General features: G+C 43.9%; 2 protein-coding genes and 1 pseudogene across 5 annotated transcripts; 1 reads left to right on the forward strand and 2 right to left on the reverse strand.

Moving 5' to 3' along the window:
* Nucleotides 1–697: 697 nt before the first annotated feature.
* Nucleotides 698–1508, reverse strand: LOC308550999 (melanoma-associated antigen 10 pseudogene; annotated as a pseudogene). Its single transcript has one exon. The product of its transcript is annotated as a melanoma-associated antigen 10 pseudogene (transcript).
* Nucleotides 1509–24018: 22510 nt separating this feature from the next.
* Nucleotides 24019–32340, reverse strand: CETN2 (centrin 2; the record flags this gene model as incomplete). 2 transcript variants are annotated; one of them, XM_081125556.1, is made up of 5 exons in its annotated part: nucleotides 24019–24630; nucleotides 26340–26477; nucleotides 30786–30914; nucleotides 31175–31333; nucleotides 32242–32340. In XM_081125556.1, 5 exons carry the CDS (start codon nucleotides 32338–32340, stop codon nucleotides 24541–24543), a joined length of 615 nt encoding a protein of 204 aa, XP_080981682.1. In that variant the 3' UTR covers nucleotides 24019–24540. The 2 variants fall into 2 exon arrangements, with proteins under 2 accessions (XP_080981682.1, XP_080981683.1); XM_081125557.1 differs by lacking the exon at nucleotides 32242–32340 and adding an exon at nucleotides 31439–31975.
* NSDHL (NAD(P) dependent 3-beta-hydroxysteroid dehydrogenase NSDHL) lies at nucleotides 32060–57280 on the forward strand. Of its 2 annotated transcripts, XM_081125555.1 has the most exons (9): nucleotides 32490–32615; nucleotides 36183–36313; nucleotides 39896–40010; nucleotides 43569–43727; nucleotides 46168–46314; nucleotides 50068–50196; nucleotides 52932–53074; nucleotides 54648–54750; nucleotides 55890–57280. In XM_081125555.1, exons 3-9 carry the CDS (start codon nucleotides 39939–39941, stop codon nucleotides 56220–56222), a joined length of 1086 nt encoding a protein of 361 aa, XP_080981681.1. In that variant the 5' UTR covers nucleotides 32490–32615; nucleotides 36183–36313; nucleotides 39896–39938; the 3' UTR covers nucleotides 56223–57280. The 2 variants fall into 2 exon arrangements, with proteins under 2 accessions (XP_080981680.1, XP_080981681.1); XM_081125554.1 differs by lacking the exon at nucleotides 36183–36313 and having other exon boundaries at nucleotides 32060–32615.
* The last annotated feature ends 14619 nt before the right edge of the window (nucleotides 57281–71899 follow it).

Raw genomic sequence — 71899 nt, forward strand, 5'->3', positions numbered from 1 at the left:
TATCATCCTGTGTGTGGGTGTGCCCTGCTTATGTTAGTGTCCCCACTACTAACACAGGGCCCTCCAGAGGACAGAGGCTCAGTGAATGTCTGGGGAATAAATGAACCACTGAGCAGGGGTCATCTTAATTCAGATGAAATGTCTCCACTTTCTTGACTGAGCCAAGCAAATCCAAGGATACTTACATAGTTTATTTCATAGAATGACAGACAAGAAGGGATACGAAGCAAGAATTCACAACCTTTTACTTTTATTTTTCTATTTCTTGACCCCATCAATTGCACTGCTGAGTTCTTTTACATTTCCAAGGAAATCTTATTCTAATGCCATGTTATCTAGTTCAGAATCACAAACTAAGCTGAAAGGTGACCCAATTTGTGTTACACTGTAGCAAAACTCTTACTCTTGACCTGGATAATGCAAATACATGTATGCTCAATGTCATTCACAAACTTAGATGGTGAAGCTTATGAAAACTTCTATGAAAAAGAACAACAGAAAACAAGGATAAATTTCTAAACCATCATAGGAATCCAAAGGTGCTACAGCCCTTATTGCCGCAACTCACCCTGGGCCTCACTACCTAGAATGTTGGCTGCCCTCTTCTCAAACACAGAGTGAAGAATTGGCCTCACATCATGTCCAGCAGGAGAAGCTGCCAGATGTGGGCCTGAAACATGCCTGGGTGCTACTTGACTCAGTCCCCCTCTTCTTCATCACTCATAGCCTCTTCAGGCAGGGATGGGATGGAACTGGGATCCCCTCTATAAACCATGAGCAAAAACTCTAGAACTTTCAATGTGGTGGTCTCAGCATGGGCCCTGGGGCCCCACAGGAACTTGTAAAGTGCAGGATTGCTGTTGGATACCTACCAGTACTCCAGGTACTTTTCTTGCACCCAAACTTTGGTGATGAGCTCCCTGGGCTCTCCATAGATCCAATGCTCCTTCCATCATGCAAGCCCCTGACATGCAAGGCCTTCCAGACTTTCTCCTCAGGGACACAATCACCCTTTGCAGCCATCACCCACAGAAGTGTGACCAGGAGGCCAGTGTTGGGAAATCTGTGCCAACGCTCACTATCCTGTCATAGGTGAGACCCAAGGTGGTGACCAGGACATAGGTGTGATCGATGGGGTTCACTTCATTCACATCAATGCCAAAGAGGACCTGCATGCACTCAGAGGCTGCACTGAAGTTCTCAGGGAAGTGGTCCTGGTACTCTTTGATGATGCTACTCAACATTTCTGTCTTTGTGGTTGACTTGACTCCCTGGCACAATACTTCAGGAACAGGAATGCCACCAGGTAAGCCTTCTTCAAACATAGGGCACCTTGGAAAAAGGACTCGGCATCTTCAGAGTCCTCCCTGCTGCTTAGCCCCTCCTTATCTTGGACGCTGGAGCCCTCCTCTTCAGGTTGGCTACATGGAGGGGCTACCATGGCAGGGGGGGGAAGGGCAGGCACCCTGAGGGCTGTGGGGAGGACTTGGTGTTTCAGCAGCAGCCATCTCCTCCAAGCTTTCTGGGAACAGGACTGAGAGGGAGGAAGAGACAGAGGAGAAGGGAGACACAGCCTCCTCCTGTTCCTTAGGCCTTAATAGCTGTACCACCACCAGGTCCTGGTTCTCCCTTGGGTCCTAATGGTCTTCATCAGGTTTGCAGAGCTTACTCATCTGATCTTGAGGCATGATGACTTGTGCTGGGGCAGCGACAGTAGTGTGAGCAGAAAGTGGGCAATGGGGACCCACAGACCTGTGAGAAAGAGGGATTATGAGTGACCTTAGCTGCGAAACATACCCTAAGCAGTTCTGACAAAGGTGACTTACAGGTTTCCTCCTTAGGGGTGCTCTCGGGCCTCACAAGGGTCTCTCCTCAGCAGCCTGTCCAGTAAGATCCTGAAGGAGAAAGTGAAATGGCTCCTCAGGGTGCAGCTAGCACAACTCAAGGTTCTGGGATGGACAGTGTTATGAGGTAGGATCAGATGCTGTGGGGTCTCCTCTGCTCTGGTTGGGTGATCCCCTCCATGCTCGCTAAGGGTCTTCACTGGTCCCCTGGCAGGGCCTTCCTCTCCCTCTCTGCTGGCCTGAGACAAAACTTTCAGAACAAGACCACACACCCCTGAGATTAGCCAAAAGGATCTGGGGTCACCCCACATCTGGCCACACCTACCCAGAGTCTAACAAGTGTCACCGAGGAACAATAGTGTTTGACTACACTTTGTTGATTTCATCTATCCTGGGATGAGGGTCCCGTTCAGTCTTCACCTTGTCACTCTGCAGGAGCGAAAACTATTCCATCCATTGACCTGAAGCCACCCTCCTAAAGTGAAGGCCTCATCTCCATAAGATACTAGAGGATAAAGTGAGGGGAGCCAATACACCCACAAATTCCAGGTCTCCCCATTCCTTCCAAAATAAGCTCAGCAGCCTTGGGCTCCATGTGTGCTGATATTAGGGGTCCCTTCATTCCTCATTGCGACCACCATTTCAATGTTTGGGATCCTGCCTCTCTTGACCTGTGTCCAGACCCTCAAACTAAGGCCCTCCTCTTCCCATGACCACCAATCTGGAAATGAGGAGGGGTTCAGCCTGATTGCCTTGCCCAGGGTTTCCGGGACTGAGAGTAGGGGTAGGCTGGATTTCTGTGGGGTCTCCTCTTTGTCCCAGGGCTTGTGGTACACTCATTCTTCCCTAGGGGTCTTCACCTTCACTTTGGCAAGACCCAGGACTCTTCTCATTGTGGAGCAGATACACTTCCTCAGATGACCTAACTTCGTCCACTCAGAACAAGGTCTTCACCTACCTGAGAGCCCCAAGAGACAAGTTAGGAAGCACCACACTGCACAAACTCCACCTCCCTCAACCCATGCCAGTAGCACAAAATGCTGGCAACAGTAACTGAACCCTCTGTCCTGGTTGCATTCCCCAGTCCCCCTATAGGTTATTCATTTTTACTTTTGCCAGGACTTGCCCTACCTCCATGCTCCCCAACTGGGACATTCCACCTCTCCCTCTTAGACAAAGACCTCACCTCACTGAGGACTCCTTACTTTCCCACCCATGATAGAAAGAGGCATGCCACTTAGGTCTACTGTTGTTCTGTTCAGGGCTGAGAACTGGGGACAGCTGGCCTTTGTGTCATCTTTCCTTTTCTGAGAAGGGGTTGCACACTGAGGCTTCAGGAATGATCAGCACATTGACACCTGACAGATCCTGAGACTCATCCCTCTGCTGATCTCAGGATTTCTCTCAGACCAAGGTCCTCACATCTTCAAGATTTCCCCATCCACGACCATGTGGCATTAGGGGGAGTTTGCAGCATCCAGCCCTTTCTGCCCAGGTCTTCCCAAGTCTGAGAACAGGGCAAGCTAGACACTAAAGTTCCTTCATTTTGGGGTGGGGGAACCTTCATACCTTCTACCCTCTCAGTGGACCTTTTCTTGAGATCTGGCAGATCCTGGGACTCCTTTCTATGCTGAACAGATGTGGCCCCATCTGCTGACCTGAAATTGCCCCTTCAAGCCTCATGGCCCTGAGAGTCCAAGGCAGAAGTAAGGGTGCACCACTTGAGGCTACCCTTGTCTGGGGACTTCAAGGATGACAGAGACAGGACTGATTTCAGTGGAAACCCTCTTTCAGTGGTGCAAGTCCAATCTGTGACCTCAAGATATCCACATTTCTTCCTGGTAGAGACTAGATCTATCCCTTCTCCTAACCTGAGGATGCGTCCTGCAGGCCAAGGCCACCCTGTCCTGAAGCCACAATCCTCAGACCAAGGCCCTCACATCCTGAAGACCTCTGAGGCAGAAGTCAGGAAACATCTCATGTGGTTTTCCTGCTCTGGAGCCAATACAGACTAAGTGCAGGGTCACAGAATCCATCTCTGCTTGGGGTTCTAGGTCTTCCCTCCTCCTTCAAGGTCCTCACCTTGACTCCCCACAGAACCTCAGCCCTCCCCTCTGGTGACCTGAGGCCTCAATCCTTATACCAAGTGCTAGTTGCTCTCAGACCCACATGGGGGGTATCAGGAAATGCCACATGTGGTCATTCCCACCAAGGGATCTTCCAGGGCTGAGAGCAGAGATGGGTTTCTAATGAGTCACTTCTGTTCTGGGGTCCAGGGTCACTTCAGTCCTACCTGAGGTTCTTCACTTCAACTCCCATAAAGACATGTGCCCGCCTGTCTGTGAACCCAAGGCTCTGCTTCTTTACACCAAGCCCCAGTCTCTCTCAGACCCACTTGCGGAAGTCAGGAGATGCCACATGTGGTCATCCGGCCACAGAGCTTTCTATCTCTGATAGCATGGGCAAGCTTCTGTGACGTCTCCTCTGTCCTCCCTTATGGTTCTCTTCTTGATCCCTGGGAGTTGCTGGGATTCCCCGTCTGCTGACCTGAGGCTAGGCCCCACAAACCAAAGATCTCACTGCCTTGAGACACCATGAGTGGAGCCTGTGGACATCACATTAGGCCACGAAAGCCTGGAATTATAAGGGTTGACAGGAGGAGTGAAGATGGATTCCATGCTTTTTTGGCCCTCCTTCTTGTCCTCAACTTGATTCCCAGAAGGGCCTGGCCACTGTCCGCTGCCCACTTAGTTTTGCTCAGGTCACCTCATACTAAAGTCTTAGTCTCTCCCGCCCTCCAAAGCAGTTTTCAATGGACTCCAAGTGCAGCCAACCTATCTAGGGGCTCCCAGGGACAGAGCTGGATTTTGTTCCTTCTTCTCTATCTGAAGGCCAGACCCCTCAGTTCTAGGGAAGACCTGGAACCTCAAAGCAGAGATAGATTCTGTGCCCCTGTACATGGTCTCTATTGGCTCCCTCAGGGTACTGACACACATGCCACAAAGAGCCTGTACACCTCCATTTGCCAACATGAATCCACTCCTCTTAAACCCAGGCCCCCAGGAACTGAGTCCTTCAATGAGGAAGTTGGGGAAGGGCACAGCCTCACCACCTTGCCCTGGGTCTCTCAGCGCTCCCTCTGGTCCTCACATTGATTCTAGACAAACTCTGGGTCTTGCCCTCTGCCAACCTGAGGTTGCTACCCTCAGACCTTGTCCTTGACTCCCAAGTTCTCTGAGAAGGTGAAGAGATGGGTTTTAGGAAGCAGTACTCAGTCAGTCAGCCCAGACCCCGGGTCTCTCGGTGCTGACAGAAGGGGCAAACCTGGATTCTGTGGGGATCCCTAGTCTTCGCTCAGGGTCATATCTTTATTATCTGCAGGACTGGGGTCCTTCCCTCTATGGACCTATATAACCAGCCTCCCAGACTTGGCCCTCACCTCTCTCAGAATTCCCGGGCAGAAGTCACTGAATGAGTTACAACCAGAAAGCATTTGTTGGGCTTACCGTGGCTGAGAGCAGGAGTTGGCTTTTGTGGAGCATCTAGGTTGAGGGTTTCTGGGTCCCCTCAATCTTCCCATAGGGTCCTGACATTGACTCTAGTAGATCTCGAGTCCTTCCTCTGCCTACCTGAGGCCCTGTTCCTTATACTGAAAGCCAAAGTCTCACCAACCTGGATGTGAAGGCATGAAACACCCCTTGACTCCAGGCAACACCTCTGTCCTCCCCACTGTAAGCCTGAGACCCTACACTTTTTACCAAGTCCTGAGTTTCATTCAGTCCCGGAAACAGAAGTCAGGAAACACCACCTGTGGTCACCCCGCCCACTCATCCTCCCAGGACTGAGTATTCTGGTGTCCAGGGTCGCCTATTTCTCCCTCAATGTCCTCAACTTGACAGCAGCAGGAACTGGGGTCCTCCCCTCTGCTGCCGGAAACCCTGCTCCTTATATCAAACCCCCAGTGTCTTTCAGACATAGATGCAGAAATCAGGAAACACCCTGTGTGATCATCCCCCTCTCCCCCACCTCCATGAAGCCTGCCGGACGGACACTCTTCTGGGTCCAGGGTTCCTCAGTCTGCCTCAGGGTCCTCACGTTGACTCCGGGGAGGTCCTGGACCCTCACTCTGCCGACCGGAGACTCTGCCATTACACAGAGCCCCCAGAGTGTCTCAGACCCTGAACATGGGCAAGTCAGTAATGGCTGCTCGAGGTCATCCGGCATGTTGGGCATCCCAGGACTGACTGCTCTAGGGTCCAGAGTCACTTTGTCTTCCCCCATGGTCCTCACCATGAGCCCTGGCATGTCTTGGGACCCTTCTTCTGTTAACCGGGAGGCTGGACTCCCAGATGGAGGCCCTCAAAACCCAAGACCCCCGGGTGAAGTCTGTGGACATCACACCACTCCACCAAGCCTGGAGATTCCCAGGGCTCCTGGCAGGGGCCTTAAATAGATTCCATGGGGTCCCTCAGCCCTCCCTCTGGTCCTCACCTTGATTCCAGGCAAAGTCTGGGTCCCGCCCACTGCTGACCTGAGTTTGCTCCCCTCAGAACTTGTCCTTGACTCACAAGTTCTCTGAGGAGGTGGGGGCAGGTGGGTTGCAGGAAATAGTACTCGGCCTGACAACCCAGCCCCTGGGACTCTCAGTGTTGACAGCAGGGGTAAACTTGGATTCTGTGTGGCCCTCAGACACCCTCAAGGTCATACTTTGACTCTCTGCAGGACTGGGCTCCTTCCCTCTACTGACCCGAAGCTGGCCTCCCAGAGGCGGTGCTCACCTCTCTCAGACATCCGAGGCAGACGTCAATGGTAGGCACATCCAGACAGGGTTTCTGGGGTCCCCCAGGGTTGATAGCAGAGGCAGAGCTCAGTTCCAGGGAACTGGAAGTCCTGACTCTATTCCCCACTTGGATCTGCAAATACCAGGTCCTCCGCCCTCTGTTGACCTCAGTCTGTGTCCCTCAGACCAAGGCTCTGACTCCCCCAGATTTCCCCAGGCATGTGGAGGCAGGGGGCATTGCTCAGCCTGAGAGCCCCACCCAAGGTCCTGTAGATCTGACAGTAACACCAGGAGTTGGATTCTGTAGTGCCCTCTGCTCTGAGGCGTGTGGACCCCGCAGTCCTCACTCAGGAGGGTCTTCACAACCCTTGCAGAGATAGCTTCAATACCAGGACAGATGCCAGAGGGGGCGCCCAAGACATAGAGAAGGGACAGAGAAGAAGGATTACTATGAATGAGGATTAAAAAGTGAAAACGCCTGCATTGGACAAGGGAAATGTTGACAGACAACCACAAACCCAAAACAGCTCCCCAAATCCCTGCTGCTGTTCATCGCCTTCAGTAATAACTAACCTTTAGAATACAGTTTCCCAAGTGTCAGCTGAACTGGTGAAGGAAGGCCGTGAGAAAGGGGGCTTCTTCTCTACCCCTCTCCCACTCCACTTGTGTTGCAGCGCCACCTCTAGCTCATCCCCGGGGGGGGGGGGGGGGGGGGGAGTGCAGGAGGCAGCCAATCAATTACTTTCTCTCGTCATTGATGTTTCCATCTCTCTCTCCCTCTCCCTTTCTCTCTCTGAAATCAATAAAAAAACATTTTTAAAAAGATAAAAAATAAATTTTTAAAAATATGTATTCTAAGAAGAATGTATATTTAATGATGTTGGGTGTAGTGTTCTGTAAATGTTAATTATGTCATGTTGGTTGATAATGCTGTTCAAGTCTTTTATATCTTTACTGATTTTCCTCTACTAGTTCTATCAATTATTGAAAGAGAGGTATTGAAATCTCACAATATATTTGTGTATTTTTCTTATAATTTTCTGCTTCATTTATTTTGAAACTCTGTTATTAAGTGCTTAACATTTTTAAAATTTATCTTTATTTTAAAAGTATTACAGATGTCCTCCTTTTTTTTCCCCATTGACCCCCCTCCTCCCCACTTCCACCTCCTCCCTAGGCTTTCACCAAACTATTGTCTGTGTCCATGGGTTATGCATATATGCATATAAATTCTTTGGTTAATCTCTCCCTGCCCCTCCCCCGAGAATTCTCAGTGTGTTGCATGTTTACATGTCTCTGGATATATATTGTTTGTCAGTTTATTTTGTTCATTAGAATCCACATATAAATGAGATCATGTGATATTTGTCTGTCCAGTGCATACACATTTAAGTTTAGTATGTCTTCTTGGCCTATTGACCTCTTTATCATTATGAAATAGTTATTTTAATCCCTAATAAATATCTTGTTTTGATATCTATTTTATTGATAATAGTGTAGCTAATCCATGGTATATCATTTATCATTCTTTAATTTTTTATTTATGTTTATTCATATTTAATGTAGAATTGTACAGAGAAAATATAATTGGATCATGTTTTCATATTCATAGTAAAATTTTTGCTTAGTTGTGTTTTTTTTTGTGGTTGTTGTTAAATTCTCACCCAAGGATATTTTTTCCATGGAATTTTTTTTTTTTTTTTTTTAGAGAGAGTAGAAGGGAGGGGGATAGAAAAACATCGATATGGATTCAGGGATTGCAACGCAATATGTGCTATTTACTGGGAATAGAGCCTGCAACTCTTTGGTCCGCTGGCCAATGCTCTAACCACTGAGAAAACTGACCAAGGCTAATCATTGCTTTTAATTGAATGATTTAACCTAACCAACGGTGTGTAATCTCCCCAGGAGAAAACTACAACCAATGACTTGTCAATTCAGGACAATTTTGAAGGGCCATGTCAGCTCCAGGGTTCCCCATGGTATTGGATGAGGTTTCTATCTTGACTGAGTCCTAGTTTAACCATCCCTCTGCTACTTCTCTCTCCCTACTTTCTTTACTTCGTTATAGGTGTTGTTCAGGAAAGTATTTCTAATAAATGTCCTATATACAAATCTCTCAGAAAACTGACCAAATACAGGTAGTTTTTAAATAAACACACACCAACCCTCAGTCCCAGAAATTCTACTTCTGGGTATTTTCTCTAAAATAAATGACCCCATATGTTTAAAGAAATATTTGTATAAGAATGTGCATAGCAGGATTATAACAGTCCAAAATATAAATGTCCTAAATGTCTTTTAACAGGTAAGTAGTTACATTTTGATGTATCCATACAATGAATTTCAGAAATAAATATAAATAAAATACTGATACATGCAACACAATGAGAAAATCTCAAAAACATGTTGAGGGAAAGAATTCTGACACAAAAGCATGTATACTATATGATTCCAATTATATAAAGTTTGAGCACATGCAAAACTAATCTATAGTGATGTAATCAAAATAGTGGTTGCCTTGGATGAGAGAAGACTGGATGAAAAATGGAAAGAAATAATTTTATTTTTATTTTTATTTTTCAATTGCAGTTGGAATCCAACATTATTTATATTAGTTTCAAGTGTACAGCATAGTGGTTAGACAATTATATAACTTACAAAGTGATCCCTCTGTCATTTCTAGTACCCATCTTCCACCATACATAGTTATTACAATATTATTGACTATATTCCCCATGCTGTGCTTTACATCCTCATGACTATTTTGTAATTTACAATTTGTATTTCTTAACCTCCTCATCTTTTTCATCCAACCCCCAAACCCCCTCCCATCCGGCAACCATCAGTTTGTTCTCTGCCTCTATAAGTTTTTTTCTGTTTTGTTTATTTTGTTCTTTAGATTCCACATATAAGTGAAATCATATGGTATTTGTCTTTCTCTGACTGACTTATTTCACTTAGCTTAATACCCTCTAGGGTCTATCCATGTTGTCACAAATGGTAGGATTTCATTCTTTTTATGGCAGACTAATATTCCATTGTATATATGTACCATATATTCTTTACCCACTTGTTTATTGATGGGCACTTGGGTTGTTTTCATATCTTGGCTATTGTAAATAACACTGCAATAAACATAGGGATGCATATATCTTTTCAAATTTGTGTTTTGGGTTTCTTTGGACAAATACCCAGAAGTGGAATTGCTGGGTCATAAGGTAGTTCTATTTCTAATTTTTTGAGGAATCTTGGAATGGAAGAACTGTCTGAGGTCATGAAAAAGTTCTATGACTTGATTTTGGTGGTGGACACATGAACATATGCACTTGCCAAAACTTATATAACTGTGAACTTAAAATCTATGAATGCTATTTTTTAAAATAAACCTGAATAAAAAAGTTTAAAACTCAGGAGAAATTAACAGCATTGTTAATAAATGTATTGTAAGTTAGTAAAACTGAAAGAAAAAAAGGAAATGATTATCACAAACCTCCCGTTTAGTGTGGAGGAAGTTGGTTATAATGGGGGACTTCTTCATTGCTAGTAATAGTTTATATCTAGACTTGTGCGGTGGTTATATAGGTGTTAGCTACATAATCACTGCTAAACTATATGTATATGTGGTTTTCTGTATGTATGTTTCACACTTATAAAAATATATTTAAAACATGTAAAAGCCAAGCTCCTTTCCATGGCCCACAGGGTCCTGTACAAGAATATTGGCTCCCCATCCTGCTTTGCCTCCTGCTACTCTCCTCACTTGGCTACAATCTGAGGCTCAAGGCTTCCCCATCCTTCAAGTTAAACTCTTACCCATCATGCTGGGGACCCTTGTATACACTGCCTTTGTGCCCTTGAGCTTCTGTGGCCTGTGAGGGCCACACTGTGCAAGGGCTCAGGCTTACCAGACCCCTACCCTTCTGATGATCCGATTGTGGGGTTGTGAGTTAACACCTCCTCTGGCTTCACTTACCCAGATGCTTGGCTAAGAAGCCACCTCAGACCAGAAGCTGGAAAGTGAGAAGTCTGGAGGCCTGGGAGCTGAGAGCTATTGTCAGATCCCTCAGTGCCCTCCAAAGAGTTCCTTGTAGCAGGATTCCTTTTCATAGGCATTCTTCTAGGATATCCGATGAAGCAATTGGGTTATGCAGTTTATTTGTCCCAAATACTAGCTAACTCATCCTCAGATAGAGGAACCATGCAGAGAAGTTGTTGATTCTTTGCTGGTCTCCTGTCAGGATTCATGGGCAGCTTTTTCCCTGACAAAGCATTTTCAAGCCAAGAGTCTGCCTCCTCCTTTCCCTCAGATCTTTTTAATTGTGGTAAAATACACAGAGCATAAACTTTACTACCTAAATCATATTAAGTGTAGAGTTCAGTGGTATTAAGCACATTCACATTGTTGTGCAACCATCGCCACTACTCATCTCCAGAACTCTTTTCATCTTGCAAAACTGTCCCCATTAAGTACTAACTTTCCATACCCCTCCCTCGGCCCCTAGCAAACACCATTCTACTTTCTTTCCCTATGAATCTGATTCTTCTAGGGAGCTCATGCAAGTGGAATAATACAGTAGTTGTCCTTCTGTGTTTGGTTTCTTTCAATTAGCATAATGTCCTTAAAGGTCCATCCATCTTATAGCATGTGTCAGAATTTCCTTCCTTTATAAGGCTGAATAATATTCCATAATATGGACATACTGCATTTTGTTTATCTATTCACTTGTTGATGGGCATTTGGTTTGTTATCACCTTTTAGTTATTGTGAGTAATGCTGCTATGAACATTGATGAACAGATATCTGTTCAAGACACTTTCATTTCTTTTGGGTATATACTCAGAAATGGAATTTTCTAGGTCAATGTAATTCTCAACATTCTTGCCAACACTTGTGATTTTCTGTTTCTTTCTTACTATCTTTTCCCTAACTTTTTTATTTTTATTTTTAGTAGCTATCCTAATGGGTGTGAGATGGTATCTCACTGTGGTTTTGATTTGAATTTCCCTAATAATTTGTGATGTTGAGTATCTCTTAATGTGTTTATTGGCCATTTCTATATCTTCTTTGGAGAAATGTCTATTCAAATCCTTTGCCCATTTTTTAAATCAGGTTGTTTTGCTGGTGTTCAGATGTAAAAGTTCTTTATATATTCTGGATATTAACCCCTCTGTGATATATGGTTTGCAAACATTTTCTCCCATTCCATAGATTGTTTTTCACTCTGTTAGTGGTTTCCTTTGATGCACAGAAGTTTCTAATTTTTATGTCGTCCAATTTATCTATTTGTCATTTTTTTTTTTTGCCTGTGCTTTTAGTGTCACATCTAATAAATCGTTGCTGTATCCAAGGTCATGAAGTTTCTCCCCTGTTTTCTTCTAAGAGTTTTATAGTTTTAGCACTTACATTTAGGTCTTTGATCCATTTAAGTTAATTTTTCCACATTCACTCTTTTGCATACAGATAGATACCCAGTTATTTCAAGACCATTTGTTGAAATTCTTCAGTTCTTAAAGGAAGAAGTGACAAGAAGCAGGGTGACTGAAGATAACTGGATGACTGTGAACAAGGCCCTTCCTCTCCCTGAACCACTCACTTGCTCAAGTAACCTAGGTAAGTTACTTAGCTCTTACTCTTCCATCATGTTTTCATTCTTCACTTGCCATTCACTCATTCATATAGTATGCAATGTCCAAACTCAGAACTCACAGCCTACATAAAATTTAGAGGGTCTGTGGAATTAGATGGGGGAAGAATACTCTTATATTCACTAATCTCTAACTGAAATTTAGCATTATGGATAATAAATGCAGGCAACCAAGAGAAAAACCCTGATATTTTCATACCATGGCAGCAGCTCTCTCCAAATATTTTTTACACTTGTCACTACTTACAAATCACGGTAGTCATTAGACCTGCCATTCTATCTTACTTAATACATCAATGAAGATACACTCATCTTTTACAATATCACAATTGTGATTTTTAACATGTTTTGATCACTGTATTTCACTAAAAAAGCTTTCCTTTGTAATTCTACCTATTTTATTTCACACATTGAAAAATATTATTCTGAGAAGGACCCCACTGGCTTTCCCAGATGATCAAGGAAAAGGTTAAGAAGCCATGCTCTATGTTGGTTGCTGCAGACACAGCCTTGTTAAGATCCCACCTGCAGGGAGTGGGAAGGAATACAGATGCATCGAGACAGTATAGTATGGTTATTTCTGTGCCGGAGCACCAGGCACTAGAAGAGCCCGGCAGACTATGCAACTCCAAGTTGACCAGGAATTTCTTGGAGGTCTATGTATGAGGGGAGATCATCCACTCTTCAGCCTTGAGGAGTGGTCCTGCTCTCAGTGACCTGCTCCTCTTTGTGCAGGTAATGAGATTCAGAGGATGCAGACCTGCCCCCTTGGCAGCAAAACATCAGCTTCCCTTTCCTCTCTTCTGCTGACACCAGATATATTCAGCTGTAGTTCAGAGATGCTCACTGTGCTCTGGTAGCTATGGAAATACCAGGGTTTCCTTAGCAATGGCTCTGGTTCAGCCTTGTTGCGAGGGAATACTGGGATTTCGCAGACTGTTGCATGAACAAGACTTCTCTAGCCCTTGGGCAGAGGCTTGAGCACAACTGTGGGCCTGAGTCCCAAGGAATGGATGATCCCCTTTGGACCCTGATCCTTTCAGGGCACCCTGGCCCATAACCAAGTGAAAGTTGGATGCACCATGGGTGAGAATTCTTGAGAGAGGGATGAGGGGGGAGTGATGTGGAGTAAGCAAACTAATTAGAAAAGTCCAAATGAGCCCCAAAGATGCCAGGAAGTGGAAGACACTGGGTTTCAGGAAACTTTTCAACCTTCAAGTCCAGCACTTGGTTATTTTTACAAGATTTTATTAGAGCACACATCTGCTTGGTTTCAAGAGAAGGTCCAAGGTTATAACTAAGGCCAGTCTCATGGCTGTGCCACCTAGGCAGTCCCACAGGACCCCATGCTTAGTAGGGCTCTGAATGCTGATGTAATGCTCTGTTGTCACCATCTTGAAATTGAATTTTTAAATAAGAAGCCTTGAATTTTTATTTTGCATTGGCCTCTGCAAGTTATGTAGCCAGTCCTAGTTACAACCTCCATTTTACAAAGAAGAAAACTGACCCATAGGAAGCAGATATAATTAGCCCAAGTTCACATGTTGGAAAGCACACTTTAGGGGTCACTGTATTTGCCCTTAGCTGCTTTCAGACACCAGCAGCTGGAGCAGCCTGACCCAAACAGGCCTTCAGCATGGCAAGGCACTCTGGATTCCCATGGCAAGAAGATAGGGATGGCCGGAGTCATGGTCCTCTCACCTGTTCTAGAGGTTGAACAGAGAACTGAAGAAAGCGAAGCTTTAGGGAACTCCCAGTCTAGTAGAGGAAACTGCCAGCATTAAGTAGATACAATTGAAATAAGGGCTGAGTCCTTTTTATATCTGAACAATATTCCATTATGTATATATACAACATTCTGTTCATTCATCTGTCAACAGACACTTAAGATTTCACCTTTTGGCTATTACAGATAATGTTGTTATGAACATGGGTATACAGATATCTTTTCAAGTCCCTACTTTCAATTCTTTGGTTATATACCTAAAAGTGGAATTGTTGGGTCATATGGCAGTTCGACAATTAACCTTCTGAGAAACATCAAACTGTTTCCCAAAGTGGCTGCACCACTTTATATTCCCACCAGCAATGTATCAGGGTTCCAATGTCTCCACATTCTTACCAACATTGGTTATTTTCTGTTTTATTGTGGCCATCCTGCTATGTGTGCAATGTTATTTAATAATGTTTTTTTAAATATATAAACTCATACATGAATGCTATCTTATTTTAAGAAATTCAAACCCAGAACAAAATAAAAAGAGGAAGTCCATTTCAGTGTAGCTCCCTCCAAGAGCCTTCCTCTCTCCAGAGAAAACCACTGTTAAAAGTTTGGTGTGCGTCCTTCCAGACCTTGTTCTCTGCATTTATATTTTTATGTAGGTATAACTGTAAGATTATATTACTGGCACAATGTATGCCTATATCAGTTTCCATCCTTCTTTCTACTCATTCCACTGTTTTTTCTGTTAAAGAAGTTCCATCTCTGAAATCTATCCACTGGTTTGATTTCCAGGAAGAGTAAGCTGTGTTGGGTAATTTTGTCATGAGCAGCAGAACTTTGGTGCTCATCTCATGCAGAATGCATTTCCTAGGATGTCTCAATTCTGTTCTGGAATGACCTTCTCATCACATATACCAACAGCTATTCTCCTTTCTCTCTCTCTGAAATTACCATTTTTGTCTGGGGAAAAAAACAACAACACAGATTATCTTCCTTTTGAAGAAAACAACTGTCCAGCAGTTGCAAAAGGAAACAGGCAGTGTGTGGCGGGAGATCATCCTCTGCTGACTGTATCAGTCAGGGTTCCCAGAGAAACAGAACCAACAGGAGATGAGAGGAGTAGGGGGAGATTGATGTATTCTAGGGAATTGGCTCACGCACTTACAGAGGTTGACAAGTTTCCATATCTGCAGGGTGAGTCAGCAAGCTGGAGATCCAGGAGAGACCAGGGTGAATCACCAAGCTGTGATTCCAGTCAGAAGGCTGACAGGCTCAAGGCCCAGAAAAGAGCCCATGTTTCGAAGGTAGGAAAAAACCAGGTCCCAGTTTGAAGGAGGGCAATTTGCGCTTCTCAGTCTATGGAATTAAATGTTAATTTCATCTGAAAACAACCCCTCACTGAGACATCCAGAATAATGTTTGACACCCCATGGCCCAGTCAAGTTGACACATAAAATTAACCATTGCATGGTCATGTGAGCCTCTTTGGGGGCCTAAACCCATAGCAGGAAGCTATGATATACCTAAGTAATTGCCCTGATGGGGCAATCAAAATTCTAAGTAAGAAATTAATAATAGAAACCATGCAAACCAAAGCAAAAAGAGAATAGGATAAACCATTTAATTTTCACTTAAAAGTATTTAAGCTAATTAAAACAAGGAGCACATTAATTAGCTCTATCATTTTGAGAGCAAAGTGATAGAGTAGAAAAAGCATGAACTTTAAGAGTCAAAAACGCTGCGCTTGAGCCTCAGCTTCCATGCTTAACCTCCCTAAGGCTTAGCTGCTTCATCTGTAAAATGGTGTAATAATCCCTGCTCGACACCAAGAATGCAAGGATCAAGTCTTTTCTAAATCATAAAGAGTTTGGGAAATCCTAGGTCTGAAAGTTGTAGGCCACTGTCCCTGGAATGATCTATTAACCCTCCCAGCAAGAGAGAAGAATTGACTGTGGATGAGGAAATGACCAGAACTTGGGAAAAATAATAATGACATTTTGAAGTTCATAATAATAATACAAAAGCTTGGGTGGACATCAGCAACGAGTTTAGACTAGAGGACCTGAGAAGGAAGACTCCAGGTGGGAAAAGGCAGAAAACAAAATAGTCTGTGGTCCCACTGCTAGAGATTCTAGAAGGTAAGGTGGCTACTGAAATATGATGATTCTAAAAAGGGGAAATCTTCCTCTATCACTTCAAATTCCAGATCAAAATTTTCCCCAGAAATTTCCCAATCTCAAATAATCAAAATGAGATTAAAAAAAAGTCAGCCATGTGGCTATGCAGGGAGATCTCTAAAAGAGCTTATATGTGAAAAGATATATGCTTCCCCCTTGCTCCTATAAGTAGTTCTCAGCATTCTCAACACAACTGCCAGTGCAAAACTTTCCAGTGCAAGGCATGTTACTTTCCTGCTGAGATCCCAGTGATAGTGTCCCATCACCCACAGAACATTTACCCTTCCTTACGGGGTTTATAAAGCCTTACTTTACCTCTGCCTATTTTACAACTTGCAATTTTTCACTTTGTTCACTTTGCCCCAGCCACATGGGCTTCCTCATTGTTCCTCACTCACACCAAGCCCACCGGTGCCTCAGGTCCTTCACATTTGGTGTTCCCTCTGTCTGAGCACTCTTTGCCCAGATCCCTGCATAGCTTCTGGTCTTTGCTTGAATGTCATCTCCACAGAAGGCCTTGCCTGACCATCCTGTCTAAAATAGTAGTACCCTCTCCATATTTTTCTATCTCCTTATCCTGCTTCATTTTCTTGAGATTATTTTTCTCTGTGTCTCCTTCACTAGAATGTAAGTCCCATGAGGCCAGGAGCTGTATTTTTTCACTTCAAGGCCTGGGTCAGAATAGGTGCTTATTAAGTATTTGCTGAATGAATGAATGAATGAATGAATGAGCGAACGAATAAATACAATGAATGGTTAAGGAGAGAATGAATCTAATGATGGATTTGGGAAAAAAAAGCAATGGTATAGATCCCAAAGAATAATTTTTAGGGAGGCTAAAGCTGATAATGGATTGAGGCTTTCAAAAAAAGCTTCTGAAGACAGGGAAGTAAAAGTTCTTTTAGGCAATGTAAGGAGGGGAAAGAAAGTTTTTAGAAGAAAATAAATCCTCTTTTGTTGTATTTTTCCTTCAAGAAAATTGATTTTCAAGCTAAAAAAGACTGGAGGGAAGGGAGGGAGATGGGGAAATCCAGGTGAATAGTGAGGTTGCTGGATGCCAGAGGCTCCAAGGAGCGAAAGACTGCTAGGAGGCCTAGACAGTGACAGAGACAGCTTGGTAGAATTTCCCAGGTCCCAGAGCAGCATAGAAGCAGCCGCTTCAGGCCTTCAGGCACAACAGGCAGGGCCAGAAAACAGACCTCAGCCAGTACCTGTGAGGACAAGATATCAACACCAGGCGCCCCTCCCACCACACACACACCACTCAAGGACACAATTCTATGGGTTCGCATAGCTCTCTTTGTGTCCCAAAAAGGCAATGTCCAATTCCAGGGCAGTGGATCTGAATCTTTTTTGTCTCATGAACTCTTTGAACAAATCTGGTGAAAATTGCCCACCTGCCTGTACCCAAAAATTGTGCATGTTGTTTCAGGAGATTTAAGAACCTCCCCTGAAGTGCAAGTGTCCCAGGTGAGGAATCTCTTTTCTACCAGTATGCCCCTAAATTGCACCACTGGGTTAAGTGATGCACCCCCTGAACCCTATAGTTGAAGATTGCAGCCAAATTCTGAATTTATTCATTCAACAAATGTTTATTGAATGCCTACCATGTGCCAGGCTCTGTTCTAAGCTCTTCAGATATATTAGCTTATTTAATCCTTTAATTCTCATAGGTACCTTTGAAGTGAATTCTATTAATAAACTCCTTTTAGCAGATGAAATCAATGAGGTAATTTGCCAGAGGTCACATAAAGGAACTTCACTAGTCCAGCTCCGGAGACATTTCACCACTACTCATGGTGCCCTTCACAAGGTTGGTGTCAGTTCTTTCAGATAGCCAGGTTCATCCCGAAAGCATTTCTTTTCAATTGTATAGAGCAGAAACAAGAACCTCTGTCACCTGCCTCTATTCACTCATCACTCCCATGCTTTTCTGACTCGGTTTGTAGTCCGCAGCATACCCATTAGAACTCTTTGTATGAGGAATTACACAAATATTTTCGCGCACACACACCATCTCACAAGGAGATGGCCTCACATCAATGTACAAGCTTTCAGACTGCAATGCCGAGCACCCCCACGTGCTCATGGATGTCTCAGGAGAGGCTATATCCAGTGTCCATGGAGTGAGGAGTTCTGCAGCAGAGATTGCAAGGCCAGGCTTTGTTTCCTCAACATGACCGTGTGTACTTCTGGTCAGGATACTTAAGGGAACAAAGAAAGTTTTCAGTAAGAGAGTAGGATGAACGAGTTTGCTGGAACTGCCAAAACACAGTACCCCAACTGGTGGCTTAAAAGAACAGAAATGTGTTGTCTCTTGATTTTGGAGGCTGGAAGTCCAAGATCAAGGTGTCAGCGGGATAGGTTACTTCTGAGGCTGTAAGGGAGAATCTGTTCCAGGCCTCTCTCCTTGGCTTGCAGAAGACTGGCTTCTCCCTGTGTCCTCACATTGTCTTCCTTCTAAGCATTCCTTTGTGTCCAAGTTGCTTCTTTATAATAAGGACACTAGTCATTTTGGATCAGGGCTCACCCAAATTACTTCATTATAACTTGGTACAGATCCTGTCCCCAAGTACAGTCACATTCTGAGGTATTGGGGTTAGGACTTCAACATATCTTTTAAGGGAACACAATTCAAATTATAACAAGAGATAATGATGAGGAAAAAAGAGTCATAGAAAGCTAGAATTCTTTAATGAGTTAGTAAATCCTTGCTAGTGGGTCAACAAAGTTGGTAAATGAGTAAGTCTGCCTGTGAACAGAGCATTATACCAGGCACAAAGCACAGCTATGAAGGAATCAAAGGCACGTCTGTGCTGTTTCCTTGAGAAATGTTCAGCATAGTTAGGGAGTCTCAGTAAGGCCCTGTAGCAGGTAAATAATTTTCCCTGCACACACTCAGAAATGCAAACATGTCCTTTAGTTCTCTTTTAATTAGGCCTAATTGAATATCCAACCGGACAAGCTATTATTCCATCATTGTCCACACCTGGTGGCTTTTCTAAGGGGGTCACAGCCCCTACAGTAATCTCTCCGCTATGTCATCCTTTCCATCATACTTGAAGGCTGTTTGGGACCACAGCCCTCTCCAGGCACTAAGAAGCTCCAGTTTGAATACACTGTTGGATTCCAGATGATTCAGTGCCTTGGAGCCTCTCTGTCCTGGCATTCCACCTAGTGGGAAGGGACATATCTGCAAGGCTGCTCTTTCAGAATTCCAACTGGGAAGTAGTCCACAAGTCCACTCTACTCTCAAACCAAAGTTTTTTCTGGAAGAAAGGAGCCCTGGTGGGGGGCGGGGGGGGGGGGGGGAGTTTCCTAAGAAGAGAAGAATACAGATTTGGGGAAAAGATGGGCATAAGTATTTCATTAAGGTCAATAGTAGAGGCATAAGTACATGTATAAAAATGAACTCTATACCAAGGGTAACACACATAGGCACTTACTAAGGACAGAACAGTCCAAGTTAAGGAAAAAAGAAAAGCAGGCAAATGGACAGTGATCACTGGGATCAAGAGGGGTGGATTGGCTCTACATGAGTCTGTGGTGGGAGTGTCATTCATTGCATGCCCACCAGGTGTCTGGCACTACACTAAGCACCTGACGTTTGTTAGCTCCCTTTGACCTCACAGCACACTGTTTTCTAGATGAGGAAACTGAGGCTCAAGGCAGTTAAGTCACGTCTCCCAAGGCCATAGCTGCTGAGTAGAAGAGTTGGGATTTGAACCAGGTGTGACTTAGTCTGAAGGCCAGGCTCCTTCCTGGGCAAGGTAGTGGCATGAGGAAGATAGTACCACCAATCATCTTGGGAAAAGACAGGAGAGAGAAAGCAGCTAAGAAGACATTACAGAGATCCAAATTTGGTTTGAGATGGTGACTTAAGAAATGAAAAAGGAAGGGGTCGATCAGAGCAACTACTGTAGGAAATCTTGATGACACACCAGATGTTCAGGGCAAAGAGGAGAAAGGAAATGAAAATGATAGGCCTCCAAACTGTAGCAACCAGAAAGGAAAGGGGAAAGGTAATGATTAAGGGGAGGCTCAGAAGAGAACACTGGGGGTTAGCAGGGAAAAGCTAGAGAAGAGGTGACTTGGCTTCCAGATATATCAAGTTCCCATGGCGATGTTTTTAGAAATGGGTCCGGAGCCCCTGTGAGAGTTTTAGGCACTGCTGATACCATTACTAGAATGCTGTCACTGCTTCACAACTGAGATAAATGCAGACTGATTACTTTTACTACAACTGAAGATGTACAGTGTTCCAGCAACTTCTAGAATATAGGATGTTGAGCTGAGCTGGTCATGAGACATGGAATGGAAGAGGGAGCCACTTGCTGTAAGACACTTATCACAATGGCCCTGAAGGGCTAAGAAAAAAGTAGTTCCTGGACTGTGGGGGGGAACCTGGCATCATGAGGGCCATCCGGGAGCAAGCAGTTCTAATCAAACCGAAGAGTGACTGTGTAATGGGATGACTGTTTTCTTTGGAGGTGTGACTGAGTTGTAATCATCAGTAAAGCACTGTTTTGAGTGTATTACTTGAGTATGCTGCCAAAAATCCTAGTATTTTAAAGTATAACAAAAACAAGAATTTAAAATCTGATAGAGGGTGAAAGGACCTCAAGAAGGCCCCCTAGGGCAGTTAATGTGCATTTCCACCATTTGGTGTCCAGTCAATGATCTGGGTCCAGCAGCTCTTCCATCTCTGAAAGGACAGGATCTGAGCTACCTTCCTTCTTTAACCAACTTCCTTAGATAGAATCTACTTAACTCAAGCCTGAATATGGCTACCAATGAATCCAACTGTTCCTAGCAATTGAAACACTTTGGAACAAAGAAAAGACTGATTCACCAGAGAATTCATTCAAGGAAGCTTTATATGTTCCTGAGTTACTAGGGAGGACAGCAAGGCCCCACAGAAACTGACTTCTCCCTCCCTATCTCTCTCACCTTCCCTCCCCTAAAGCTCCCATCCCCTCCATCACCCTGTATTTCTCCACATCCTCATAGGAACTGACTCCATCTCCCTCTCCATCCCCACCCCTCCATCCTCCCTCCTCCATCCTCTCTGCTCCAGCTTTATATGAAGGCACTTCTGCTCCCTCTCCATCCACATTTCTGCCACCACACTATGACTCTCTTTGGTCCATCTTACATCAATTAACTTTGGCTCCCTCTTCTTCCCAATACCCAGCCTAAAATGGAATGCCCCCCCCCTCTTGCTCTCCATCTCCCCACACCCATACACTTCTCTATCCCACCCGCAGGAACTAACCTCTATTCTCATCCTCCTCAACTACACCTCATATCTCTCTCTTGCAAGCCCCATATGAAGTTACCTTTCCTCCCTCCTCCTCCCCCTACCCCCAACTCCCATAGAGCTCTCTGGTTAATCCTCATATAAACAGATGTCTGTGCTCTCTGCATCAAAACCCCACTCCCACTCCCCTACAGCTCTCTGGTCCAGTCTAACATGAACTGAACTCTGTACCCTTTCCCTTCCCATCACCCCCATCCCACAACAGCTCTCTGCTCAGGCTGAACATGAACTAACACCTGCTCTCTCCTCCTCCCCATCACCCCCAAAGCCCCTAAAGCTCTGGTTCATCTGCATGTGAGCTAACTTTTGCCCCCTTTTCCTCTGCCTTCCCCAATTACTCTTTTCTGTCCACGTGGATAACTTCAGTCCCTCTACTTCTCAGTTCCATCTCACTCCCCAATATCTTGCTGATCCATCCCCAATTAAACTGAACTCTGCTACCTCCCCACCCTACCCCACCCTACATCCCCTACATCTCTCTGGTCCACCCACAAGTGCTGACCCCTGTTCCCTCTCTCCCTGGCCGTCCCATCCACCCTCCAGCTCTGTAAACAATCCCCATGAGCTGACCTACCCTACCCTTCCTTCCCTACCCACCCAACATCCCCTAGATTTTACCTAACCACTCCCCCTACATCTCCCTGGTCCAGCCCCACAGAAACTAACCTCTTCTATTTATCTGTACCCTCCATCTCCCCGACATCTCTTGGCCCAGCCCCTGAGATGACCTCTACTTCCCTCCCTCCCCATCACCCTCCACTCACATCATCTACACCTGCACTGAGATCTCCAACCATTTCCTCCCCATCCCTCTTAGCCACTCCATCTATCTGGTCCAATTCCCCACAAACTGACCCCAGCCTTCTCTCCATCCACATCCTCCCACTCCCTTGCAACTCTTTTCTGCCTCCACATGAACTGGCCCCAGCTCCCACTCTATCTCAATCTTCCCGAACCCCCTGCAACTCTGCTCCAGTCCCTCATCCACTGATTCTCTGTCCCTATCCCCTCCACTGAGCAACTGCCAATTTATCTTAGAATGGCTGCTGGGCATGGATATGGCCAGCACCTTATGCTAATTTTTATTCTCAGGGATAAGATGTTACTTGCCACTCTCCCTTCCCTCAATAGATGCCTGACTTTATTTCATTTATGACAACATTAACCAAGAGATATGTTTCCAGGGTGACAGTCAACAATAAAATGGGGAGTAGGGCCCAATCTTTTCACTCCTTTCCAATATTGTCTTTTATCAGATCATATGGCTCTTATTAGAAAATAGCAATATGACAAAGGCCAAATCCTCCCAAGAAATGTCAACTTAACTTTGGGGACAGTAATCATAAAAGCTTCATGGACCCAACTTTAACAACAAAACTTATGTGACAATACCAAAGGAATGGGAGTGAGGACACTTCTGAAATGTGTCCAAGGTGTCTTGGACACCTTGAAGCCAGGTCCTTTATGTATATTTTCATTGAACCCCCAACGATTCTGAGTTCAGCACAACTCTTGTCTCCATTGCATAGACAAGGAACCTGAGTTACCCAGAGAGGTAGCTTGCCTCAAATTACCCAGGAAGTGGTGGAGCCTGTGTGAGAATCAAGGTCTAAGGCTACTCTGGGCTCCTCCCACATGCCCCAGTGTTTCTCAAGGAGTGGTCCCTCTGCAGGGTCCTTCTGCAGGAGACTCATGGGGGGGGGGCAAGTCCTCCAGGATGCCAGTGTCCAGGGACTGAGGCCCAGGGCCATAGCTCTTTAACATGCTCCCCACCTAGGGTTGTTAGTTGAAATACAGAACACCCAGGTAAAGTGAAATTTTGGATCAACAACGAATAAACAACAGCAAAGTCCAAATGGGATATACCTGTATACTAAAAAAATTTGTTGGTTTCAAATTCAAACTGACCTAGATTTTTTTTATTAGCTAAATCAGGCAACCCTATTTCAGGACTAGTTTGAAATCCATTCTCTTCCCACCCTGTGTGGGTAAAGGAGCATTACATCCTTGTTCATTTTCCATCCCCCCTGGCCCTTCATGCACCCTACCCTCAGCCTGTAGCAGAGACCTTAATGCCATCTGCCAGGGATTCTCTTATAGGTCATCCCATGTAGGACCAGAAGGGAGCTGAACAAGGTCACCCAGCCCAACCTAGTGCAAATATTCTGAGACACCATCTAGCAAATAAACTGACCAGAGATTGGCTGAACTAAACCTACTGTCATAATAACCTGGCTTTCCCCAATTTGTCCAAGTACAAACCATCAGTAACTCTTTTTTGGCCTTACACTTTGTCAAAACTATTTTTAGGGCATCATTAGGCTTATGTGAAATGGATTCTTCTAGTTTTGCACACCAACAGATTCACAAGGCAAAAAATAATTCATGGCAATAGCAAAGGATTATTTCATTTTCAGCCCACAGACTGGTAAGGAGTTTGGGATCTACCAGGCTGCCTTCAACACAATGGTTTAGAAGATTAACTCATAGTCAAGGCTAAAAAACTCAGCCTTAGAGAACAAAAGCTCAAAATAAGAAAGGCTTTATTTCAAGACAAAACAAATAGCAAAAACACATCCAAATGCAAGTGAGAGAGTTCACTGGATTTTTTTTAAAGAGAAAGCTGCACTCAGGTGTCAATTAAAACCAGAACCATTGAAGGGATGCCTGCTGCTTGTGGTGACACAGGTACGACACATGCATGTCTAAGAAGTCTTTCTGTGGTGGCATAAATGTGGGAATGCATGATGAGAGTGAAGCGATACAAGGCAGAATGGCAGATGGGTGAAAACTTTAGGACCCTTTTTCCTACTCTAGTGTGCTCTTGTTCTGCTTTGGAGAATTAAAGTAAGCAGCAGGTCACCTCACAAAGAACTTTATTGTCAAAGAACACTTGCAAAAGTCTAAAATAGATGTGAGGTTGTTACTAAAGTTATATAGGGAGGTTAGTGGGGAAAAACCTACTTATGTTTCAAAAACCAGGCTTCACACAATGGCAGGCACTAAATCTAGTTGTGTGTGCTTGTAGTAGAAAAGAAGAAAATAATCTCAATAAAGGCTGGTCTTTTTCATGATGCGCAGGAACTCTTGCTCATTGACTTCTCCGTCTCCATCTCTATCAGCTTCGTCAATCATTTCCTGCATGACAGTAAGGATGCAGGTTAGATTAATTCATAATGAAATTAAAATGTGACCAAGCAACAGGCTTTCATAATGCTCTGTGAATAGACAATTTTAGTCCACCCAATGCAAATATGCTTTTTATAATAGCTTGGTTCCTGAAAAGTTATCTGAGATCTAACTCATACTTTGTCACACATATCACCTAGAAGGGAGCTTGAAGGGGGATTCCTAAAGTCTAACATTGCAAGTAAAACTGTCCATGCGTGTATTTTTCTGGGAGCAGGGTTCATAGGTTTTTCACACTATCAAAAGAGAAATTAAGTATTCAGCAGAGGAACAAAAAAACACTAGTTTTCCTTCAAAGTGGTGCTTACATCAGACAAAATTTAACTCACAAAAGTCACCCAGGGCTCTCATATGCGTGGTACCAGGGATTGAGCCCACAATGGTGTACAGGATGACGCTCCAACCAACTGAGCAACTTGCCAGGGCAATAAAAGCCAATTTTAGTGATGACAAAATCTATAATTAAAACTTCAACTATTCTTAAATTTCTTCACACAAGTGTTATAAATGATATTACTAATAACATTTGTCTATCATTTATAATCACATAGTTCTTTCATAAGACAAACTTGTAATATGGTGGCGTACAAATAGGATACACTCTAACTATACCAAATCCAAACACATAGAAATTAACAGGTATACATTCAGATTTTTAAAAAATGCATTAGGAAAGAATACGACAGAAGAATCTAACTAGTCCTATGTATGAAAAATGGTCTAGCCTGTAAAACCTTAATAGGCTTGTAATATTTAATATTACAATTAGGTAATGGAACTTTTAAAAAGGTAACATTAGGATCATATAAATAGATGTACAATGTCTAAATTAGAAATAGTATGACATTGGGCAAATCACAAATGATAAACACTCTGAGCCTCAGTTTCCTCATTTACAAATGGAGATGATACCTACCCCACAAAATATTATTATAAAAGAACTCTATAAACTGAAAGGAATATACAAATATTAGTAATAATGGTTTTAATTAAAAAGTAGATCTACTATCTGATCACATCCAGATTACTGAAGTGTGAGCTTCATATTTTAAGAAAGGCATTCACTGTCAAGTGAAAATATGTGTAGAAAACTGAACTACAGAGAGAACTAGAAACCATGTTAAGTGTCAAATGGCTGAAAGAACTAAGAATGCTCTATCTACATCTAGGAGCTACTAGGCAGGTGGTAATTGCTTTCACATATTTAACCAGAAGTATAAATGGAGAAAAGATTTTGGTTTAACCAACCAAGAGAAAAAATGCTTTAACAATTGCAAGTTGCCCTAAAGAATCTCTCTACTATTATGAAGTACAGATTGGTAGTTACAAAAAAGTCATAGGGATGTAAAGTACAACACAGGAAATATAGTCAATAATATTGTAATAACTATGTATGATGCCAGGTGGGTACTGGAAATATTGGGGGAACACTTTGTAAAGTACATGATTGTCTAACCACTATGCTGTACGCCTGAAACTAATACAAAATAATATTGAATGTAAACTGTAATTAAAAATAAAACAAAATAAAAAAGAATCTCCCTACTTACGAAAGTATTAAGCTCCCAAAAGAGCTCATTATTACCCATAAAGAAAAAAAAAAAGTCACCCAGGGCTCCAAATAGGAATTCTGGGTTCCAGGCTGATGAATTACAAACCTGCAGCTCCTCATCAGTGAGGTTCTCGCCCAACTCCTTGGCTACGCGTTTGAGATTGTTAAACGATATTGTCCCAGTTTCATCATCATCGAAGAGCTTGAAAGCTTTCAGGATTTCTTCTTTGGTATCTTTCTCAGACTTAACAAGGAGAATATAAAACACATGAGTAGGAAAACTGCAGTTTCTCATGTCCTGTAGTTCCACTACTGCCTAACCCCTCTGCCCTGCCCTACATCATTGCATGGTCCTGGAGACAGCCTTCATGACATAGGTCCTAGAAGACCAAATATAATCCAGGGTAGAAAAGGAAGACAAATGAACCATCTAACACAGTAACTAAAAGAATTAGAATGAGAACAGCAAGAAAAGCTCCAAGGAAGTAGAAGGAAGGAAATAATAAAGATCAGAGCAGAAATTAATGACTTAGAGACTAAAAAAAAAATACAAAACAATCAATGAAACCAAGAGCTGGTTCTTTGAAAACATAAATAAGATTGATGCACCTTTAGCCAGACTCACTAAGAAACAAAGAGAAAGGACAAAAATAAATAAAATCAGAAATGAAAGAGGTGAAATAACAGCCGGCCCAACAGACATACAAAGGATTGTAAGAAAATACTATGAGCAACTAACTATATGCCAACAAACTGGACAACATGGGTGAAATGGACAAATTCCTAGAAGCACACAACCTTCCAAAGCTGAATCAAGAAGAGGCAGAAAACACAAATAGGCTGATAACAACTAATGAAATTGAAGCAGTAATAAAAAAAACTCCCAGGAAACAAAGTCCTGGACCAGATAGATTTACAGGCAAGTTTTACCAAACATTCAAATAAAAATGAACACCTATCTTCCTCAAACTATTCCAGAAAATTCAAGAGGAGGGAAAACTCCCAAACTCTTTTTATGAGGCCAGCATCATCCTAATCCCCAAACCAGATAAAGACACTACAAAGAAAGAAAATTATAGGCCAATATCCCTGATGAACATAGATGCTAAAATCCTCACTAAAATACTAGCAAACAGGATCCAGCAATACATTAAAAAGATCATACACCACGACCAAGTAGGATTTATTCCGGGGATGAAAGGTTGGTATAACATCCACAAATCAATACATGTGATACATCACATAAACAAAATGAAGGACAAAAATCCTATGATCATGTCAATAGATGCAGAAAAAGCATTAGACAAAATTCAGCATCCATTTTTGATAAAAACGCTCAGCAAAGTGGGAATACAGGGATCATACCTCAACATAATAAAGGCCATATATGACAAACCTACAGCCAACATCATGCTCAATGGGCAAAAACTAAAACCACTTCCATTAAAAACAGGAACAAGACAGGGATGTCCACTTTCACCACTCTTATTCAACATAGTAATGGAAGTCCTTGCCATAGCCATCAGACAGGAAGAAAACATAAAAGGTATCCAAATTGGAAAGGCAGAAGTAAAACTGTCATTATTTGCAGATGACATGATATTGTACTTAGAAAACCCTAAAGACTCCATCAAAGCACTACTAAATTTGATAAATGAATTTGGCAAGGTAACTGGATACAAAAATCAACATCTGGAAATCAATGGCATTCTTATACACCAACAATGAACTTTCAGAGAGAGAAACTAAAAAAGCAATACCATTTACCACTGCAACTAAAAAAAAATAAGATACCTAGGAATAAACTTAACCAATGATGTAAAAGACCTGTACTCAAAGAAATAGAGAAAGATATAAACAACTGGAAAAATATGCCATGCTCATGGATTGGAAGAATTAATACCATTAAAATGTCCATATTACCCAAAGCAATTTATAAATTCAATGCAATACCTATTAAAATACCAACAGCATATTTCACAGACCTAGAAGAAACATTTCGAAAATTTATATGGAACCAAAAAAGATCCCGAATAGCTGCAGCCATCTTGAGAAAAAAGGACAAAGTGGGAGGGATCACTTTACTGCACATCAAACTGTACTACAAAGCCATTGTAATCAAAACAGCCTGGTATTGGTACAACAACAGGCATATAGATCAATGGGACAGAACAGAGACCCCAGAAATAGATCCACGCCAAAATGGTCAATTAATATTTGACAAAGGAGGCAAGAGCATACAATGGAGTAAAGACAGTCTCTTCAATAAGTGGTGCTGGGAAAATTGGACAGATACTTGGAAAAAAATGAAACTAGACCACCAACTTTCACCATACACAAAAATAAACTCAAAATGGAAAAAAAGACTTAAATGTAAGTCACGAATCCATAAAAATCCTGGAAGAAAACATAGGCAGTAAAATCACAGGCATATCACATAGTGGAATTTTCACTGATACATCTCCTAGGGCAAGAGAAACAAAAGAAAAAATAAACATATGGGACTATATCAAACTAAAAAGCTTCTGCACAGCAAAAGAAAACAGCCTCAAAATACAAAGGAACCCCGCAGTCTGGGAAAACAAATTTGCCAAGGATGTATCTGATAAGGGGCTAATTTTCAAAGTGCACAAAGAACTCATACTACTCAGCAAAAGGAAGACAAGCAATCCAATTAAAAAATGGGCAAAGGATGTAAATAGACACTTCTCCAAAGAGGACATACGGATGGGCAAGAGACATATGAAAAATGCTCAACATTGCTAATCATCAGAGAGATGCAAATTAAAACCACAATGAGGTATCACTTCACACCTGTCAGAATGGCTGCCATCAACAAATCAACAAACTGACGGGTGCTGGCCAGGATATGGAGAAAGGGGACCCTAGTACACTGCTGGTGGGAATGCAGACTGGGGCAGCCACTATGGAAAACAGAATGGAGGTTCCTCAAAAAATTAAAAATGCAACAGCCTTTTGACCCAGTGATCCCACTTCTAGGAATATACCCTAAGAATCCTGAAACACTAATCAAAAAGAATATATGCACACCTATGTTAATAGCAGCACAATTTACAATAGCTAAGATCTGGAAACAGCCCAAGTGCTCATCAGTAGATATTGGATAAAAAAGCTGTGGGACATTTACACCATGGAATACTACCCAGCTGTAATGAAGAAGGACCTTGTACCCTTTTGGACAGTATGGATGGACCTGGAAAATATTATGCTAAGCAAAATAAGCCAGGCAGAGAAAGACAAACATCACATGATCTCACTTATATGTGGAATTGAAAGAACTTAATAAACTGATGGACAGAATAGATTCAATGACATAGAAGCATGGATCAGACTGACGAATCTCAGAGGGATGGAGGAGGGTGGGGGGGGAAAAGAGGGAGAGATTAACCAAAGAATTCATACCCATATATGCACAACCCAAGGACAGGGACAATGGTGTGGAGAGGGACTGGGGATGGGGGTTGGAAGGGGTGGAATGCGTCACTGGGGAGAAAAAGGGTTATCTGTAATAATTTAAACAAAAAATAAACACACACACACACAGAAAAAGAAAAAGAAGACAAAGTCAATGACATTATTACAAACCCCAGAGGTTAAAATGGAACTTGATAAAGTACTGCACTTAAAACATTATTTCTGTACAAACCAATGAAAAACTGGACTTGTTTTTAAAATATAGGAGGAGCAGGGGGTAGTTAAAATTAGGGGAAATATAAAATAAGCTGGTATTAGCCCATGAAGAAAAATATAGTATGATTAGATGATTTCAAAGCAACAGAATTATTAGAGTAGGAATAGATCTGAGCCCTGGAAAATTCACCTGAGATACTAATGGAGTTACTTTTCCACAGACAAGTAGAGCATAGATGAGCCACACTAAGAAGGAGCTGGGAGCCCAAAGAAAGAGCAATGGCCCAATGGGAACATACTTCCTGGGTAGGATGACATTCAGGGGAGTGAGGGGGTGGGATGACATATTATAGTCTCTCTTGACTTTTTGGACCCTTTAAAAGAGTGACACCTGAGAGATTAGAGAATGGGTGAATTAAACCTTGGAAGTGCTGAAAGGCCAAACACCCAGTGATGTGAAAAGCACAGCTGCTGAGCAATGGACCCTCAGGCTAAGGCTGCCCTGAATAACAATTGGGGAAAGAAGAATTTGGGTACAGGGATTTCATCTTGTCAAAACATGAGACACTGTAATATCCTGTAATATTGTTGGTGTTTATAGGTTTTAGTGCTTATGGTTATCACATTGACATACCAGTTAAAGAAAGATAATAGCAAAAAAGTGACAGCAGTAGTACCTTTACTACTTTACAGAGGGTAAAATGATTTTTTCTGTGACTTTGTGGCCTTGAAGAAAGCCAAGTAAAACTTAAGCATCATAATTCCCAGTCATAAATACTATCGTTTATTAGCTGAACTCACCCAGTTTGTATTAACTTTTCTTCTGTGAAACATTTTCATATCTAGATTCAAACTTGTCCATTATGGGTAAGAAATATGCTGACTATCTTAGCTAACTTACCATTTTCTGAGTCATCACAGTCAAAAAGTCATTGAAATTCATTTTTCCTGTCCCTTCCTTATCAATTTCATTTATCATTTTCTTAATCTCTTCTTTCTTGGGTTCAAAGCCCAGTGCCCTCATTGCCACCTACAATGAAAACAGGAAAATCTCAATATGCACATCTAAATATAGCAAGAGCAAAAATGACAGTGTTGAGAGCATTAAGCCAGCATGGGTACTCATTTTATTTAATAACACTTGGGGTAAGTAAAGATAGGAAAATAGTACAGTGCATTCTTCCCTTGTTACTTTTTTCAGGGAGAAGAGGACAAAAGGGGTAGAGTGGTGACAGGGAAAGAAGACAAAGAGGAAGAGGAAAGGCAGAGCAGGGAGTGTACAGGGCTTGCCTTAAGTTCCTTAACATCAATAGTCCCAGTTGCATCAGTATCGAAGAGATCAAAAGCTTGCCGGATTTCCTGTATCTGCTCTGCAGTAAGCTCTGGCTTAGGACTCATCCTTTTTCGCTGGGCAGTTGATGCCATGCTTGCCTTCTTAAAGTTAGAGGCCTTTAGATGTTTTACAAACACATAAGCACAATATTATGTAATGTAGTCCATATTTTACATAAAATAAAGACAATAATATATGTTTTTAAAGTACTTTATACCAACCAGTCCCAAAGCTTTGCTTAACTAGAGAGATAATAGGGTTTACTCGGGAGAACAATGAATCTTTCCATACACCTCTATCCCTCCCATTTTTTTACTATTGTTTCTAGAAGCAAGGAAATTTCTTGTTCTTTTGGAACATCCCTTATTGAAAATCACACCGAAAGAGAGCGAGCTAGCTAAGGTCCAGAGTGTGGATAACTGTACAGATAACAAGCTCTCCATGAATTGGGGGATCCTAATTCTAGAAATGTCCTTACAACGCCCACTCGCGGTATTCTGCTTCCAAGTACTCTTTCTGATTACTTCTAGATTTGGACAAATATTAATAAGATGTCTATTCTGTCGATATCGAATAATAAAACTCAATCCACTGGGCACATCTGTATGTGCCTTCCCCAAGAAGGTCAAAGCGTCTCCCGAATGGCCCTATATTTAAATTTTAAAATGCACGTTAACAAATATCATAAACCTCCCCAAACACCGTGTGGAAACTTTGGTACAGAGAGACAGCCGGGAGGCCAGGGTCTGAAAGGGGTAGGGCCTTAGGGGAATCCGGGTCTTCTTTGCCCTGGAACAGGTCGCCGATTGGCGGGTGGGGACGGGCTGTGGGTTAAGGGGAGCCAGTGGCGAATCACAGGCCTAGCAGGGGGGCCGGCGTCTCTTCCTTGCCCTTCGGAGGAAGAAATCGGAGGAAGGAGGGGCGTGCCAAAGCCCAGAACGGCGCTGGAAAGACAGAGGGGCGACCTAAACCTGGAAAGGGCTCAGCTTCTGGGCAACAGCGCGACAAGAGAGCTGGCACTCACCATCACCGACCAACGCCTCTCCTCGTTGTTACGGCAACCAAAGTACACACTAACTCGGCGCCGTTCCCGTCGCGCCACGCGCGCAGCCCTGGTCCCCATTGGTGACCCGCCCGCCGCCGCCGCTTGCCATTGGTGCAGAGCTGGAAAGGGTGGGACTAATCCGACAAAGGCCTTGCCCAAGGCTGGGAGCGGCGCGCTATTGGCATAGCCCAGACCTGATTGGGCAGAATCGCGCCGCGAGCTTAGATTGGCTGAGCCGGCACGAAGCCAAGTCAGACGAGGTCTTAAAGGAACCTCTGCCAATCCTCAACTCACGCGGGCTGCCAGAATAGGGTGTGGGCACTGAAACTGGAGAGAGGGACGTCTGCGGACGGGTAAGGGTCGCGAACTCTCCCTTGGAGGCTTCCTTGTGTTGGCGACTGGGCAGGAAGGCAAGGGGCTGGGTGGGGCGGTCCGCTCGGGGCTTTCTAGTCTGGCCTAAGACTGCGTTAGGGTCAGAGGGCCGCAAACGGGTTAGAGAACCTTACTTGTTGGAGTGCAGACTACTCACGGGGAAACTGAGACCCAAAGAAGGGAAGGGACATGCCGAGCATTGTCGCACAGGTTCGGACTTCTGGGACTTAGAAGCCGAATCCAGCTGAGGCTTTCTTTGAAGGTGTCCCTTTGAGAGCATCCCCCCACCCACCCACCCAGACCAGGTTCCAAGAGAGAATCACTCGAGTTCTTCTCTGGCTAAAAGCAGCCCAGGAAGGTGGCTGGCGGCCTGGGAACGGACTTTGAAGGGAGACATGAGTGAGCATGAGAGGGATAGGTCATCACAATACACTCTTTTTGACACCCAAACACTCAAAGGCGGATAGGGAGGAGCATTCCAGGCCAATACACTCTCATGAGTAAAGTCGCAGAGTTTTGGAAGTGTGAGGCATGCCTGAAGAAGTATAAGGGGACATATGCAAGTGTTTGGGCCGAAACGGAGCTGCAGCATTGGAGCTGGAAGTCCAGGGTCCGCCCTCCTCAACCAGCCCGGTGTCGAGAGCTCTACATGGCTCTCGGCCCTTACCTGCTTCCCCTCTGGACATTGGGAAAGTATTTAGGGAGGCAGGGCACAGAGCATAAGTTTCTCAGACTGAGAAAGTTCTGAGGTTTATTAGCATTCCTTAAATGAAAGTGTTCAGGGATCTTCTGCCCTTTGTCCTCTTCCCCTTTGAGCATGAACCAGGCCCAGGCCTTTCGGTGATATATGATTTTTTTTATGTCACCTCCACATTAATCAGCCTCTAAGTTCACCCCCTTAATGCCATTCTTTTCTTCTCTTCCACTCTGCTGCTCCACTCCCAATGTGGGCCTTCAGCAGCAGCCTCCCAACTAGTCCAAGCTCAAGTTCTTACCTTGGTCTGCAAGGCCTGGCATGACATGCCCCTTCCTCTCCCCCGCCCCTCAAGCCCTAGGACACTGTCTTCTTTGCTGGGCCCCAAAAGCACAGGCATACTCCTACCTTAGAACTTTTGCTAAAGCTGTCCCTTCTGCCTGCTTAGTCCACTTCTTTCCCCCCTCCTGGTCTTTGCTTCACTGTTACCTTCTCAGTGAGCCCACCCTAAGCACCCTATTTAGCACTGCAGCCCCAGCACACCCAAGCCCTGCACCTTGCTCTACTTTTTCCCTATAGTGCTTATTACCTTCTAACCTACCGTATATTTTACTTATTTATCTTGTTCTTTATTGCCCATCCAGCAGAAGGTTAGCTTTTTGAGGGCAGGAATCTTTGTTTTGTTCGCTGCTGGCACACCAGTACCTGAAACAGTGAGGGGAACATATTAGGTGCTCAATAAATCTTGTTTGAAAATCTGGTAAGTAATCCCCGTTTCCTACTTCTTACCTATTTAGTCCACTCTGTTCTACCAGGTTAATCTTCCCAGTGAACAGCTCTGGCAGGTCACCTCCATGCTTTTAAACCTTCAGTGGTTTCCATGAGTACAGAGTGATATCCAGACTCAGCCTCCTGTCCAGTTTTGCCCCTGCTAGTCTCTCTTTACTTTGTGTCCCTCCACACCCTACTTCCTAGTCACTCTGTACATGGCAGCTTGGCAGAGTAGAAGGAACAACTGCAATTTCTGCCTTGACTATGTACCAGCTCTATGACTTTCGGCAAGTTGCTTCACCTCTCTGACCCTCAGTTTCTCATCTGTTGAATGAGACCAGTACTGTCTCCCTAACTGGATGCTTTTTGGATCTTATTAGTATAATATACTCATGTAAAAGGGCCTGCCATTTAGCCGGTTTTCAGGCAATATTCTTTTCTCTGATTTCTCTTGTCATTCTACCCACCTGGGTTGCCAGGAGCCTTAGACTTGGCTAAATCCCTTCTCTACACTGCAGCCAGAGTGATCTTTCTAATCTTAACATGTACCCCTGCTTACAACTTCCAGGGGCTACCCCATCTCCTCCTCGGATAACTCCTTAGTTTGATAAACAGCCCTTGCATGCTCTGAACTTTGCTCCCAATCTTTTTATTATTATTTTTTTATAACCCTCACCCAAGGATATGTTTTTAATTGATTTTTTTTTTAGAGAGAGAGGGAGGGAGAGAGAGAGAGAAAAACATCAATATCAGAGAGAAACATCGATCTGTTTCCTCCCATATACCCCCTAACTAGGGATTGAACTCGCAGCCTAGTTATGTGTCCTGACTGGGAATCAAACCTTCAACCTTTTTGGTGTACAGGACAATGCTCCAACCAACTGAACCACCCAGCCAGGACTTTGCTCCCATTATTGCTTCATACTCCCTGTGATACAACTTGTGTCATAGTTGCTAGACATGCTGGCTCTATGCCATCACTTCGTCATTCTCAACCTCGACCATGTCTCTTAGGACACCCACCCTGTCTGTTTGACTCACTTCTCTGGAGCCTTGAGAGCTCAGCTCGGGTTGCCTTCTGGGCCAGGCTCCCTGCTCTGGATTTATCCTCAGCAGAGCTCAAAGGCACTTCTGCAGTGCTCTCCTAGGTCAGTCTCTCACACTAGAGAGAGAGGGAGGGAGCTCACACTAGGTGGTAGGCTCCTTGTCTTATGCAGTGGCCAGCATGTGGTGTCTTATCAGTGAGGAAATGTAGGAACGAGTGAGCTGACACACCTCAGTGCCCTTTTACACGCTGCAGCTCCCTTTTCCCCCTGGGGTTTGTTTGGGCCAAACAGCAGCTCCAACGTCAGCAGGAGAGATTGCTGCTGTACAGATGAGGTCTCTTAGACTAGCCACAGCAGCGCAGCTCAACCCAGACTCCATTCCAGGCTCTTTGCTGGCCCTCCAGGGCCTCATACCCTAGTGGGCCAAAACAAATGTAAGGGAAAAAGTATAAACCAGTGTGCAAAATGATAAAATGGGAGCAGACACAGGTGCTAAGGAAGCAGCTAACCTTTCTTGGGGGGGGGGGGAAGGGGTTTCACGGAGGTGACAGTTGAGCTAGGCCTTGAAGGATAAGGAGGAACTCACCACGGAGCAGAAAGGGAACAGAATACACTAAAGCTCACGGGCATGCTCATGGGTTTCTCAGTAGCCACCACAAATTCAAAGCCAGGGCCTTTCTGTGTTCTAAAAGTAAACAGGCAGCCCGGCCGGGCGTGGCTCAGCGGTTGAGCGTCGACCTAGGATCCAAGCGATCAGGGTTTGATTCCCAGTCACGGCACATGCCCGGGTTGTGGGCTTGATCAATGACTCTCATCATTGATGTTTCTATCTCTCTCTCCCCCTCTCCTTTTCTCTCTCTGAAATCAATAAAGATATATTTTAAAATAAATAAATAAAAGTAAACAGGCAAGCAGAGAGACAAATGACTGACAGAAACATACAGATACCGCAGGTCTGTGAAAGGACAAGTAGGGAACACTCATCTTTCTCTATCTGGTTTGAAATGGACAAGACTATCCCTTCCTTTTCTCTCTAGGACTCGATAGTGTGGAACTTTCCCCAACAGAAAGGAGGAAATCGGGTTCACTAGCTCCCCTCTTCATTGAATCCTGTCAGCAGCCCTACTCCTCTTGCCCAGACATTGAGTGAGGCACTTGGGTTTCACCAGTAGGTTGCTCTCTTTTCCTAGATTTTTTTCAGCCTAAGACTTTGTCCCAATGTATATAAGAGGACATAAATACTGGTTTTTAATGAATTCAGAGACGTACCATTTTAAAGGAGAAAGACTTTGGGCTTCTGATTTATGAACATTAACAATCACAGCTCCTAGAATGTTGCTCTTCGGGGTCTTATTTTCCCATTCAGAGCTGTTCTTCTGAGTGAATGTGGTAAAATAGAACTGAAAATTTACCCTCTTAACCAGTTTCAAGTGTACAGTCAGTGGTATTAAGTAGATTCACATTGTTGTGCAACCAAAACCACCATCCATCTCCAGAACTCTTTTCATATTGTAGAACTGAAACTCTATACATACTAAGCAGTCACTCCCCAATTCCCTCCTCCCCCAGCCCCTGGTACCCACCACTCTACTTTCTGTATCTATGAATGTGACTACTCTAGGGACCTCATAGAAGTAGAATCATACTGTATTTGTACTTCTGTGTCTGGTTTGTTCACTTAACATGATGTCCCCGAGAGGTTCTCATTTCACTTAACATAATGTCCTCGTTCATGTTGTGGCATGAGTCAGAATTTCTCCTTTTTTGAATTTTTGTTTTATTGTGGAAAGAACACTGAACATGAGATCTAACCCCTTAACAAATATATAAATGTACAATTTGATATTGCTGGCTATAGGGACCTCTAGAGCTTATTTATCTTGCTTAACTGAGACTTTCTGCCCATTGATTAGCAACTCCCCATTTCCTCCTGGTAACCAGCATTCCACTCTTTGGTTCTATGAATTTGACTATTTTAGATACCTCATATAAGTAAAATCCTCCAATACTTGTCTTTCTGTGACTGGCATATTCACTTTGCATTATGTCCTCCAAGTTCGCCCATGCTGTCGCATACTGTAGAATTACCTTCGTTCTTAGGTTGCATAGTATGCTATCATGTGTATACCACATTTTCTTCACCTACTTATCTGTCAATGATGTTTAGGTTGTTTCCATCTTGGCTATTGTGAATAATGCTGCAGTAAGCATAGGAGTGCTCATATGTCTTCAAGATTCTGGTTTCAATTCTTTTGGGTATGTACACAGAGGTGGAATTGCTGGATAATATGAAAATTCCATTTTTAATTTTTTGAGGAACCTCCATACTGTTTCCCATAGCAGCTGCACAATTTTACATTCCCACCAGTAGTGCACGAGGGTTCCAATGTTTTCACATTCTCATCAATGCATGTTATTTTCTGTTTGGGTGGGGGGTGGGGTTGATAATAGCCATCCCAATGGGTGCAAGGTAGTATCTCATGGTGGTTTTGATTGGCATTTCCTTAATGACTATATGTTCATTGGCCATCTGTAAAGTCTGTTGTTTTTTTCCAGAGAAACATCTGTTCAATCAGAACTATTGATGTTCATTTTAACCTAAGCATTTTATCAAGTGGGAGATTTAGGTTGGGTGGGTATCCAGTGGGATCCGACACATTCCCCGGGATAGTCTTGGGTACCCCAGCCCCTAGACACAACTAAAGTATCACCGAAATTCTTACCTAGCTCATAGTGTTTACAAACTTTAAAATAATTTGTATATAATTTGATACAACATAGATTTGATTTTGTTTTTGTTTTCACAAGAGGCTGGTTTGCTGAGGATTTCATGAGCCTTGCTTGAATGGTGTGGATCCATGAGGGCAGGACAGGTTTCTTCTTTCCCCTCCCAGATCCTCCTCTAGAGATGAAGGGGAGACAGGCTTTAAGCCTTCTTGCTTTTCTAGTAGGGCAGGTGGGCTATAGATTTGGCAACTGTGCTATTTAAATGTCGGGACTGTGAAGAATACTTGTGTGGATTTCCTGGGGCTGCTGCAGCAAATGACCACATATGGAGGGGGGAGGCTTAAAACAACAGACATTTCTTTCCTCCCAGTGCTGGAGTCTTGAAATCAAGGAGTGAGCAGGGCCCCCTCTTGAGGCTCTAGGAGAGGGTTCTTCTTGCCTCTTCCAGCTTCTGGTGGCCCCAAGCATTCCTTGGCTTTGACTACATCACTGCAAATGCCATCTGTTAGGTCATTTCCTTGTGCTTCCCCAAGTCTCTGGGGTAACTGAGTGAGAAGCCAGTAGTGGGTATTTGTGAGTGTAGCACCAACAGAAAAATGACAGATCTGTTTGCCCCCATGAAGATCTTGTGTCTTAGTTGAGTGCCTGTGTGTATGTGGTAGAAAGCAGGAGGGGGTCTGCAAGGGCGTGTACACACTCTACTCATGGGTCCAGTGGATATGTGAGTGCCCACTTTGTGCCAGGCACTGTGCTTCATGCTGAGATACCACAGTGAGCAAGACAGAACTCCTAGCACATTCTGGTAGGCCTTGGTGCAAGTGCCCAAATGCTCATTAACCAGCTGATACATGTTGAGCCAAATGAGTCAAAGACACATCTGTTTAGGGTGGACAAATGACAGGGCCCCCTGCCAACACAAAGAGGATTATGGGATAAAGAGGGATGGGATAGGCATAGAACTACAGATCAACTTACACATTCTGAAAAGGTCTATAAAAAGTGAAGTTTTGAAATATATTTTCCTGATAACTTTCAGAAATATATTTTCCCAAACTGGCCCCATCAGACATTGAGGATCCTAGCATCTGTTTCAAGGCCATTTTAGCTACCCACCAAATCAGTTCTTACAGGGACACATGACCGTGACCCTGTGTGTGTTACTCGAGGTGTGGAATTGGATGAGAGCAATTATGGTTTTTGAGGCCCCAGTGCTGGCTGCCTGCCTGCCAGCTACCTCCTCACCAAAGAGTGTTCTCTGAATCTAGCCTTCTGTGAGCAGTTAGACTGTTTTCCTTGTCATGGATTTCACTGTCTCCAGATGTTTGGGGATCCATGATAAACTCTTCTGTTTAGTATCACTGTGGGACTTTATCAGCTGATATGCTTTACTACATCTCCCTAGATTTCTGATGGCCCCAAACACTCAGTTCTTCTACGCATAGTCGGGGTGGCTTTAATTTCACCAAGAAGGAAAGGTCCATCTCCTGTTACATTCTTCCTCCTCCCAGCATCCCAGGCCCTGGCATCTTGGCCATGAGCACCTAGTCCATTTTGATGGGAAAACTGAGCTGCAGCAAAAAGACATGACTTGATTACAGTTTGTGATAAGGCCAGGACTGGACCCCAGGGCTCCCCAGGTCTGTGCATTTTTCCACTGTGCTGCCCCAGTCTAATGAATCAACACAAGAGAAATAGAGAGTAACTGAAGCACATGAGTGCCATGGGAAAAGCTGCAATGCCAACGATGTTTTTGTTGTAAACTGATGAATGAGGTTATTTAACTGGCCTCCCATTCTGCCTCTAGTCCAAGTATACCATGAGTTGTGGGCCCAGCTATGGCCTTCTCTAAGAAAGTGGCCTATATCACAGGAATGGTAGCTGAGGGCTCCAGCCAACAGCTACACTTAAAGTTCAGCTCTTTGTGAAAACTTGACAGGGGCATAGCATCCACACAAAATACTGAAAGCTAAAACATGTTTTGGTTCATGCAAAGTAAATGTCTGTCTCTAAATATGTCTTTAAGAAAAGAAGGGTTGATCGCAAACAGGACCATATTTGGAGCTGAAATGGAACAAGCAGTTGGCGAGCCAATGAGAGACCAGGTCACAGGGACATATTTCACAGAAGACATTCCAAAAGTGAGTACTGATACAAAAAAGGTTAGCCAAAACCAGATAAGGGGAAATTAGAGCACATACGTACCAGCAAGCCAATGATAGTTAGTTGTGGGTTAAACATTATATTTGGTACATTTATTAAATCAATTAATGTTGAATATTGTTTTTCTGTATAAGATATTTATCTTTATTTAAGGTATCAGTTACTGCTGTGTAAGAATATCAGAACATAGTGGTTTAAAACAACACCCATTTCTTTGTTCACGATTCTGTAGTTTGGGCTGGGCCCGGCTGGGGGGTCTGTGGCTAGTCTTCCCTGGGCTCACTCCCAAAGCTCCAATCATGGGGACCCCGTGGAGTGTATGTTCCAGGTGGCCTCACATGCCTGGCAGGAACTGCTGGCTGTCAGCTAAGTGCCTCATTTCGCCTTCACATTTTGCCTTCAGCAGGCTATACTGGGCTTCTGGTCGAAAAGGCAGAAGCCTTCCCCAGGGGCAACCGGGGCAGTGGCAAGGGCTCCCAGAGATTTTTCGATTCACTTTTAATAAATGCTAATGCTTCAGAAATGTAATTGTGCCAAGGTAAAACGTGTTTACATCAAATGTTAATAAAGGAGAATCCCCAGGAGAGTCCTGTGGGCCACCACATCACCCTGGTTTGGGTGTAGAGCTCAGAGTAAAGCCTTCTCTGTGCCCCTATAATTGAAGGTTAATCTGAGATTCTAGTGTTCAGACAAACCAACTGAGCCACGTGCCAGCTGGAGTTCTTTATTTGTATAAATTAGGTTTTTTCTGATACTCAGCAACCAAAAAAAATACCTAGATTCCAACGTTGTATCAAAGGTTGTTCCTTCTCATTGATTAACATTATAGTAAGTAAAAGTTATACATTTAAACTACTAAAATCAAAAGAACACTTTAGTCTTAACTTATTTATATGTTCTATGTGAGACATCTCTGAAAAAAAGGAAAAAAGGCTGGAAGAAACCCAGTGGCCTAGACATTCTCATATCTCAATATCATACTGCAATTAAAATAGGTTGTCTAGATGGATTTCTGTCCTATTCTTAAAACTCTCTTTGGAACAAGAGTTTTGTTTTTGAAATACACATTGGAAATCCTTAAATCACTTTTGTGATCCAGAACAAGATAACATAACTTTAGGATAGGAATATCTTTTGAAATGTGAAAGAAATTTACACTAAAGTAGTTGGGAGCAGTAGACAGATAGATATAGATATGTAGATGGGTAGATAGATAAAGTAAAAATTGGTCACTTTTTTAGATTTTTTTCCAATTATAATATTCTATTGGTTTCGTATATACAGCATGGTTATTGGATGTATATACAACTTGTGGGGTGTTAACCCAGTAAGTACCCGCCTGGCACCATGCACAGTTATTGCAGTGTTGTTGACTCTGTTCCCTATGCTGTACCCAGCCTTATCTGTAATAGCCAAGATATGGAAGCAAACTAAGTGGCCATCAATAGACGGATGGGTAAAGAAGATGTGGTACATACAGGGGTTGGCAAAAGTAGGTTTATGGTTGTAATGCAATTAAGTAATATAATAATTAATAAATAATAATATAAGAATAAACTATTTACCATACTCACAACTGTAAAGCTACTTTTGCCCACCCCTGTATGTAAAATTGGTCACTTCTTGATTTGCCTTATTACATTTAGTCTGTCTTTCTGTAAATTTAAAAGATATATACCTGAATTTGCGTATGTTTTTCAAAAATGTTTGAGGATATATATCACAGTGAATCAGAAAAAAAACCTCTCTAAGATGTTGATTTTATAACTCCCCTCAGTAACCCATTCTTGAGTTTTGTTACCTGTTTCCAGTCTGGAGTTTCATTCTTGCTTCTAATACATATTTCTTGTCTGTTGTGCTCACTTCCCCTGCATCATCTTTCATGGCCATGAAAAGTGGCTGTTTCACATGATCTCTAACTGCATAGCACTGTAAATGTGATTAAAGACATTGGTGCCTCTTTAGGCCCAGGAGTCTACAGAAACTAAGAAAAATCAGGTGGGAAGCAGGAAGGCTCGGAGTTATTTGAAAAGAAACTGAACTTGCCTATAAAACTAACTTGGGAGGAGGGGATGAGAAGGGATTACCAAACATGGGACTGAATGGGATTTGTGTACTTCATTTGCCTATGCCCTGGGTATATCTTAGAAATTTCAGTCAAGATGCAAATTTTTGAGCATGATATGATTACATGTATATTGGAGTAATCAAAACAGTGTAGACCAGATGGGTTGAAAATATCATTTGGTGGGAGTGGCATAGTGAGACCTGGACAAGTGATATTAAAGCTCCAGAACCATCTGCAGATGCCTGGTGGACTCCAGTAAAATGTCATTCCAGATGGAACACCAGGGCAGGAGTGTATCTGTAGAAGGGGCCCTGGCACCCCTTGAGTCTCCTGCATATCTCAATTGTATAGGTATGTAAGGAATAAGTAGGGGAGTTTGTTTGTTTGCTTGCTTGTTTTTAATCAGGAACAGAATTTCTTTAAGATATTTAGTTTCTAACCCCCAACTTTGATTTACTATACATGAGCTTCATAAATATGGGGGTTTGACATCTCAAGGAAGTCCAGATATGGTTTTAGAAAGACCCAAGGGAAGAAGGATATCACAGGTCCTTCTTTGGGGACACTTGTAGTCAGCGTAATCAGCATGCAACAGCCAGTTTTGCATTGACTCCCTGGAGTGAGAATATTTAAGTGCTTGCACATGGTGCTCTGTTTTTCCATTATTTTCCAGAGCTGGACATTAGTCAAGAAAGTGCACCTGTTGCAGAAGCTGAGCTGTAAAGACTAGAGAGGTCTTCCAGAGTCATTGACCTCAGAGCTCAGAAGGGAAAGCAAAGCCCCGGGCCTGGCTAACAGCTCACCCATCCTCACTGCAGCCCCACCAGCAGATGCCATCAGACTGTAACAGTCTTGGATGTACTGAGGAGAGAAGGGGTTAGATGATGAGTGCAACACCGCCCAGCTCAGCCCTGTCCGGTCGGGGAGAAAAAGGGCCTGACTTTCTCCTTAAGTGTGGGGACTGGGCTTTCCTCTTTCTGTTGCTTTAAATGCACCCTGTAGCTGAGTGGGAATCTGTTTTGTTTTTGCTTGTTTGTTCTGCCATATAAGTGCCCAGGGATCAGCTATCAGAAGCAAGAAGATACCACTTTTGTTTTATTTCCCAGTTTTGATCATAAGTAGAACTTAAACTACTTAAGAAAGTTCTTAAGTAGTTTAAGTTCTTTCAGAGATACCTCCTTTTCCTTTCACTGCACACACAGCAGATATTGGGTCATCCAGTACAGCCAAAGTCTTTCTCAGTCTCATTTGCTCTCTCTCTTCCCTCCTTACTGATCCCAGGAGATGAGGTTGCCACTGGGGATAGAATACCAGAATTGTATAAAACTTCCAACATGGCTCAAGAAGGGTTTCAAACAAACAAAGATGGACCTGCCATCACAGTGGCTCATGACTTGTGACTTCAGGCTCTTTATAGGTTCCAGTTCTCATTACACCGGTGTCCCCTGCCATCCCTCTGTTTCTGCAGGCCAAGAAGTGCACAGTGATTGGAGGCTCTGGGTTCCTGGGACAGCACATGGTGGAGCAGTTGCTGGCAAGAGGCTACACCGTCAATGTATTTGATATGCGGCAGGGTTTCGACAACCCCCAGGTGCAGTTCTTTCTGGGCGACCTCTGTAGCCAGCAGGTAATGGGCCACCCAGCCTTACTGACCTCTCATAGACCCCCAAATGGAAACCAGTGGACTTCCCCTGCTCAGATGCCAGCCAAATTTGTTGATTCAAAAAAATATTTATTTTGAAAAATATTTAAGTTATAGGAAATAATTTAACACACCCACATTTTTACTATTCAGAATGAATAACTGTCATTTCCATCACTATACTCCACTCTGCCATGGTAGTGCAAAAGCAGCCTGGCCAATACATAAATGAATGGGCATGACTGTGTGCCAATTCAACTTTATTTACAAACAGAGTTGCCCATGGACTGTAATGTACCAGCTGCTACTCCAGAGTATGTACCCAAAAGTACAGTTGCGGGGGTTTTTAATTTTTTTATTCAGATATAATTCACATTCCATAAATTTCACACTTTTAAAGTTCACAATTCAGTGGCTGTTAGTATATTTACAAACTGGTACAGCCATCACCACTATCTAATTCCAGAACATTTTCATCTCCCCAAAAGAAAAGCCCAGGCCCATTAGCAGTTGATTCCCCTTTCCTCTCCTGCTCTCCCAGCCACTCCTTTCCTGTCTGTGGATGTGCCTATTCTGGACATTTCATACAAGCATAATCATACAGTGTTTGTCCTTTTATGACTAGCTTCTTTCACTGAACATAATGTTTTCAAGCTTTACACACGTCATAAGAGTATTAATATTTCAGATTTTATTAGATGTTGCCAAATTGCTCGACAAAGCTGCTATGTCAATTTTTTGTCCCCACCAGCAGTGTGATAGTATCCCCATTGCTCCGCATCCTTGCCAGCACTTGGTATAGTTAGACTTTTTGGTGTTGCTGTTCGACAATGCTTAGAATCACATGTCCTCCCTGTTTGGGAATGAAAATGAGATCATCACTGAATGCTGACATCAGTTGGTAGAAGGTTGCTGGGGAGGAAGCTATTCACACAGTCTCAAATGATCACCCCACAGATTAGTTTTTAATTGCAGAAAGGGAAAGTTACCTTTTGATGGCCAGAATCTGGCAGCCATCACCTTAACCAAGTGATCGAAGTCAGCATGCCAAAAGTATTAGGGCTGAATCTAATCATGAGGAAACAGACTAATCCAAATTGAGGGACACACTAAAATAACTGACTTGAAAAGTGGCAGTGTTCCAAAAGACAGAAAAAAAAAAAAAATAGTGAGATTGTTCCAGATTCAAAAAGATGGAAGAGGTACAAGGACGAAATACAATGTGTGATCGATCCATGATTGGATCTTAGGTGCAAATATGAAAACGGCTATAAGGGACATTATTGGGACCACTGGGGAAATTTGGATAGACTAATTATTGGATAAGAGTGTCCTATCTTACATTTCTGTGTATGATCATTGTTTTGTGCTTATTTTGGAGGATGGTTTTGTTCTTAGGAGATGCTGGGTGAAGTGTTCAGAGTCAAAGTGGCACGATGTCTGCAACTTTCTAATAGTTTCAGAAAAAAATCATATGTCTGTATATCTACTAGAGGGAATCGCAACACGATATTAATAATCAGTGAATCAAGGCACATAATTCATGGGTGTCTTTCTTTTGGTGATGTTAGCATCTATTGATGGTCATTCCTAGATCTTATTACTTAATTAAGGCTTTGCCAAATGGTGACATGCTGTCATTCTCTCTTTGTTTCTTACCTCAAATCTTTGTACGTTATGCAGATTAAATGCTTGACTCTTTCCCTTTATGTGCCAGTTTGCAGAAGGAATTCATATTCTTACTGGTGATCAAATTGTCCCTTCTTTGGCCAGTGGGAGCCTCTATCAGTTGTCTTTTAAGTCCTTTTAGCAGGACCCCTGGAGTCTTGGCTAGCTTTCTTGCTTTCTGGTATGACAAGATGTTCCTGGCTCATCTCATCTATTTCCTGCCCCAGATCTGCAATCAGCCATTGCTCTGAGGCGCTCTGGTTCCTCTTAGCAGTAAATTAAACATACCTGTTTCAGTCCCTTTAAGGTTGCTGTTTTATGTCTTGTTTCACAGAAAAAAATACTCCTGTGTATTGGCCATTTACACTGTCTTTCATATGATTCATAATTTGTGTCCATAAGCTCATCTTCCCCAGGAATTTTACCCCCAGGTGTCCTGAATTGTGCTCTACCCCATGGGGCATAGTGGCACAGATGTCGCCTCTAGCTGGATCCCACAGGCTTCTGATGCCCCAAACCAGTTTTTATTAGGGACCAGCTAATGGCGAGGGGGTGATTAAAGGGACAACATTGTTTTTTTCCCATGTCCTTATGTATTGTTTGAATATTTTACAATGAGAATGTATTTCTTTGTTAATTGTAGAATTATAAAAGGGCAAGACACCTATGTGCCACAGATTGGAGAATGGGAATGTGAGGAGGCTGTTTACTTGTGCAAGGCAGGAGTGATTTGTTTTGTCTTTGTTTGCTTTTCCAGGACCTGTACCCAGCTCTGAAAGGTGTAAGCACAGTTTTCCACTGTGCATCACCCCCACCATCTAGTAACAACAAGGAACTCTTTTATAGAGTGAATTACATTGGCACCAGGAATGTCATTGAAACTTGCAAAGAGGCTGGGGTTCAGGTAAGGGGAAGGCTGGAGTGAGTGCTGTCACACATTTCTAAATGTTTGGGGGCCAAGGTTTTTGCTCTCCTCCTGGGCCTAGCCAGGCTTGCTTCGGAAAGTGTTGGGAAGATCCTAGAAATTAAGCCCTGGAGCATCTGGACCAATTTGAGCTGTAATATTCTAACTGCATTGAAATAGACCATCTGAGGACCCTAAGGCTTATTAGTCTTTGGTTAAATAGCTACAAAATGTAGATATTATTTATATTTTTATTGTGATAATATATATAACATAAAAGTTACCATTTTAACCATTTTTAAGTATACAGTTCAGCAGCATTAAGTACATTCGCATTGTTTACAACCATCCTCGCCATCCAGCTCCTGAACTTTTTCGTCTTCCCAAACTGAAATCTGTCTCCATTAAACAGCAGCTCCATTAAACAGCAGCTCCCCAGCCCCTGGCACCCGCTCTTCCACTCTCTGTCTCTGTTTTTGACCATTCTAGAGACTTCATATAAGTGAAATCATACACTGTTTGTCCTTTTGTGTCTGGCTTATTCCACTTAGCCCAATGTCTTCAAGGTTCATCTGTTTTGTAGCATGTGTCAGAATTTCCTTCTTTTTTAAGGCTGAATAGCATTCCATTGTAAACAAGACCACATTTTGTTCCTACATTCACCCATCAATGGGCACTTGGATTGATTCTACCTTTTGACTATTGTGAATCATGCTGCTGTGAACATAGGTATATACATATCTGCTCCTGTCTCTGCTATTGATTCTTTTGGGTAAATACCCAGAAGTGGAATTCCTGAATCGTACAGTAATTCTGTTTAACCTTTTAAGGAACTGCCATACTATTTGCCAGACCTTGCTTTTATTTTCAAAGAAAAACTATTTACTTTTACTCAGTAGAAACCTGTTAAAACACAAACCCAAGTGGATATGAATTTCCACCGTGTCATAGCTTGTTGCATTGTTGTAAATCCTGGTTCTCGGGATCACCTTTATGGGATACCAGCCACTGGACAAGACAGCTCCCTGTCAGCCAAGCACCCCACCGTCACAGTGACATATGCCAGAGATGCTGTGTAAACGAGAAAAAAGACTAAAGTGAGCCAGGAGGGTTCTCTCCCAACAGTCCCGATACTGTCCACCAGCCCCCCAGCACCATCAGCTGGCCCAGTAAGAACAGGAGGTCTTCTAAGCTCTGTGCCCTGGGAAGGATCAGTTATAGTAATAGTGACCTCTTACACCTGGCAAATGACAAGAAACTTTGCCCTGCAGTTTTCACCTGATTTGCTCCTCGTTAGGTAACCAGGGACTACTAATGTCACTTAACAGTTGAGGAAGCAGATTTGGAGGACTAAGTGCTGTCTCTGCTAGTAAATGAAAAAAGTGAGATTTGAATTCAGACCCTCCAATGCCAAAGCCAAGGTTCCTTACCTGCCCGTGCTTGTATAACACAGTGCAGCGAAGCACACTGCTGCTGGTATAAATGGGATATCTCAGGCACCCAAAAGAGATTCGAGAATGATGTAGTAGCCATGTACTCATCACAGCACTTGAGAAACACTATTACTGGTAGAATTGAAGCCCTGTGTATACCCATACTCAATGCCATTGCTGTTCTTCCCCACCCATAGGGAACCACTGTTGTGAATTTGGGTTTATCATTTATTTTCTCCATGTGCAGCCAATATAAGGTATTGGAGTGCATGTCTGAAAACTTTATAAAACAATATATTGAATAGATATTCCTGTAACTTGCTTTTTCCCCTTAATGTTACATTCTTGAGATTTATCCATCTTGATATATGTAGCTCCAATATAGTCACTGAAGTGGCAGAAATAGTTTAGTAGGTAACAGTGCAGGAGAGGATTTTTTGTGTTATGTTTAGGGAACATTTCACAACACTGAGATCAAAAGATTGTTTAATGTGGTTTTTTTTTCTTTTTGTAAAATCATTTTTCTTTTCTTTTTCCCCCCTCCCAATCATTTTTATTTTCAATTACAGTTGACATATATCATTATATTAATTTCAGGTGTGCATCCCAGTGACCAGACATTACATAACTTAATAAGTGATCATCCCAGTAAATCCTGCACCCATCCAGCACCGCGCCTAATTTTTAGAATACTATTGGCTGTATTCCCTATGCTGTACCTTTTAAGTATTACTTGCACATTTAAATCTGTAATCTGCCAGGAATTTGTTTATATATGGTCTGAGGTAGAGACCACATGTTTTTTTGCTCAGCACCATTTCTTGTGTCATCCATCCATTCCCCACTATCAGTGCCCCATTCGGCACACCTCACATGTTGCTGCTGTGCATGGGTTCGTGCCCTGCTCTCTCTTCCTCTCTGTTGGCCTCTGTCTGTGCCCAGGCCATTGTCCTCTGCCTTAATTCAGTGAGCCTAAGGATGAATCTCTGTCTGGTAGGACAAGTCATCCCCAAACATGTTCTTCAGAATTTTCTTGGTTATCCTTAGCCCTTTGCTCATCCATATACTTTTTATTATTATTGATTTTAGAGAGACCAAGGGAGAGAGAGAGAGGGAGAGAGAGAAACACTGATGTGAGAAACATCAATCGATTGCTTCCCATACATGCCCTGACTGGAAGTCAAACCTACCACCTTTCGGTGTACAGGACAACACTCCAACCAACTGAGCCGCACCAGCCAGGGTTCGTCCATATACTTTTTAGGATCAGCTTGTTGAGTTAATAGAGCCTGCTGGAATTGTTATTTTAATTACATCAAGCTTAAAGATCATTTGGGAGAGAATTGACAGCTTTCCAGTATTGAGTCTTCCTATCCATAAATACATATGATCTGTTTATCTCTCTCTTTAATGTCTTTCAGTAGAGTTTTATACTTCATAATGGTTTTGCACATCTTTTGTGAAATGCTTCCCTCTATGCCTCATTTATGCTTATTGAAATATCTTTCATGTTGCATTTTCAATTGCTAGTGCATGGGGACACCGTTAGTTTTTGTGTATTGATTTTGTACTCAGCAACTTTGCTGAGCTCTAACTTTAATATTTTCTGTATATTCTTCGTGTTTTCTCTGTACATATTTCCAGTATCTGTGAATGGTGATAGTTTTGTTTCTTCTTTTCAAATTATTATACTTCATTGTTTGTCTTATCCTGCCATGCTGGCTAGGACTCCAGGGCAGTGTTGAATAAAAGTGGTTAAGATATGATTCGAGCTAATGATGTTCAGTGATGGATGAGGTTCCTTTAACCAATGGGCTGGGAGCTGGGGACCCTCATAAGAAAGCATCTTCCTTTTGAATAGTATTTCTCAAGTGGGCATGGGTGTATGCCTGTGTGTGCTGACATGCCAAGGTTGGCATCAGAATCACCAAGGGTCTTTTTCAGACAAACATCTCCCTCAAAGGCTGTGGGCTATCCTCCCCCATGGACAATCACTCCCATAGTGAGATACCATGAATAATGGAAGTCTGTTCTATTCCTCAGCTTGATAGGAGAGAAAAAAAACGTGAAATCTGCTGTTTTAGAATGTAATACCATAATGTGTCCAGGATCCACATAGCTGCAAAAGATGGTGATCTTTGGATTATTTTAAGAAGGCCCGAAGAGTGAAGGCATCGCAGTAAATAAGTTGTTTGGTGCCTTGCATGTGAGGATTGGGAACAAGTACCACTTGATTCTCTTTCAAACACAACCATTGGAGTGTTTATATAGTGATCATTCCTGACTTGTATTTTTTTAATCTTCCTTTCTCCACTGCCAGAAACTCATTTTAACCAGCAGTGCTAGTGTCATCTTTGAGGGCGTTGACATCAAAAATGGAACTGAGGACCTCCCTTATGCCATGAAACCCATTGACTACTACACGGAGACAAAGATCTTACAGGAGAGAGTACGTACCTGAGAATTGGTTGAGTGAGTGACAAGCAAGTTCCATGAACATCTGAAGGGCTTAGATTCTTGAGAAAAATATTTGTGCCCTGGCCAGTTTGGGTCAGTGATTAGAGCATCGGCCTGTGGACCAAAGGGTCACTGGTTCGATTCCCGGTCAAGGGCATGTACCTCAGTTGCAGGCTCAATCCCTGGCCTTGGTCAGGGCATGTGTAGGAGGCAACCAATCCCTGTGTCCCTCTCACATCTCTCTCTCTTTATCTTTCTCTCTCCATCCCTCCCTCTCTTCTCCCTCCCATCCACTTTCTCAAAAAATCAATGGAAAAATATCCTCAGGTCAGAATTAAAAAAAGAAAAATATTTGTGAACATATGAAGTTAGTATTCTGAGGCCTAAGTACCTAACTTGGGAAGTAAAACTTGTGGGTGAAATTCAGTTTAAAAAAATCTTAACAAAATAGCACAATGTGGCCATACACTGCTCTGAGTCTTTTACAGGACCTGCTTCGTTTAAACTTCATGATGACCCCCTAAGATGAGCACTATTATCATCACCAGATTACAGATAAAGACAGTTGTTGCCCAGAGATTCAGAGCCTTCCTGAGGCCATGCAGCTGGTAGGTGGCTGGACCAAGGCAGTTTAGCTCCAAAGCCTGCACTTGAACTCACACTATGCAGAGTTACTCAGTTGCTATAGAAATCAGAAAGCAGGCAATTTATGATGATCCAAAGTGTGCAGGCAGAACTTGGGCTTAACACACAAGGAGTAAGTTTTCATTTGAAACACCTTCCTAGTGGCACTCTTGTTCCCCTCCCTTTTTAAAATTAAACAGTGGAAGGATCTTGCTTTATTTTAAGGAAAAGTACTTTTCTATTTGGCAACCTGGCTTCTCCTGGGAGCACCTGCTTTTAACAGCAGTCTCAGTTGAGTAACAAGCACCAAGCCTTCGGACTCCTGGGCTCCGGGAACCCTGACAGCAGCTAGCTCCAGGATTAATGTCCAGGGAGGGCACTACCCTGAGAACAGCCTCAGCTGAAGGCCACGAATGCTCATCAGCCACAGACAGCTTGCCTTAGCTGGGTATCTGTGAGTTTACCTCTTCCAGGTGTCTGTAGCACATCACAGCCACTAAACCAGAGTTTAATGCCAAAATGGCATGAGTCCCCCGTACTGCCTGAGAGCCTGCTGCCTGTTTGCTCAGAAGGTCCCAGAAGAACTCATCTTCAGAGAGACACAGGTCATCCCCTTTCTAGTGGAGACCTAGCCTTTTGCTAGTTGGAGCCCTGTCTCCACCACCCTGCTCCTTGGAGCACAGAGAGCCTCACAGAGCTCCCGCCTGCTTGGACTTGACCCATAGAGTACTGAGGCTTCCACTGGGCCCTATGTACTTACGCAAGGCACCTGAGACTCCCACTGTTTCTGTTCAGGAGCTGCAGGTGGCAGCTATGGCTCAGACTATCGGTGTGTCACTTGTATTAACTTTCTGTTCTCAACTGGGGAAAAGCAAAGCCTGTAAACTCCTCCATCAGTAATCCTTCTGGAGCCTCATGTCAGCTGCTGTTGGCACACAGTAATGCACTGTTGGCTTTCAGACCTCCCAACGTAAAAATGGAATGGGATGTTGATCTAGGACCCCTTCACTTTTTTTTTTAATAACAGAGGTGAGCCTTGGTAGAGGGCATTGGAAGGCTTAATTAGTCATTTCCCACATTGCCATAGGGACTAGGGGCCTGGAGGGAAGAGGAGAGACAGCTCTGGGAATCTGTTGTAAGACCAATTCTTCACTGTTGGGCAGCTACAGTGGTTATAAACTCAGTCAACAAGTAACTTAAACTTTCTGGGACCCAAATATGTACAAAAATTTTGCCACCATAGAATAGAAATCCTAGGTGAGGTGATAATGATACTTATCAAGCATGCAACTTACTGAAACAGTTGGCGTGGGCCATCTCATTTAATCAGCACACAGCCCTATCAGGATAGGCACTGTCATGGACCCCATTTTTACCAATAACATAAATCATTCAGGAAGTTTTGTTACTTTTGAGGCAAAATCTGTTTCTCTGTACTTTAAGCCCTTAAGTTCTAGTTTGTCCATTAAGCCACACAGAACACAGCTTTTCTCTCTGACAGTGGATGACAGGAGTGGTGGCTGCCTCTTCTTGAGTGCTTACTAGGCGCTAGGCACTGCTCTGAGGACTTTACCTGTATTGGCTGCCCTGTTTCTCCCAAACCCTTCACCTTCTCAGTCCCTCCTTCATGGCACACTTGGGTTCATCAGAGTACCCTCTTGGGAGGTGGTGCTCCAAACTGACCAGAGCAGCAGCCCAAGACTGGTGGAAATGTGCAGTTGGCGCATAGAGCTTTAGGCAAGAGCCCCTGTGGTGGCAGCAGCCTTGTGGGAGGCTCATGGCTAACTGACTCACCAGAACCCTCAGATCTTTTCCACAAACTGCTGCCAAGGCTTACCTTCCCCTGGCTGCATTTGTGCATTTTAGTCTTAAACCCAAACCCAGGCCTTTCTGTTTGATCTTACTGGTTTGCACCTAGCTGTCTTTCCTGCATTTTCCGATTTGGTTGGTAGAGTGAATGGGGTAGAGAAGTAGCCAGAATTATACCAGTCACTGATGTAGGTCTTCAGCCCAGGGCAGTGGGTGGCTTCTGTGTCCCCTGTGGGAGGTGCTGCTTAGCCAGTGCAGCACACCCACCATGGACACACTCCTGCTCTCCTACAGGAAGTCCTGGGTGCCAATGATCCTGAGAGGAATTTCTTAACCACAGCCATCCGCCCCCATGGCATTTTCGGCCCAAGGGACCCCCAGCTGGTCCCCATCCTCATCGAGGCAGCCAGAAAAGGCAAGATGAAGTTCATGATTGGGTAAGTCAGCCTATGGTTGCTCTTCTCCAAGACCCCCTGAACCCACTGTAACAAGGATCAGTCACATTCAGCTCTCTTCTTATGTGGCCTTCTCTACTGCGCTCTGTTCAATTCCCGAGGCTGACACAGCAGATGACCTATACTGGGGGGCTTGAAACAACAGAAATGAATTCTCTCCAAGTTCTGGAAGCCAGAAGTCTGAAATCCAGCTGTGGGCAGGTTTGGTTCCTACAGAAGATTCTGAGGGAAAATCTTTTCCAGGCCTCTCTCCCAGCTTGTGGTTGTGGCTGGCAGTCCTGCAATTTCTTAGCTTATAGATGCATCACTCCAATCTCTGCCTCCATCTTCACATGGCCTTCTTTTCTCTGTGTGTCTGTGTCCAAATTTCCCTCGTTTTGTAAGGACAGCAGCCTTTGGATTTAGGGCTCACTTTACTCCAGTATGACCTCACCTAACCTTGATTACATCTGCAAAGACCGTATTTCCAAATAAGGACACATCCACAAGTTCTAAGGGAACATGAATTTGGGGAGGACAGTATTCAACCTAGTATACTCTCCCTGGCAGGCTGGGACAATATTTGTGTGCTGTTTGGAAACTGAGGGAACAGGCTCAGAGGGGAAAGACTGAACCAGGGTCAGGGGCCAGGCCTCCGACTCTTTGCATCAAGGAAGATAGGTGGAGGCGTTAACATCCCTTCCTGAGGAAGGTGCAGGTGGTGACAGTCTTCCCCAGTACCTTTACTCTTCCTTCCTTCCTTTTTTCCTTTTCTTCCTGTCTTTTCCACTTTTTCTTGCTATCTTGCCTCCCTGCCTCTCACTTGGCCTCCCTGTTGCCCTGTCTTACTGCTTTGAGGGATGACACAGAGATGGTAGAAATACATGAGGCCAAAGCAAGGCTTTAGCCCAGAGTGTCCTGGAAGGAGTTAAGAGCTGCTGCCCAAATTGGAGCTCAGAGCAGATAACACCAGTATTGGCCATGCTGGGATGGGGGAGGCAGAGCACCAGTCTTTCAGATACATTAGTTGGCCCTTAAATATCACACTGCCCCTGAGGGCCCAGAAGCTCTATCCCCCTGCACATCTTTAACTGTTACAGATGTCCACTTATGCCAGGGGCTGGCATTGCCAAGGCTGGTAGCAGCCGTTGTGCAGGTAGCAGTCTGTTATTATTTATTTATTTATTTATTTATTTATTTATTTATTTATTTATTTATTTTTTGTTAATCCTCACCCAAGGATATTTCTTTCCATTGATTTTCAGAGAGAGTGGAAGGGAGGGAGGGGGAAAGACAGAGAGAGAGAAACATGAATGTGAGAGAGACACATCAATTGGTTGCCTCCTGCACATGCCCTGACGGGGCCGGGGATCAAGCCTGCAACCCAGGTATGTGCCCTTGACCTGGAATCGAACCCAAGACCCTTCAGTCCACAGGCTGATGCTCTAACCATTGAGCAAAACTGGCTAGAGCCAGGTACCAGTCTTAAATGCTAAGACTCGGGAGCAGCCCTGGGTCCATGTGCAAGGCCTCCAAGTGCTCCCAGCCCAGTGGAACCATATCTGTGTGCCCACAGAAACGGGGAGAACTTGGTGGACTTCACCTTTGTGGAGAATGTGGTCCACGGACACATTCTGGCTGCAGAGCACCTCTCCCAAGATACGGCCTTGGGTGGAAAGGTAAGGCACCTGCTTCTGTTTCTCCCAGCTTGGTAGTGGCTGGCCCACCACATCCTCCCCTGTACGTTTGCTCATCTTCAGATTGCTTCTCTGTGTGGTTGGATTCACTAGCACATTCCCTCCGTGATCCTGCATCCTGGTAGGCCTGCTTTAGAATCCTTTTGGGTCAAGGTTGAGCCCCTTTGGTCAGGAGTATGGCATCAAGGCAGTACCACATCTCACAGGGCAACCGAAATACAGAGGAGTGAGCTGGGATTGAACAGAGATTCAGGACCTGGTTCTCCATGAACGTAGCCTGCCTGCCTGCCATGGATGTGGCTATTCCAGTCAGGGTCCCGTGAACATTGGACAGAGCATTTTGCCCACTCATTCTAGATGTCTCCATTTTTCCCCCATCACCCCGCCATGCTCATGACTCTCACCCCTCCTGAGGGGCAGATGTATCTGAATCTCCTGGCATTTGGTACCCAGTGGGCAGGGTGGGCATGGGGAGGTGAGTGCTCACCCAGAGATGGGAGAGCACATGTGGGCCCCTCATCCTTTCCTCTCATTCTGAGGGCTCTGTCTTCCTGCTTTTTGAATACCCCCCTATTTGGGCCTCATTTTTTTCTCCTGTACTTCTTCTGTGGGAAAATGGCAGGGCACGTATGGCTTTTAGTTCAGACCAAACACGGCACATTTGAGAAACATAATATGACCCGTTTGTTGTACCTGAAGATAAGAAGATGAATGTTACTATGCTTAACACAATGACTAAATTAAATTAACAAACATGACTTCCTGAGTGCAATCTAAACTTCACTTAAAATCCTGGCACACAAATGAAATTTTCATTGCCTTCCCTCTATCTAAAGCTGCCCATAGCTGTAAATCAAAAGGTCTGCCAGCGGTGATACTTGTGGATAAGAGGACCATGGAAATACTGTGGTCTGCATGGGCTTAATATCCACATCAGTTTTGAGCTGCCCTGCAAAGGAGCTGGGGTGGGTGGGTGAACAGGGAGTGGCCACTGGTTTCCTAAAACATTGATCCTGGGCTGAACCAGCAGCTATGACTGAGCTCTGAGCTCCAAGTTTTGAGCATGGCCTGCTCACCCCTCCAGCTGGGAAGCGGTCTCTAACTTCTTGTTCTTTCTTCAGGCATTCCACATCACCAATGATGAGCCTGTCCCTTTCTGGACGTTCCTGTCCCGCATCCTGACAGGCCTCAATTATGAAGCCCCCAAGTACCACATCCCCTACTGGGTGGCCTACTACCTGGCCCTCCTGTTGTCCCTCCTGGTGATAGTGATCAGTCCTGTCATCCAACTCCAGCCCACTTTCACACCTATGCGGGTTGCACTGGCTGGCACATTCCACTACTACAGCTGCGAGAAAGCCAAAGAGGCCCTGGGCTACCGGCCACTGGTCACCATGGATGATGCCGTGGAGAGAACTGTGCAGAGCTTCCACCACCTGCGGAGGGTCAAGTGAGGCCCCCGAGACTGGGCCCTCTCACCACATTTCCCCACCAATAGCTCTCCCCCATGGATCAATAAACTAACCTCCTTTAAGTGAGTTTATTCTGAGCTCAGGTCCCTCCTCCCAGTTAGATAGGAGCACACTTGGCCTTTCCATGACCACAAGTGGGGCAAAAAAAGCAGACATTTCTCCCTTTGTAGGATCAGATTTGGACTTATTTTAGCAGGCAGCTTTGTATTCTACTGTTTTCTGTTCTCCCATTCCCCCTCTCTCCTGGGTTCCTTATCATTCCACTGCCCTTGTACATAATCAAGGAAGCTTTAGGGAAGAAACAACCCCTTTACTAATTGAGGATGGAGAACTAGATTTATTTCCACGCAAACCAGTACAAGAGTAGAAGCCACAGACTGTTCAAAGAGCCACATATTGCAAATATCCTAGAGGGAAAACAGAAGTTAGAAACATATGGTGAGACTGCAAGTGTACATTTTAAATAGAGTTTAGAGCAAACACTTCTAAAAAGCTTATGCATCTGTAACCCTCCCCCTCAATTCCTGGTTCCCCTCACATACTTCCAAGTTCTCTCAGGCCCAGCTGCAGTGCCCGCCTGCATTGTTTTTTCATAAAACATTCTGTCATGGACACATTTCACTTTATCAAGTGTCCTGTTATCCTTCATGGCATGCCATGGTCTGCCCCTGTGGGATGCTATTTCAGGTCTTTGGCTACTCTGACTGACGTAGGACATCTAGCTGCTTGACAGTGAGGTATCGGAAAGATCGGACAGAAGAGAGCCTCCTTTATGTGCTTGGAGTTTAGGCAGAAACTCCATTAGCTGGTGTAGAAAGGCCAACCCCCTCATAGAACCCTTCACACTCACAGAACCCTTCCAGCCAATTTCCAGAAGGCCTAGCACATATAATGACTCAGTTTTCTCTATTTTCTGGTGACGTTCTGTTTACAGAACCTGGTTTCTTAAACTAATTGACATGTAATCTTAAAAACTTCTGTTTTCTTCTCTACCTTTGTCCTAAGTTGGGGAGGCTGGAATAAAAACATCATACATGCTATTTGCTTTGTGTAATATGAGCATGACCCCTGCCTGTGGGGAGACTGCTAAGCTTATGGGGGGGGGGGGGGAGATATAAACAGAAATAAGACACAATCTTTGCCCCAAAGGCACTTAGAGAAGTTGTGATGTATTCACAATCCTCTGTAATACCAAGCAGGAAATAACACACTTGAGGCGAGGTGATGTAAGTTTGGAGGAAGAAGATATGGCTTCTAGCCAAGATCATCAAAAAGACCTTCAGGAAGGAGGTGACAGCATTGTGTTGGACCTTAAAAGGATAGACAAAGAATAGGTGGAAGCCCCTAGGTAGCATTTCAGACCAAAAGGTCAGGTTCACAGTCAATGGCTTGTCATAGTTTCATTAGTAGTGTATCGCCTTTCTCAGATTCAGTGAAGTACAGAAGTGACCAGCCTGACTTTGGCTGGGAGGCATGGAGCAGTGGGAGGTCAGTCAGGCTGAAGAGGTAGGTAGGGCCTCAGATGCCAAGCCGAGGGAGCTGAACTTTATCCTGTAGGCAGGGGAAACCATTGACAGTTTAACAATGGAGGGCAAAAATCAAGAAACTCCTTTTGGCCACCCTGTGTGGAGCCTGGGAGACCAGATAGGAAGTGACAAAAGTGAGCACTGATGCAGCCCTGGAAATAGAAATGAAGCCTTAGTGGAAGCTCCTAGAAAAGAGTCAGAGCTCACTGCCTGATTTCCTCAGGGAGGAGGTCAGGGCATAGAACTGGAGAACTCCACCTTCAGAGATGCCGGGAGGAGGGTCTCTGCTTGGAAGACTGAAGCTGGGAGACCTCACCAAGGAGCATCAAGGGCCAACGTGCCCTCAGCTTTGTCCTCTGAGCTTCCCTGGGAAAATGCTAGCAGCTGCCTTGACCAAAGATGTCCCTCGTCAAACTCTGGACTGTACATGTTTCCACATGTTTGTTGGGCACCGCCAGGGCTTCAGTGGTGAATAAAACAGACACATACCACAGCTGACATTCTAGTGGGGTCATGCAAATCAATACATAATTGGAAACTTGTAAGTTCCAAAAAGGAAAAGTGTGGGAGCAAGGGTGGGCTGAAAACCTGGCCCAGTTGGAAATGCAAAATAGCCATCAAAGGCTTTCCAAGGAAGCAGCATCCCTGCAGAGCAGAAAGGTGAGACTGAGATCATTAAGTAGCTGGGGGAGCCCTCCAGACAGACACTGAGCCCCGACTGGGCAAAAGGCTGCCCTCCCTGCCTGGTGAGGGCTTTTGCCCCCCTTACTTGCTCTGCCCTGCTGTCCTGACCCAGACCTAAGTAACCCCCCCCAACCTGTTTGGAGAAAGTCTGACTACCAGGAAACCATAGCTTCCAACCCCTCCCCCAAGAGTTTGTTAGAAACTCTGGAGCCCCACCCCACACCTACTGAACTGAGACTGGGGGTTGGCCTGGCACATTGTTCCCAAGCCCTGCCAATGAATGGTTCTGAACCACTGAAGTGACCCCCCCACCAAGTCACTGAATCTAGCTAGAACCTTTCCTCAACCACTGCAAGACTGAACTTGCCCCCTCACAGGCCCAAGTCCCTGGGCCACCTGACCTGTTCCTTTCCTGAAGGCCTACACCCTTGCAGCACACCTCCCTAAAATGACTTCCTAGAGAACCTGCCAAGACCTGTGCCCCTCCCATGGCACATCCATCTGTAGAATCAGGGCCAAGGGAAAGGGGAGAGCTGAAAGTCCAGGCCCAGTTCTGCATGTTCATTGGGGAGAGCTCTCATTTCAGCCGTCTTCCCTCCCCATTGACATCAACCTAGTTCATTCAGCACCTGGCTCTGTCTTCACTGGGTCAGGTGTACTGGGACAGCCAAACTGATCTGTCTCCTCCAATCCAGCCTCTCTGCACATCCAGAGAGTCCTTCCTGAAATAGACCTAGATCCCTCTCTCTACTGAAAACACTTCAGTGGGTCCTGATTTTCTTCTGAACACATTCCACTGCCAGTCCATCATGGCCTGTGCTCAGCCCCCCTTTCCAGCTTCTATTGGGCTTCACACCTGCTGTGCCCTGTCAAACATCCCCTTGCTCAGGTTGTCCTGGCTTCCTGCAATGTCCTCTCCCCTATGTGTCCCCAGGTCCAGAATGGCCAGCTCCCTTTCCCCCAAAAAGCCTCCCTGGACCCTCCCAATTGGAGACTGTGCCTGTTCTCTGGGCTCCCAGCCTAGGGATCTCAATCTTTTCCTCATTAAGTGTACTTCCTCTGTGTACTTTCTCCCACCCACACCAGGGCAGGAGTTCTGTGAGGACCGAGCCAACCAATGTCCCCACAGCACAGAATGGGCACTCAAGAAACATGTGTAACCACCTGCCTGGCCGAGAATCCTAGAGTAACAGCAGCAATGAAAAGAAACAACTCGAGGACTGGGGAACAGAGCATATAGTGGGACTGGTTGGAGCAGAGGTTCTGGGCCTGGCATTCATGTGTGGTTTGAGTGGTCTGTGAACCACATCAATTGGATGCAGCGTTTGGGCCACCTATGAGTCTATGTCTTTTGGCAGGAAAGGGCACATAGCTGTCATCTGCTTTTCAAACATGACTGTGGCCCAATCAAAATTCAAGCCAGTGGGGTGGGGGCCAACAGCTGTGGAGAAGCCCACTTTGGACAGAGGGTCCAGGAGAGACAAACTGAGGGGGGCAGAGGCCAGAATGGGACCCCCAGACCTTATCAGCATTCCCATCTGCATGTTCCTGGACCAGGGGGTGCTTGTGGCCAGCTGTTCCATCTGTGGAGTCTGTGACTCTAAAACAGGGAAAGACTGGAACCAAGGTGGAGGATGGCTCAGCAAACAGGACAGGAATGGTTGAGGCCTCTGGTCCCAGCCCTCCAAGCTATAGTGTGCATTTCTATCCACTGACAAGTAGCTCTAAACTTCCTCCTTGGCGTGTGATAACCCTTGCTGGTAGAAAGTTCTCCCCTTTGCTAAACTGAAATACCTCTTGATGTGACTTCCCTTGCCTTCCCTCTCTCTATCCTATCCCAACAAGCTAGCTTAAAGCTCCCCCTATGGCCCTGCTAGGCCTGCAGCCTCCCCTTCATTCTAAACCTTATCTCCAAAAGCATTTCCTCCTCCCAGCTTTCTCTCAAAAAGGTATCTCTTCTGGCTTCCTGCAAAGCCTAGTCTCAGTCAAAGCACTTCCTCAGTTATAAGTTAATCATCGATTTAGCTGCCCAGATCTCCTATGAGCCACTATACTTATCAAGGGCCAGGAGCTTTTTATTTATTTCTCTGTCCCTGAAGTCATGTGCAATGCCTGCTCCTGGGAAGGTGCCCAGTAAGTTTAACCAGACTGGAAGGGCATTTAGAGGGGAAAGCCACCAACACCCACATTGACCAGCTGGGGGAGTCCCAGAGAGAAGAAGCCACAGCCGAGGGCACTCAGGCAGTTAGCAGAACCAGGGCTAGACCATGGGTCCCTGATCCCTGAGGCCAGCGCACCCTACATTACCCATTTGATTCAAGCAGCCTACTGCAGCAAACGCGCTCACATGGGGAAGAAGAAGCATGGGCTCTGATCTGAGGCTTTCCAACCTGAAGGGCTTAAAGAACACAAATACATAGTTAGGAATGGGGAGGGGAAAAAAGGCATGTTGGAGATACTACAGTCTTCCCTCACCAGCACTGCCTAGTTGTTAATCATGGAAGATTCCAAATGATGATGGGCCCAAATTAGAGCCTTCCTTTTGTCAGATCTGCCTCTCACCCACTCAACCCCAGGATGTTTGTTCACATTTGCTCCTTTGGCCCAGAGAACTTTCTAGGGTGACCTGGGTAGGAAATAAAAGGAGAGAGAAGAGGATGAAGTTCTATCAGCTTTTGTCTTGTACTGCAGCCTGTATCCCAGGAACTCTTGCAAGATGCCTTTTCCAGCAAGTTCTGGGAGACACACACACCACTGGCTTTGTTCTCCATTGGGGTGGGGGGTGCAGAGACCATAAATTTAGGAAATATTAGCAGAGCACCTGCTAAGTCCAAAAGGATGCAAAAGTGACTGGGATAGAGCCCTTACCCTCAGAGGCCCACAGAGAAAGTAATAATCCAAGTGCTCCTTGACTTAAGAGCAGAGGTCTAAGGGTGATACATGGTCTTGATTGGATCCTGGTTTGAACAGATGCACCCTAAGAGACATTTAGAAACAAATAGGGGAATTTGAATGTGAATTAATATTAGATAATATTAGGAAGTTATTATTAATCATTAAATAAGTTAATGGTATTGGGGTTATGTAAAAAAAAGTCCCTATTTTGTAAAGATGCATATTAAAGTGGCAAAAAGTCATGAGAGATATATAATTTCCTTTTCAATATTTAAAATATTTCAGAAAACAAAGGATGGCAAATTAACAATTGTTAAACCTAAGTAATGAGTATACAAATTCTTGTTAAATACTATTTTCTCCACTTTTCTGTACATTTGAAATTTTTCATAATACAAAATTCCAATAAAGCAGTTTTCTAACATTAAAAAAAACAAAAAACAGAGGTCTGCAAACAGTGAACTCAGGGTCAAATCCCTCTTGCTGTCCACTTCAGTCAGTAAAGTTTTATTGGCACCCAGTCACATCCATTCATTTGCATATTGTCTTGGTTTCATTAGTGCTACAATGGCAAAGTTGACCAGCTGTTGTGTGACACACAAAACCTAAAATGTTTACTACCTTCTCCTTTACAGAGAAAGTTTCCCAACCTCTGCTTAAGAGTGACTGATAGACCAACAGACAAATGAAAAGATGCTCAACATCACTAGTCATTAGGAAAATACAAATCAAAACCACAGTGAGATACTACCTCACATCCATTAAGATGCCTACTAACAACAACAACAACAACAACAAAGGATGAGACCAATTTGGCCAGCCTTAGAAGAGGAGGAGTGGTATTCTAGCTTTCAGGCTGAGGCAACCACCGTGGGCTGTGGCTAGAAATGGTAGGAGATGAAGTGCAGCAGGGGTCAAGGAGCTTGGACTTGATCACCCCCTAGAGAGTGACATGGTAATATTTGTGTTTGAATGGTGAGGGGAAGTGCAGGGTGAGGGATTGAAGGAAGGCACCAATGGCAAGCTACTTCTGCAGTACAGGAGAGAGAGGGTGAGAGTGTCTCTGTTTTAGGGAACTGGTTATGGGGATACAGAGAAGAAATAGTCTGGAGATGATTCTGGGCTCGAATAGACAATATGCAGTGATTGATTGGATTTGGAGCTAAGGGACAGGGAAGGATTAAATATAACTAGGAAGTTTGTATTCTGGCGATGGTGAGTCTGAGGAACCTTGGAATTCTAGAAGGCAAGAGATCAATATTTGAGGGGTCTTGGCATACTGCTGCTACTTGAAGTCATAGGAACACAGGACCTGGAAGATTAAAAGGTGAACTCAAGTACTATGTTGAATAAGAGTGGTGAATGTGGACACCCCTGTCTTGTTCCTGTTCTTATGGGAAATGATTTTAGTTTTTGCCCATTGAGTGTGATGTTGTCTATAGGTCTGTCATATACGGTCTTTATTATGTCGAGGTATGATCCCTCTATTCCCACTTTGCTGAGAGTTTTTATCAAAAATGGGTGTTGGATTTTGTCAAATACTTTTTCTGCATGTATTGACATGATCATGTGATTTTTGTCCTTCAATTTGTTTATGTGATATATCACATTTATTGATTTGTGAATATTGTACCAGCCTTACATCCCTGGAATAAATCCCACTTGGTCATGGTGTATAATCTTTTTAATACATTGCTGGATCCATTGTGCTATCAATGTATTGTTGGATCCGGTGCTAGTATTTTGTTAAGAATTTTAGCATCTCTGTTCATCAGGGATATTGGCCTGTAATTTTCTTTCTTTATAGTGTCTTTATCTGGTTTTGGAATTAGGCTAATGCTGGCCTCATAAAAAGAGCTTGGAAGTGTTCCTTCCTCTTGGATTTTTTGGAATAGTTTGAGAAGGATAGGCATTCTTCTTTGAATGTTTGGTAAAACTCCCCTGAGAAGCCATCTAGACCAGGGCTTTTGTGTACTGGGAGCCCTTTGATTACTACTTCAACTTCATCAGCAGTTATTGGCTTATTCAGGTTTTCTGATTCTTCTTGATGAGTTTTGGGAGGTTGTATTTTTCTAGGAATTTGTCCATTTCACCCAGGTTGTCCAGCTTCGTGGAATATAGTTGTTTATAGTACTTTCTTACAATCCTTTGTATTTCTGTTAGGTAAGTTGTTACTTCACCTCTTTTCTTTCTGATTTTATTTGGATCCTCTCCCTTTGTTTCTTGGTGAGTCTGGCTAAAGGTTCATCAATATTGTTTATCTTTTCAAACAACCAGCTCTTGGTTTCATTGATTTTTTGTATTGCTTTTTAATGTCATTTATTTCTGTTCTGATCTTTATTATTTCCTTCCTTCTACTTACTCTGGGTTTTTCTTGTTGTTCTCTTTCTCTTTCTTTAAGTTGTAGGGTTAGAGAGTCTATTGGAAGTTTCCCTTGTTTTTTGAGGTAGGCCTGTAGTGCTATGAACTTCCCTCTCAGGACTGCTTTCATTGTGTCCCATAGATTTGGGGCTGTTGTGTGTTCATTTTCATTTGTTTCCAGGAAGTTTTTATTTTTTCCTTGATGTCTTTGGTAACCCATTCATTGTTTAATAATGTTCTATTTAGTTTCTATGTGTTTGAATGTTTTTTAGTGTTTTTATTGTAGTTGATTTCTAATTTCATGACATTGTGGTCAGAGAAGATGCTTGATATGATTTCAATCTTCTTGAACTTGTAGAGACTTGTTCTATGCCCTAACATGTGCTCTATTTTTGAGAATGGCCCATGTGCACTTGAGAATAATGTATGTTCTGCAGCTTTGGAGTGCAATGTTCTGTAAATGTCAATTAAATCCATCTGATCTAGAGCGTCATTTAGGGTCACTGTTTCCTTACTGATTTTTTTGTCTGGAAGACCTATCTAGTGAAGTCAATGGGGTGTTAAAGTCCCCTACTATGACTGTATTGCTGTCTATCTCTTCCTTAAAGTCCTTTAGAAGTTGTTTTGGTTTTTTTATACATTTAGGTGCTCCTATAGTGGGCGCATATATGTTTATCAGGGTTATATCCTCATTGCATCAACCTCTTTAGCATTATATAGTGACTTTTATTGTCTCTTGTTATGACCTTCATTTTGAAGTCTATTTTTTCAGATATGAATATTGCTACCCAAGCTTTTTTTCTATTTCCACTTGCATGGAAAATTTTTTTCCGTCCCTTCACTCTTATCCTGTGTGAGTCTTTTGTTCTGAGATGAGTCTCTTGTAGACAGCATATATTTGGGTCATGTTTTCTTATCCACTCAGCCACCCTATGTCTTTTTATTGGAACAGTTCTAGTCACAGTGATCAGACATGAAGAAAACATAAAAGGCATCCAAACGGGAAAGGAGGAAGTAAAACTATCATTATTTGCAAATGGTATGATATTGTACATAGAAAACCCTAAAGACTCCACCAAAAAACTACTAGATTTAATAAATGAATTCAGCAAGGTAGCAGGAAATTAGTACCTAGGAATCGATGACATTTTTATACACCAATAATGTATCCTCAGAAAGAGAAACTAAAAAACAATCCCATTTACCATTGCAACAAAAAAATTAAGACACTTAGGAATAAACTTAACCTAGGAGGTAAAAGACCTGTACTCAGAAAACTACAGGACATTGCAAAAAGAGATAGAGGAAGATATAAACCAGTGGAAGAATATACCATGTTCATGGGTTGGAAGAATTAGCATCATTAAAATGTCCATACTACTCAAAGCAATCTATATATTCAATGCAATCCTTATTAAAATACCAACAGGGCATTTCACAGATCTAGAACAAACACTTCAAAAATTTGTGTGAAACCAAAAAAGACCTCGAATAACCATGGCAATCTTGAGAAAGAACAAAGTTGGAGGGATCACAATATCAGATATCAAGTTATACTACAAAGCCACTGTAATTAAAACAGCCTGATACTGGCACAAGAACAGACATATAGATCAATGAAACAGAATAGAGAACTCAGAAATCAACCCAAGCCATTATGGTCAATTAATATTTGACAAAGAACGCAAGAACGTGCAATAGAGTAAAGACAGTCTTTTCAATAAATGGTGTTGGGAAAATTGGACAGATACATGCAAAACAATGAAACTAGACCACAAATTTATACCATACACAAAAATAAACTCAAAATGGATAAAGGACTTAAATGTAAGGCCTGAAACCATAAAAATCCTAGAGGAAAACATAGGCAGCAAAATCTCATATATCTCTTGTAGCAATATGTTTGCCAATACATCTCCTAGGGCAAGAGAAACAAAGGAAAAAATAAACAAATGAGACTACATCATAATAAAAAGCTTCTGAACAGCAAAAGAAACCATTAACAAAATGAAAAGGAATCCACTGTACGGGAGAACATATTTGCCAATGACACATCTGATAAAGGTTTAATATCCAAAATATATAAGGAACTCATACAACTTAACAAAAGGAAGACAAACAATCCAGTTGAAAAATGGGCAAAGGACCTAAATAGACACTTCTCCAAAGAGGACATACATATCACCAAGAGACATAAGAAAAAATGCTCAAAGTCACTAATCATCAGAGAGATGCAAATTAAAACCACAATGAGGTATCACTTCACACCTGTCAGAAGGGCTACCATCAACAAGTCAGCAACAACAAGGGACAAGTGATGGCGAGGATATGAAGAAAGGGGAACCTTAGTACACTGCTGATGGGAATGCAGACTGGTGCAGCCACTATGGAAAACAGTATGGAGGTTCCTCAAAAAATTAAAAATGGAATTGCCATTTGACCCAGTGATCCCACTTCCATGAATATATCCTAAGAAACCCAATACACCAATCAGAAAGAACTTATGCACCCCTATGTTCATAGCAGTGCAATTTACAATAGCTAAAATCTGGAAACAGCCCAAGTGCCCATCAGTAGTTGAGTGGATAAAAAAGCTGTGGGACATTTACACCAAGGAATACTATGCAGCTGTAAGAATAAGGATCTCTTACCCTATGAGACAGCATGGAGGTAACTTGAGAGTATTATGCTGAGAGAAATAACCCAGTCAGAGAAAGACAAGTACCACATGATCTCACTCATATGTGGAATATAATAAACAAAATAAACTGATGAACAAAATGAACCCAGAGACACAGAAGCACAGAACAGACTGAGGAATCTCCGAGGGAAGGTGAGGGTGGGGGAGTGGGTGGGGAGAGATTAATCGAAGAACTTATATGCTTATATGCATAACTTATGGACACAGACATTGGTATGAGGAAGGCCTGGGGTGGATGCGGAGTGGAGGGGATCAATGGTGGAAAAAGTGGACATCTTTAATATTTTCAGCAATAAAGAGAATTTTTTTTTTAAATATGAACTCAAAACTAAGGCATCAAAGAAAGCTAGGGATGAGAGGATGAAAAATTGAGAGAGTGGTCAGTGTATTAGTCAGTGCAGAGAAGTTGAGGAGGCTAAAGGCCAAGAGTAGATGCCCAAACAGTGAATAGGGAAGTGTCCCTAAGGTCTAACAGTCACAAATATGTTCTGAGTACCTCCTGTGTAACTGGCCTTGTGCTAGTGGCAAGGGCACTGCAGTGAACAGTCTAGATAAGAGCCCTTGTGGAGCTCATGGTCCAGCAATGGAAGGGGAGGTAGTCATTAATGGAAGAATCACCCCATTAATGGAAGAATGGGCTACATGGTCACAGGGAGGCTGCAGCATGAGGCAGCGAGCACCATCCAGTTGGTGGTACATTTGTGCTCAAGGCAGATTTCCATGACCTATTCATGAAACTTGTATCCTTTCTTCATCTTCCCCTACACATTCTTCTTTGATGGTGGCCTTGTCAAGGGCATATTTTCTTAGACTTTGGGGACCCCTTCAGCTCCCGCCCCAGACTATGCTAGTCATGCTAAAGTTTGTTGAATGGTTTTAGTAGGAAGGGATTAGAGAAAAGGCCAAAGATGAATGCTGGGTGAGATGACAGGAGCAGAGTTATGGGAAGCCTGGCAGACAGCCGGCTTTTGTTCAGCACCTCTTCAGCCAGCACATTCCCAAATATACAGATGGACAGACACATGGACCAGTGTTCTCTCCTTTGATCCTCGTGGCAAGTCCGTTTATTATGATCTCCATTTTGTACAGGGAAGCTCAAAGCCTGTAGAGGTAGGGCTTTCTCTGGTTGGGGCAGAACTGGGCCTCAACCCAGGCTGGCGGCCCTCTGACCCAACATTCTTTTCCCCAATGGCCTTTCACTCTTTAAGGATAATCCTGAGAGACCTAAGCCCCTTCCTTACCTCTTCCCTGAGTGAGAACACTGGATGTATGAGATTCCTGTGGTGATTATTTTAAAATTGCCACAAACTTAGTAACTTAAAACAATGCAAATGTGTTCTCTTACAGTTCTGGAGGCCAGAAGTCCAAAATCAGTTTCACTAAGATAAAGTCAGAGTTTTAGCAAGACTGGTTGCTTCTGGAAACTCTGAGGGGCAAACCCATTTTCTTGCCTTTTTCAGCTTCTAGTGGCCTCCTGTGAGCCTTGGCTTGTGGCCCCTTCCTCCATCTTCAAAGTGCATCACCCCAATCTCTGCTTTCATTGCCACATCACCTTCTCCTCAAGATGTGGACATCTCTGGGGGCCATTATTCAACCTACCACAATGGCTAATAAGGTACATGATATCTAGAAAGGGACCTCTCTGGGTCAATGGTCAGCAGGGCGGGAGTGTCCTGGCAAAACCAGTCAAGCATCAGGTTCTATCTGAACCTGAGTACAAGGTAGTGAAGCAACTAGCTTCATATGTGGCCAGATAGAGTCTGAAGCCTGGTCAATATGGGCAGATGCGCTGTAAGAGGGTACTGAGCAAGCAGCTGAGACATAGAAAAAAGTTATTGGGGCCCAGGTACAAAGCAGGCCTCCAGCTAAAAGGGGAATCAAAGATCAGACAAGTTCCAACAGGCTCCACAGCCATGAATCCAAGGCGTGCTAGCCTCTGTTGAGCTCTCTGGGGGAGGCAAGCCCCTGGGTAGAGCACCAAAGGACTACCTACCCAATGCTCCAACTCACCTCTGACAGGCCAAGTGCTTTGAGCAAACTGTGCTGGATCCCTGCAGCCATCTGCCAAATACTATTCTAATCACTCACTGGGCTAGTTTGGCACTAACTCATAATTGCAAAATTTGTGCAGAGGTCACTAATAGAATGGTGCTGGGTTAGAAGGTGCTGAGAAATATGGGTGGGTCTGAAGAGCTGGTTCAGCAAGGCCTGAAAAGCCTGTGGCCCAGGTGAGCCAGTGGTTTGTCCCAGCATTGCCTCCAGGCCCAAGACTAGGACCTCTGATCCTCAGACTGGGCCTTGGGTCCTGGGAGGGGAGACACTGGGATTTGGACATGCCTCTTTGTGCCTGGTATGGAAGAGTGAAGTCAGAGGCTGAGTTAAGGCTGCCCAGCCAAAGGCCATCTACTCATAGCCAACCAAAGTGGCTCCCAACATAGGCTCAGGTGGAACCAAGACCAAGCCTGACTGGGCCCTGAGTGAGAAGCAGGGACAGGACCCAAGGCTCCAAGGCACTGCTCGCAGTTCAGCAGAGGGCATCCAATGCCACTGCAGAACTAAGGGCTCCAGAGATCACCAAAGCCAGTTATCACTCAGACCACTGGGTGCTGAGAGGCTGCTTTTATTGTGGAGGGGCCCAAGATAACCTTTGACATCTATAGCCTCTCTGGACCAGGCGCTCCATGAGCAGTCCACTCAGAAACTGTAGAGGAAACACCTACTAGCCTAGGAGGCACATTGCTAGCGGCAGCATGTTGAGGGCTCTCTCTAGAATGCCTCCTGCCCTCTGCCTGACTGGTTCTTACAAGTCTCTACTGGACTGGCAACCAGGCCAGGTGAAGTTCCCACTGTTCTCTCCCCTAGGCTCCCACTGTGCCTGCTCAGGGCCTCCTCTACTGATGACAGTTAGTCCAACATGCTTGGCTCTTGTATCTGCCTCCCTCCAGACTGAGGAGTCCTCCAAGACAAGGCCTGCTCAAAATCTCCCTGTGACCCCTGCATGCCAGCACAGGCACTGGCACCCTGGAACCTACCTCTTCCCATTCAACATTAGTGCTCCACAAAGCTGAGCTGAAGGGAATTGAAGGAAAGGCAGGGAGGCCTTGGGGGGTTAACCAGGGGAGTCCCCCACTGCTGTAGCCCACTGGCATGAGAATCTAGCAACGAGAAAACTAATGACCCATGGCTAAAGGAATCCTCCAGGACCCAATTTCATGGTCTGGGAATAGGCCCTACCCAGCAGGCTTCTGGGGCCAAACTCTAGCACCTCCTCAGTCTAAATTTCCTCCTCCACTGTTTGAACTGAGTGAGGACATATAAGCCAGCACTCCCATTGTTCAGATAAGGGGCCAAAACTGAGGGAGAGGTGAGATTCGTTCAAGAAGAAAAACCTATTCATGAAAGAAAAGCTATTACAGTGACAAACCCCTCCTGGAGTCTTCTGTCCAGCTCTTTCTAGAAGGCTTTGGTCTTCTCAGTCACTCCCAGGTTCCTGTGCTGAGGAAAAGAGTGAACAGAATAGATTCAATGACATGGAAGCATAGATGAGACTGATGAATGTCAGAGGGATGGAGGAGGGCGGGTGGGTGGAGGGGGAGAGACTAACCAGAGAATTTATATGCATATATGCACAACCCAAGGACACGGACAATGGTGGGGAGAGGGACTGGGGAGGGGGAAGGGACGGGGTGGAATGGGCCATTAGGGAGAAAAAGGGACATCTATAATATTTTAAACAAAAATTAAAATTAAAAAAAAAAAAAAGAGTGAGGGAAGGAAACTCACAGGAATGAAGCACTTGTTGGCCACTGGAGATCAGATGGGCACTGTTATAGGTTGCATTGTGTCCCCCAAAAAGATACCTGTGAATATGACCCGATTTGGAAATGGGGTCTTTGCAGATGTGATCAAGTTAAGATGAGGTAATTCAAATGGGCCCTAATGCAATATGATGGTGCCCTTGTAAGAAGAGAAAACAAAGACACAGACATGGGAGGAAACCATGTGGAGATGGAAGCACAAATTGGAGTGATGTGGCCATGAGCCAAGGGATGCCTGGGGCCACCAGAAGCTGGAAAAGGCAAGAATGATCCTCCCTTAGAGGCTTCTGAAGGAGTGGTCTTATTAACATCTTGATTTCAGACTCCTGGACTCCAGAACTGGAAGAGGATAAAGGTCTGTTGTTTTAAGCCCCCGAGTATATGGCACTTTATTGTGGTAGCCCCAAGACAATCCGACAGGCACTTTCACAAGCGTCTCCTAGTAGGCTCACAGCAAATCAGAGGCAGAGGCCTGCCCATCTTCCCATTCCAATGTCAGTCCCCTTGCACTGCCTCTCCTGGCCTGCTGCTTCCACCCAATTGTGAATAAACAGAGCTCCTAGGCTTCAAAGCACTTTGGACATACTAATTAACTCTTGGTTAATTGAATGAAATAATGTGAAGCTCTAATGACATCATCTCCATTCTGTGCCCAGATCTAGCCACAAGCAAAGTCAGGTAACTGCTGGGCTATCAGCCTCTTCTTGTGGTAACATGTTGTGCCTTTCACAACCATTCCACGGAACATTGGTCAGGGAGGTCCCTTACCCCTCTCAGTTCCATGGGCTTCAGAATGGCCAGCTGTGGGGGACTCCTCAAGCACACACAACCCAAATGGTTTCTGTGATTAAGCGTATGTGTGTGCATGTGTGTGCATGTGTGTGTGTGTGTCTGTGTGTACCACATACCTCTGCACTGCCCCACATTGCTGAAACGGTTTACTGACAGCTCTAAACAAGTCTACAAAAACTCAGATGTACCTTCAAACATTCCACAGAATGATCCTCAGGACCTGTGTACCTCCTGCCTTGTAGAACCCAGAAGAAGAATTTCTCTGCCTTTTATGTTCAAGACCCTAGAGGGTGAGCAGAACTTGAATTGGGCAAGTAGCTGCTTACAGGGCCGAAGACAGGAGCCTGTCCCAAGTCAGAGTGGGGAGGGATTCAGAACAAGGCTTGCAGGTCATGGGCTGGAGCTGTCCTGACTGCACCAGGGTCCCTAGTAGATAGACAGTGCACAGGTTGAGGTGTGCAGAATCAGGGAACTGGGGTTGGAGTTCTGCCTTTGATTCTGCCATGAATGAACCTAGATGATAGCAACAGCCCTGTTCCAGGTCTCCCTGACTCCATTCACACTCCCCTTCATCCTCTACCCAATAGCCAGGGACTCTGAGCAACAAGCAGGTCTGCTATTACTCTCATCTGTGTGTCCCAGCAGGTGGGCTGGAACATTACCTGTGGTACAAAAGCCATCATTGTTCAATAACAAAGGAAGGAAGGCCATCCCTGCTTAATTCTTTTCCAATATTTCAGATTATGAAAAACAAAACTCAGAATTTGGTGCTCTTGTGTGTGTTTGTAGTTGTAGTTCATTCTTCCTGGCTGTGGAGTATTATAGTACATGGAGACACCACAACTTACTTGTTCTGTCTACTCTGACAGGCACTGGGGCTAC

This window comes from Miniopterus schreibersii, assembly GCF_964146895.1.
Source record: "Miniopterus schreibersii genome assembly, chromosome: X".
In the NCBI taxonomy this organism is placed as follows: Eukaryota; Metazoa; Chordata; class Mammalia; order Chiroptera; family Miniopteridae; genus Miniopterus; species Miniopterus schreibersii.

Bases quoted from the DNA above. Each gene is read 5' to 3' on its own strand.
- NSDHL (XM_081125554.1), top strand. From the start codon at position 39,939: ATGGAACAAGCAGTTGGCGAGCCAATGAGAGACCAGGTCACAGGGACA. The intron at 40,011-43,568 runs GTGAGTACTGAT...CTGTTTCTGCAG, and splicing joins TCACAGAAGACATTCCAAAA to GCCAAGAAGTGCACAGTGAT. The intron at 46,315-50,067 runs GTAAGGGGAAGG...CTCCACTGCCAG, and splicing joins GCAAAGAGGCTGGGGTTCAG to AAACTCATTTTAACCAGCAG.